General features: G+C 40.4%; 1 protein-coding gene and 1 pseudogene across 3 annotated transcripts; both read left to right on the top strand.

Moving 5' to 3' along the window:
* The first annotated feature begins 24,856 nt into the window (after positions 1–24,856).
* Positions 24,857–33,640, top strand: MRPS33 (mitochondrial ribosomal protein S33). Of its 3 annotated transcripts, none has more exons than XM_054496832.2 (3): positions 24,857–24,966; positions 29,199–29,440; positions 33,273–33,640. In XM_054496832.2, the coding sequence occupies exons 2-3, from the start codon at positions 29,226–29,228 to the stop codon at positions 33,376–33,378; spliced, it is 321 nt and encodes a 106-aa protein (XP_054352807.1). In that variant the 5' UTR covers positions 24,857–24,966; positions 29,199–29,225; the 3' UTR covers positions 33,379–33,640. The 3 variants fall into 3 exon arrangements, with proteins under 3 accessions (XP_054352807.1, XP_054352808.1, XP_054352806.1); XM_054496833.2 differs by having other exon boundaries at positions 24,889–24,966; positions 29,242–29,440; XM_054496831.2 differs by lacking the exon at positions 24,857–24,966 and adding an exon at positions 25,195–25,328.
* A 6,086-nt stretch (positions 33,641–39,726) lies between these two features.
* Positions 39,727–41,585, top strand: LOC129041600 (T-complex protein 1 subunit delta-like; annotated as a pseudogene).
* The last annotated feature ends 30,504 nt before the right edge of the window (positions 41,586–72,089 follow it).

Genomic DNA, 72,089 nt, shown 5'->3' with positions numbered 1-72,089 from the left:
TAAATCACATGAAGTTATTCGGCCTCCATTCAGAGGATACTGACCACTGACACTGTTATCTATCACTTTGGAAATGGGAGAGTAAAGCCACCGAGACTAAAGAGATACTAGAAAGACCCAATGAAGTCTCAGTCTTGTCACTGGGAAAGCTTACTTCAGTCCAATTTGGGAAGCAAATGAGTGTTCCTCGAGGGTTTCCAAGCTCTCTTTCAAACCTATCTTTCATCCTGGGAACTCTGATTTCCCATGGTGCTATTGGAAAATAATACATTCTCTCCAAATTATTATGGCTCGATAAAGAACTCAAAATGGGTTAGGGAGGATATGATGAAATATAAATGTGGAATTCTCAGAATGCTGATCCTATCATTAGACTGCTCAAAGGCAGGATGTTTTCATTAACTAAGAATTTCTAACATTGTGGTGTGTATCTGAGGACAAGAACTCCCTGTCACCCAGGGCAGAATTGTGGAAAAACTTTGAGAAAACTTTTGGATTCAGAAATTAAGAAACATGGAGAACTTTTTTAAAAAGAGTCTACTCAGGAGTCTGATCTAATTGTAATAAATGCCAGAAACAGAGTTTAATTTATGGAATTTCTTCTTCCTTTCTTTCTTTTTTTTTTTTTTTTTTTTAGTTTTTTTTCATTTTTTTTATTTATTTTTATTATTATTATACTTTAAGTTTTAGGGTACATGTGCACAATGTGCAGGTTAGTTACATATGTATACATGTGCCATGCTGGTGTGCTGCACCCATTAACTTGCCATTTAGCATTAGGTATATCTCCCAATGCTATCCCTCCCCCTCCCCCCACCCCACAACAGTCCCCAGAGTGTGATATTCCCCTTCCTGTGTCCATGTGTTCTCATTGTTCAATTCCCATCTATGAGTGAGAACATGCAGTGTTTGGTTTTTTGTCCTTGCGATAGTTTACTGAGAATGATGATTTCCAGTTTCATCCATGTCCCTACAAAGGACATGAACTCATCATTTTTTATGGCTGCATAGTATTCCATGGTGTATATGTGCCACATTTTCTTAAACCAGTCTAGCATCGTTGGACATTTGGGTTGGTTCCAAGTCTTTGCTATTGTGAATAGTGCCGCAATAAACATACGTGTGCATGTGTCTTTACAGCAGCATGATTTATAATCCTTTGGGTATATACCCAGTAATGGGATGGCTGGGTCAAATGGTATTTCTAGTTCTAGATCCCTGAGGAATCGCCACACTGACTTCCACAATGGTTGAACTAGTTTACAGTCCCACCAACAGTGTAAAAGTGTTCCTATTTTTTTTGTTTTGTTTTGTTTTTTGAGATGGAGTCTTGCTCTGCTGCCCAGGCTGGAGTGAGCTTCCTGAGTAGTTGAGACTACAGGTGCACACCACTACACCTGGCTAATTTTTTTATTTTTAGTAGAGACAAGATTTCGCCATGTTGGCCAGGCTGGTCTCAAACTCCTGACCCCAGGTGATCCTCCCACCTCGGCCTCCCAAAGTGTTGAGATTACAGGCATGAGCCACCGTGCCCTGCCTTTTTTTTTTTTTTTTTGAGATGGAGTCTCGCTCTGTCACCCAGGCTTGAGTGCAGTGGTGCGATCTTGGCTCACTGCAACCTCCATCTCCTGGGTTCAAGCGATTATTCTGCCTCAGCCTCCTGAGTAGCTGGGATTACAGATGCATGACACCATACCTGACTAATTTTTGTATTTTTAGTAGAGACGGGATTTCCCCATGTTGGCCGGGCTAGTCTTGAACTCCTGGCCTCAGGTGATCCATCCACCTTGGCCTCCCAAAGTGCTGGGATTATAGGCGTCAGCCACTGCGCCCAGCCTAATTTATGGAATTTCTGTTGACCAAGTCCAGAGATATTAAGTTTCTGGTAACTCCTAGGAGGGCAGGTTCAACTTTAAACTGAAAGGAATGACTAATGGCAAACACACACCAGGTAGTTCACATATCATGCTTTTTAATTTTACAATTGCTTTGCTAAGTAGCTGTGACCAACCTGTTTTATTAATAAGGAAGAATATCTAAGTGTCATTGGTAGGAAAGGTAGGATTCACACATAGTTCTGTCTGACTCCAAAGACCTTTAAAAAAAAAAAAAATGCTGCTCCTGGGAGCCAAGAGAAAACATGCCTCTCCCAGGATTGCAAAATTCACCCTAGTCATGAGATAGAAAGGTAAACTACCAAAGACCAAGCTGAGAGAAGCAGCCAGTCTAACACAAGCATGTGTGCCTGTAATTTACATATAGTATTATGCCCCCTTAAATGAGAGTTCTTCTGTGTGGTCCATTGGTTATGCTAAGAGATTAACATCTCTGAGACACTGCCTCCTGCCCAGGTGATCTAAATGCTAAGATTTCTGGACATTGATGGGGATGTATTTTCCAATGACCTCTATGACATCAACATCTTTGTCTGGATCCTTTTCCTTTGGTATGGAAGATGACTTTTTGCTCTGTCAAAATTGTAAGTTCCAAGATTTGAGTTCAGGTTTAGGAGTAGGCCACGTCAGCCCAGATCTTTATATTCATGAGCCCTTAGCCCAAAGTACCATGATAATGTCACTCATCAGCACTTCATTACAAGGTCCCGAATAGGCTGGGGGTTTTTGTCTTTACTTTTTTTTCAAAATAATACTTGTACTTTTAAAAATACACTTTATATTTTAGAGCAGCTTTAGGTTCACAGCAAAATTGAGCAGAAAGTATAAAGAGTTGTCACATGTCCCCAGTCCCCCAGTGTACAGCCTCCCCCATTATTAACACCCCCCACCAGCCTGGGACATTTGTTACAACTGATGAAGCTGCATGGACACATGCAGAGTTTGCATTAGGGTTCACTCTTGGTGTTGTTCATTGTGTGAGGTTTAGACAAATGTATTCACCATTGTAGTATCACAGAGAGGAGTTTCACTGCCCTAAAAATTATTTTTACTCCAACTATTCATCCCTCCCTCCCCACAGCCCCTGGCAACTACTCATCTTTTGACTGTCTCCATAGTTTTGCCTTTTGCAGAATGTCATATAGTTGGAATCATACAGTATGTGGCCTTTTCAGATTAGCTTCTTTCACTCAGTAATATGCACTTAAGTTTTTTCCAGGTCTTTTCATAGCTTGATAACTCATTTCTTTTCAGTGCTGAGTAATATTTCATTGTCTGGATATACCACAGTTTATTTATCCATTCACCTACTAGAAGACATCCTGATGATTCCTGGTTTTGTTTTAAATGAAGAAAAAAGTCCAAATCGTTTAGACAGGTACATTGAAATATGTGCTAATGAAATCATACTATTGTATGATGTTTCCATGATGTTTCTAGGACTTTCTTCAAAATAATAATCACGTGAAACAAGACAGGGAATGGGTTGATGTCACCTGAAAGTGGGTAATGAGTAAGTAGGGATTCTTCACATTATTCCTCCACTTGTATATATGTTTGAAATTTCCTATAATAAAAACATTTTAAATACATTCCTGGCGCCAAGATTTTGCTTAGAACATTCTCACAGCCTGTTACACGTTTCCCTTCTTTCTGAAAACTCAGTCCCATTGCTCTGATTCTTCAATCAATGCTGCTGCTGAGGGGCTTCTAGAAGTCCTATGAGCAGGAAGAAGCTAAGATCCACTGTGCAGGCCTGAGGTCATTATTCCACTAGCAAAGTGTTAAGAAAAAGAGTTAGGTAAAACTAGTGAACAAGCAAGATCTGGAAAGAATCTATGATGTGCTGATCATATGATGCTTGATTAAGAGAAACTGGCTAAGAACCCAGAAACAAGAGCAATTAACATTACTTGAATTAAGGATAGCTAGAGATGACCAGCTGGGCATGGTAGCTCACACCTGTAATTCCAGCACTTTGGGAGGCGGAGGCGGGTGGATCATTTGAGGTCAGGAGTTCGAGACCAGCTTGGCCAACATGGTGAGATCTCGTCTCTACTAAAAATACAAAAATTAGCTGGGTGTGGTGGCACATGCCTGTAATCCCAGCTACTCAGGAGGCTGAGGTAGGAGAATCACTTGAACCCAGGAGGCGGAGGTTGCAGTGAGCCGAGACCATCCCACCGCACTCCAGCATGGGTGACAGAGCGAGACTCTGTCTCCAAAAAAAAAAAAAAAGCTAGAGAAGAACATTTTTTTTTTTCAGTTAGACTGGCTTCAAGGATATCTTCCTCCCACATTCGTTCAATCAATCTGTAAATTCTGATTGAATTTTTACTGTGGAACAGGCTCTGCACTAGCCTTGAGGGGTACAATGACAAAATACTTATAATCTCTACCCTACAAGGGCCTAAAGTGCAGACTATACACAACTAAATAATTATAACAAAAAAGGAAAGAGGGCTGGGTGCAGTGGCTCATGCCTGTAATCCCAGAACTTTGGGAGGCCGAGGCGGTAGATCACCTGAGGTCAGAAGTTCAAGACCAGCCTGGTCAACATGGCAAAATCCCATGTCTACTAAAAATACAAAAATTAGCCAGGTGTGGTGACAAGTGCCTGTAATCCCAGCTACTCTGGAGGCTGAGGCTGGAGAATCACTTGAACCCAGGAGACGGAGGTTGCAGTGAGCTGATATCACACCACTGCATGCCAGCCTGGGCAATAAGAATGAAACTCTGTCTCAAAAAAAAAAAAAAAGGAATATCATTTTTATACAGCTAGAATTCAATGAGCACTTACTCTGTGACCATCACTGTCCCAAGCATATTATATGTGTATTAATTTATTTGATTCTCACAACAATTTCTGGGAGGTGGGTACTATTATTATTGCCATTTCACAGGTAAGAAAATTTGAGTTGTGAAGAAATGAATTTGCCCAAAGTGCCATGGTTAAGAAATAGCAGAGCCATGATTCTAACCTAGGCACTCTTTATACTCAGTCTAACCACAGACTTTACCTGCAGGCTACCCTGTCCCTCACTACACAATCACACACACACACACACTCACTCAGTCACCAACACAGTTTTAGAGCAGCAGGAAAGGCTATTTGAAAGAAATGCTACCTCATCTGAGAAAAAAAGACGAATTAGTCAGAGGAGAAAAGAGAATGTTCCAGGTAGAGATACATCCTAAAACTGAAAATGACTCAGCAAAACCAGAGTGAGGATTTTGAGGAAGGGAGTGGAGAAATATGAGGCTGTGGGCACAGAAGCCAGCTTGTGATGAGACTTGTAAACCATGCCAAAGAGAAATGGCTAAAGAGAAATGGGAAGCCACTGGAGAATGCTGGGGCTGTGGGGAGTGACGTAATCAGATTCGTATTTCAGAAATACAAATACTCTTGCTACAGTGAACAGAATCAACTGGAGGGAGAGTAGGCTGGAGGGAGGAGACTAGTTAGGAGGTCATTATAATGTTGTGGATAAGAAACTAAGGGATTTGGAGGATGGATGTGGGGGAGGAAGGATGGGAACTCAGAGATAATCCCCAGACTTCTGACCTGAGCATCTGGAAGGATAGTGGTATCATCACTGAGATGAATAACATGGAAGAAGGAACAGCTTAGTGTGACAAAGGAGAGGGGAATGATAATGAGATAAATGAGATACAATCTTGCTAATAATCCAGAATATGCATATTAGATGTTATTTCTCCCCAAGCTTAACAAATCTGCTCATATGAAAATTAGAAGTGAGAAAACAGAAATATTTATATATTTCTACTGGGAAATTAGTATGACCATTTAAAAATTTTTTTAATTGACAGATAAAATTAGATTAGATGTATTTACTGTGTGCAACATATTGCTTTGAAATATACATACATTATGGCCAGGCGTGGTGGCTCACCCATCTAATCCCAGCACTTTGGGAGGCTGAGGCGGGTCAATCACCTGAGGCCAGGAGTTCGAGACCATCCTGGGCAACATGGTGAAACCCCGTCTCTACTAAAAATACAAAAATTAGCCAAGTGTAGTGGTGGGCACCTGTAATCCCAGCTACTCAGGAGGCTGAGGTACTAAAATTGCTTGAATCCAGGAGTTGGAAGTTGCAGTGAGCCAAGATCGCACCACTGCACTCCAGCCTGGGTGACAGAGCGAGACTGTCTCAAAAAAAAAAAAAAAAAATTGAAATATACATACACTATGGAATGACTAAATCTGGCTAATTAACATATGCATTACCTAACATAGTTATCATTTTTATGATGAGAACATTTTACATGCACTCTCTTAGCATTTTTCAAGAATACAATATATTGTTAATGATAGTCACTTGTTGTACAATAGATCTCTTGAACTTTCTCCTATCTGAAATTCTGTATACTTTAACCATCTCCCCAACCCTATGCAACTGCCCCAGCCCCTGATAAGTACCATTCTACTCTCTACTTCTATGAGATCAACATTTTTAGATTCCACACGTGAATGAGAAGATATTTGCATTTTTGTGCCTGACTTATTTCACTTAGCATAATGTCCTCCAGGTTCATCCATATTGTCACAAATGACAGAATTTCCTTTTCTTATGGCTAAATTAGATCCCATTGTGTATATGTTCCACATTTTCTTTTTCCATTCATCCACTGATGGACACTTAGGTTTGATTCCATATCTTGGCTATTGTGATTGATGCTTTAATAAACATAGCAATGCAAATATCCTTTTGACATACTAATTTCATTTCCTTTGGATATATACCCAGTAGTGGGATTGCTGGATCATACGGTAGTTCTATTTTTAAGTTTTTGAAGAACCTCCATGCTACTTTCCATAATGGTTCATACAACCATTTTTTAGATCAATTCAGTGATGCTTAATAAAGTTGAAAGTTATATCCTTTAAACCAGTGATAACATTTCTAGGTGCCTTACCTAAAGAGATACTTATGCATATGCTAAAGTGACTTATAGAAAATGTTCATTGGATCATTGTTTCTGATAACAAAAGATAAAAAATGGAAACAACTGTCCCCTTATTGTAAAAAAAAAAATAGCTAAATAACTGTAATTTATTCATACAGTGGAATACTCTACATAAATTAAAATGGATGAATTAGATCTGTATATATTAACATGGATTAATCTCAAAAACACAATTTTAAGTGATTAAAGCAAGCTGCAAAAGATTCATACAGAATAATAGCATCTATATAATTTTTAAATAAAAAATAGTTGTATGTATATTATTTATAGATACATACATATGTCCTAAGAGTTAAAATGGACACCTGAGAATAATACACACCAATTTCAGAACAATGCTTATCTCTGGGAAGAAAGAAAGTGAGAGAAAAGGTAGGAGGGATAGAACTTCAGCTATATCTGTATCACATTTTACAGAGCAAAATCTAAATTTTAAAAAGGAAAAAGTAAAGGAGGCATTCATTCAAAAAGCTATAAAAAGAATATCTCTTTTTTAACAATTCAGGTTTCTTGTGATGTAATTCCATGCCATAAAATTCAGCTTTTTTAGGTATACAGTTTGATAAGTTTGGGGAAACATATTCTGTTGTTTAACCACTAACATAATTTAAAAACATTTCCATTACCCAAAATGTTCCTTCATGCCACCTTTGTGTTCAATCCCCTCCCTTCATGTCCGGCCATTGACAACCACTGATCTGTCCCTATAGTTTCCAGTCCTTATGGTATTACCTTTTCCAGAATGTCATATAAACGGACTCACACAGCATGTAGTCCTTTGTGTCTGGCTTTTTTCACTAAGCATAATCATTCTGGGATTTATTCACACTGTGGTTATGTATCAGTAGTTTATTCCTTTTTATTACTTAGTAGTATTCCATTGTATATAGGTACTACAATTTGTTAATCTCTTTACCAGTTGATGGACATTTACAATGTTTCTCAGTTTGGACTATTATGAATAAAGTTGCCATAAAAATTGGGGTACAGGTTTTTCTGTAAACGTATTTTTTCAGTTCTCTTGGGTGGAATGGAATTGTTGGGCCTCTTGGTAAGTATTTTTTACCTTTATGATAATCTTCAAATTGTTTTCCAAAGTGGCTGTACCATTTTTCAATCCCATTAGCTCCATGTCCACATCAGCACTTTTTATTGTCTGTTTTTAATTTTAGCCATTCTACTCAGTATGTTGGCTTTAATTTGCATTTCCCTAATAACCTGTGATGTTAGGCATCATTTCATGTGCCTATTTCTCATCTGTACTTCTTTGGTGAAGTGTCCACAGCATTTGCCCATTTTTTTGGTTGTTGTTTTGTTTGTTTGTTTGTTTGTTTGTTTGTTTGTTTTGAGAGGGAATTTCACTCTTGTCGCCCAGGCTGGAGTGCTATTGTGCGATCTCAGCTCACTGCAACCTCTGCCTCCCAGGTTCAAGCAATTCTCCTGCCTCAACCTCCCAAGTAGCTAGGATTACGGGCATGTGTCACCACACCTGGCTAATTTTTTGTGTTTTTAGTAGAGATGGGGTTTCACTATGTTAGCCAGGCTGGTCTCAAACTCCTGAACTCAGGTAATCCACCCACCCAGGCCTCCCAAAGTGCTGGGATTACAGACGTGAGCCATCACACTTGGCTTGCTCAAGTTTTAATTGGGCTAATAATTGGATTGGTTGTCTTAATTTTTAGTTGTAAGAGTTACTTATATATTCTGGGTACAAATCCTTTTCAGATATATTTTTGCAACTATTTTCTCCCAGTTGTGGCTAGTCTCTTCATTTTTTAACAGTTTATTTCAAAGATCAGAAGTTTTTAAATGTTGATAAAGTACAATTTAACAATTTTTTTATGGTTTATGTTTTTCCTGTCCTATCCGAGAACATTTTGCCTAACCCAATTTCACAATAATGTTCTTATATGCTTTCTTCAGAATTTTATAGTTTTAGCTCTTACATTTAGATCTGTGTGTGATACAGAACTGTCTGAATCAAATCAAGTTGCTAGCCTGCTAAAACAAACAAACAAAAATCAACATTCTCTAGAGAAATTAAACAGGCCTGAGAGATCTCACAATATAATATTCAGATTTTCCAGGATACAGTCCATAATTACTCAACATAGAACTAACAAACTGTGAAAAATCTCAAGGAAAAAGGAAATCAAGAGACCACTACCTCAAGATGACCCAGATGTTAGAAATATCAGACAAAGACCTTAAAGCCTATCACATCTATGTTTCATGAGGTAAAGGTAAACACTCCTTAAGTGAATAGAAATACAAAAGTCATCAGATGCTGGGTGCAGTGTTTCACGCATGTAATCCCAGCATTTTGGGAGGCCAAGTGGGGAGGATCACTTAAGCCCAGAAGTTTGAGGCTGCAGTGAGCTATGATTGTGCCACTGTACTCAGCCTGGGCAACAGAGTGAGACCCTGTCTCTAAAAAGAAGAAAAACATTAAAAAATTTAATTTTAGAATGCTAACAGAAAAAAATAGAATAACAAATAATCGAATGCAAATTTTAGGACTAAAAAATATAATACATGAAAAAGTCATTGATAGGGCTCAATAGCTGAATGGAGATAATGACAAAGGAAAGAGTCAATGAATTTGAAGATGGGTTAATAGACATTATCTAATCTGAAGAACAAAGAGGTAGGGGGAAGAAATGAACAGAACATCATCAAATTATCTAACATTCATTTCACTGGAATCCAAGAAGGATAGGAAAAGTAAATTGGTTCAGAAAGAATATTTGAAAAAATAAAGGCCAGAACTTCCTTAATTTGATGAAGGACTTAAATTACAGATTAAAGCAGCTTAGAATCCCAAACAGGACACCTGCAAAGAAAATCAACTGTGGCCAGACACATCAAAATCAAACTTCTGAACACCAAGTTTTATTATTCTTGTTGTTGATCTTGAAAACAGCCAGAAAGAAAAGTGGCACATTATATAAAGGGGAAGAACTATTCAAATGACTGCTGATTTTACATCCGAAATCATGGAGACCAGAAAACAGTGTAACAACATCTTTAAAGAACTGGAAGAAAAGAATTGTCAAACCAGAATTCGACATTTGCTGAAAATATCCTTCAGGAATGACCGTGAAATAAAAACATTTTTACGTGAAGGAAAAAAAGAGAATATGTAACCAGCAGACCTGCTCTAAAAGAAATGTTGAAAGTTCTTCAGGCCGACAGGAAATTATATCAGAGGGACACTTGAAATTTTAAGAATAAAGGAAGAACAAAAGAAATGGTAAATATCTGGGTAAATATTTTTGTCCTTTAATTTCTTTTCTTTTATTTTATTTTAGACAGAGTCTTACTCTGTTGCCCAGGCTGGAGTACAGTGGCGTGATCTCAGCTCACTGCAACCTCTGCCTCCTGTGTTCAAGCAATTCTCCTGCCTCAGCCTCCAGAGTAGCTGGGATTACAGGCATGAGCCACCACGCCCGGCAAATTTTTGTATTTTTAGAAGAGGCAGGGTTTCACTATGTTGGCCAGGCTGGTCTCAAACTCCTGACTTCAGGTGATCCACGTGCCTCAGCCTCCTAAAGTGCTGGGATTGCAGGCATGAACCACCATGGCTAGCCCTTTTAATTTATTTAAAATAGATGAGACTATTAAAACAGACTGTTGAAAGCAAAAATTATCACATTCCCTGGTAAGGGTTCTAATATATGCAGATGTAATACTTAAGACAACACTACCACATAAAGGGTGGAGGGTAAATGGAGTTCTATGGTTGTAAGTCTTGAAACAAGAAACTGAGGGAACATACAAAATAAAGGACCTGGGGGGGGTGCAAAAACTCTTTGATAATATGTCTTTATGTATCTATGCACTGTTAAATCCTTTCACAAAAAGTTGACATTTTTAACTGTGCTGATGTAAGAGAAAATGTGTTTAAATTCATTTGATAAGATAATTTTTCCTACATTGCTAAGTTTTATTTCTCCTTTATTTATCAACTTCTTTGTATAAAATAGTATGCAATAAATATATGAGAAGGGAGTAACAGAAACAAAAAGGAAGAAAAGGTTATTTATAGTAGTATGTAGCACCAGAAGAAAACTTTGCTTTCCTGTATCCATAACTTTGATTAAAACTACATAATGGCTGGGCATGGTGGCTCCCGTCTATAATCCCAGCACTTTGGGAGGCTAAGGCGGGTGGACCACCTGAGGTCAGGAGTTGAGGTCCAGACTGGCCAACATAGTAAAACTGCGTCTCTACTAAAAATACAAAAATTAACTGGGCCTGGTGGTGTGTGCCTGTAGTCCCAGCTACTTGGGAAGCTGAGGCAGGAGAATCACTTGAACCCAGGAGGCAGAGGTTGCAGTGAGCTGAGATCATGTGAGCAGGTGAGGGCCCTGCTTGCTTTCTCAGTGGGGAGACTAGTAGCCTGGGGCAAGATCTCAGCCCTGCTTGCCATCTGCCTGGATATAAATTTAGTGCTGTTGGTGGGGCACAGAGGGAGTGAGAACAGCTTTGCTGGCTACGGGAGCTGGGTGAGGCCTGTCACTGCTGGCTTTCCCCACTTCCCTGGTGACCTGTATGATGCAGCAGAGACAAATACAATCCCCCTGGGAACATAGCTCTATTGGCATGAGAAGCATCTCCCTATCTGCCACAGTGGCACAGCAAGTTCTGCCCAAGAAGAGTCTGAGCTCAGACACGCCTAACACTGCCCCCTCCTGATGGTTTTTCTCTACCTGCCCTGGCAGCCAAAGACAAAAGACATAAACTCGTGGGAGCTGTATGGCCCCATCCATGACCTGAGAAAGCCGAATACTTATCTGGCAAACGTAGGTCAAGCTTATATCCCCTTTCTACTACTGTAGGTGGGGTTCTCTTGAAAGCACCACCTCCTGGCTGGAGGCCAACCAACTCAAGCCATTACAGCAACTCATAAGAGAACAATCCTGCTCCAAAGAAGGAGAAAACAATAGCTAATTCCACCACCTGCAACATCCTGGCCAACCAGAGGTCCCGAGTCTATCTGTGTGACTTCACTGCTAGCATAACCAGCATTCGAGAAAACCAGCACACTAAACAAAACTACAACCAAGGACTTTAACTGAGTCTACTTCACTCCTCTGCCACCTCCACCAGAGCAGGTGCTGGTATCCACAGCTGGGAGACTTGAAGATGGATCATATCACAGGACTCTTTGCAGACATTGCCTAGCACCAGCCCAGGGCTCAGAAGGGCAATAACAATCACTGCAGTCTGGCTCTCAGGCAGCCCCATTCCTAGAGGAAGGGAGAGAGCACCACATCAAGGAATTACCCTGTGGGACAAAAGAACCTGAACAGCAGCCCTTGAGCTCCAGATCTTTCCACTGAAACAGTCTGCCCAAATGAAAAAGAAACAGAAAAGTAAGTCTGGTAATATCACAAAACAAGGTTCTATCACACACTCAAAAGATCACACTAGCTCTCCAGCAATGGATCCAAACCAAGAAGAATCTCTAAATTGCCAGATAAAGAATGCAGACAGTTGATTATCAAGCTACTCAAGGAGGTAACAGAGAAAGGTAAAAACCAATTTAAAGAAATTAAAAAAAAAAAAACAGGCCGGGGGAGGCACGGTGGCTCACGCCTGTAATCCCAGCACTTTGGGAGGCCAAGGTGGGCAGATTATCTGAGGTCAGGAGTTTGAGACCAGCCTGGCCAACATGGTGAAACCCTGCTCTACTAAAACTACAAAAATTAGCCAGGTGTGGTCATGGGCAACTGTAATCTCAGCTACTCAGGAGGCTGAGGCAGGAGAATCGCTTGAGCCCAGGAGGCAGAGGGTGCAGTGAGCCAAGATCATGCCACTGTACTTCAGCCTGGGTGACAGAGCAAGACTCTGTCTTAAAAAAAAAAAAAAAGCCAGGCCCGGTGGCTCACGCCTGTAATCCCAGTACTTTGGGAGGCCAAGGCAGGTGGATCACGAGGTCAGGAGATCGAGACCATCCTGGCTAACATGGTGAAACCCAGTCTCTACTAAAAAACACAAAAAACTAGCCGGGTGTGGTGGCGGGTGCCTGTAGTCCCAGCTACTCGGGAGGCTGAGGCAGGAGAATGGCGTGAACCTGGGAGGCAGAGCTTACAGTAAGCCGAGATCGCGCCACTGCACTCCAGCCTGGGCGACAGAGCCAAAAAAAAAAAAAAAAAAACAGGTCAGGCAGTGACTCATACCTTCACACCTGTAATCCCAGCAATTTGGGAGACCGAGGTGGGTGGATCATCTGAGGTCAGGAGTTCGAAACTAGCCTGGCCAACATGGAGAAACCCTGTCTTTACTAAAAATACAAAAACTATCCAGGCATAGGGGCATGTGCCTGTAATCCCAGCTACTCGGGAGGCTAAGGCAGGAGAATTGCTTGAACCTGGGAGGCAGAGGTTGCAGTGAGCCAAGATCGTGACACTGCACTCCAGCCTGGGTGACAGAGTGAGACTCCTTCAAACACACACACACACACACACACACACACACATACACTACAGGATATGGATGAAAAAGTCTCCAGAGAAACAGACATCATAAAGAAAAGACAATCACAACATCTGGAAATGAAAGACACACTTAGAGAAATGCAAAATACACTGGAAAATTTCAACAATACAATCAAACAAGTAGAAGTAAGAACTTCAGAGCTCAAAGACAAGGCTTTCTAATTAACCCAATTCAACAAAGACGAAGAAAAAATAATTTTAAAAAATGAACAAAGCCTCCAGAAATTTGGGATTATGTTAAGCAACCAAACATAAGAATAATTGGCCCTCCTGAGGAAGAAGAGAAATCCAAAAGTTTGCAAAACATATTTGAAGGAATAATCAAGGAAAATTTCCCTGGTCTTGTTAGAGATCTAGGCATCTAAATACAAGAAACTCAAAGAACACCTGGGAAATTCATTGCAAAAAGATCATAACACAGGCACATAGTCATCATGTTATCTAACGTCAAGATGAGGGAAAGAATCTTAAGAGCTGTGAGGCAAAAGCATCAGGTAACCTATAAAGGTAACCTATAAGATTAACAGCAGACATCTCAGCAGAAACCCTACAAGCCAGAAGGAATTGGGATGCTATCTTTATCCTCCTTTAACAAAACAATTATCAGCCAAGAATTTTGTAGCCAGCAAAACCATGTTTCATAAATGAAGAAGAGATGAAATTTTTTTCAGACAAACAAATGCTGAGAGTATTCACCACTACCAAGCCAGCACTACAAGAAATGCTAAAAGGAGTTCTAATATTGAAACAAAACCTTGAAATACACCAAAATAGAACCCCTTTAAAGCATAAATCTCACAGGGCCTATAAAACAATAACACAATGAAAAAAAAGGTAGTCAAGCAACAACTAGCATGATGAAGAGAACAGTACCTTACACATCAATACTAATGTTGAATATAAATGGCCTAAATGCTCCACTTAAAAGATACAGAATGGCAGAATGGATAAAAAAAAAAAAAAAAAAAAAAAAAAAAAAAATCCACCAACCAAATATCTGCTGTCTTCAAGAGACTCACCTAACACATAAGGACTCACATAAACTTAAGGTTAAAGCATAGAAAAAAAAATACTCCTTGCAAATGGAAACCAAAAGGGAGCAGGAGTAGCTTTTCTTATATCAGACAAAACAGATTATAAAGCAACAACAGTTTAAAAAGACAAAGAGGGATTATTATATAAAAATAAAAGGATTAGTCCAAAAGGAAAATATCACAATCCTTAATATATATGCACCTAAAACTGGAGCTCCTAAATTTATAAAACAATCACTACTAGACCTAAGAAATGAGATAGCTGGCAATACAATAGCAGTGGAACACTTCAGTACTCCACTGGCAGCACTAAACAAGTCAAGACAGAAAGTTAACAAAGAAACAATGGACTTAAACTATACCCTAGAACAAATGCACTTAACAGATATTTACAGAACATTCTACCCAACTGCAGAATATACATTACTTTCATCAGCACAAGGAACAATCTCCAAGATAGACCATAAGATAGGCCACAAAACAAGTCTCAATAATTTAAGGAAACTAAAATCATATCAAGTACTCTCTCAGATCACAGTGCAATAAAATTGGAAATTAACTCCAAAAGGAACCCTCAAAACAAAACAAATACATGGAAATTAAATAATCTGCTCTTGAATGATCTTCAGGTCAACAATGAAATCAAGATGGAAATTAAAAAATTCTTTGAACCGAACAATAATAGTGACACAACCTATCAAAATGTCTGGGATACGGCAAAACGGTGCTAAGAGGAAAGTTCAGAGTATTAAATGCCTACATCAAAAAGTCCGAAAGAGCACAAACTGACAATCTAAGCTCACATCTCAAAGAATTAGAGAAACAAGAACAAACCAAGCCCAAACCCAGTAGAAGAAAATGAATAACAAAGATCAGAGCAGAACTAAATGAAACTGAAACAAAAAAACACACATACACAAAAGATAAATGAAACAAAAACCTGGTTCTTTGAAAAGACAAACAAAATCAATACAACCTTCGTAGATTAAATCAGGAAGAAATAGAAACTCTAAACAGACCAAAACCAAGTAATGAGGTTGAAACAGTAATTTTAAAATTGCCAACAAAAAAAGGGTCCAGGACCAGATGGGTTCATAACTAAATTCTATCAGACATTCAAAGAAAAATTGGTACCAATCCTACTGAAACCATTCCAAAAGATAGAAAAAGAGAGGATCCTCCCTAAATCATTCTATGAAGCCAGTGTTACCCTAATGCCAAAACCAGGAAAGGACATAACAAAAAAAAAGAAAGAAAGAAAAAGAAAACTACAGATCAATATCCCTGATGAACATAGATGCAAAAATCTTCAACAAAATACTTGCTACTGAATCCAACAGCGCATCAAAAAGATAATACACAATGATCAAGTGGGTTTCATATCAGGGATGCAGGGTTGGTTTAACATATGCAGGTCAATAAATTTGATATACCACATAAACAGAATTAAAAATAAAAATCATGTGATCATCTCAATAGATGCAGAAAAAGCATTTGACAAAATCCAGCATACCCTTATGATTAAAACCCTCAGCAAAACTGGCATAGAAGGAACATATCTTAAGGTAATAAAAGCCATCTATGACAAACCCACAGCTAACATTATACAGAATTGGGAAAAGTTGAAAGTATTCCCCCTAAGAACTGGCACAGGACAAGGATGTCCACTCTCACCACTTTTATTCAACATAGTACTGGGTCCTAGCCAGAGCAATCCAACAAGAGAAAGAAATAAAGGCCATCCAAATCAGTAAAGAGGAAGTCAAAGTGTTGCTGTTCACTGATGATATGATCATACATCTAGAAAACCCTAAAGACTCATCCAAAAAGCTCCTAGATCTGATTAATGAATTCAGTAAAGTTTCAGGATACAAAATCAATGTACACAAATCAGTAGCACTGCTATACACCAACAGCAACCAAGTTGAGAATCAAATCAAGAACTCAAGAGCTGTTTTACAACAGCTGCAAAAAATATAATAAAATAAATTAAAATAAAATAAAATATTTAGGAATATAACTAACCAAGGAGGTGAAAGATCTCTACAAGGAAAACTACAAAACACTGCTGAAAGAAATCACAGACAACACAAACAAATGGAAACACATCCCATACTCATGGATGTATAGAATCAATATTGTGAAAATGACCATACTGCCAAAAGCAATCTACAGATTCAATGCACTTCTCATCAAAATACCACAATCATTGTTCACAGAACTAGAAAAAACAATCCTAAAATTCATACGGAACAAAAAAGAGCCCACATAGCTGAAGCAAGAATAAGCAAAAAGAACAAATCTGGAGGCATCACATTACCCAGCTTCAAACTATACTATTAATACAAAGCTATAATTCCCAAAACAGCATGGTACTGGTATAAAAAGAGGCACACGGACCAATGAAACAGAATAGAGAACCCAGAAATAAAGCCAAACACTTAACAGCCAACTGATCTTCAACAAAGCAAACAAAAACATAAAGTAAGAAAAGGACACCCTATTCAACAAATGGTGCTGGAATAGTTGGCAAGCCACATGCAGAAGAACGAATCTGAATCCTCATCTCTCACCTTATACAAAAATCAACTCAAGATAGATCAAAGACTTAAATCTAAGACCTGAAAACATGAGCATTCTAGAAGATAACATTGGAAAAACTCTTCTAGACATTGGCTTAGGCAAAGAGTTCATGACCAAGAACCCAAAACCAAATGCAGCAAAAACAAAGATCAATAAATGAGATTAATTAAACTAAAAAGCTTCTGCAGAGCAAAAGAAATAATCAGCAGAGTAAACAACCCACAGAGTGGGAGAAAATATTCACAAACTAGGCACCTGACAAAGGACTAATATCCAGAATCTACAAGGAACTCAAACAAATCAACAAGAAAAAAAACAAATAATCCCATCAAAAAGTGGGCTAAAGACATGAATAGACAATTCTCAAAAGAAGATATACAAATGGCCAAGAAACATATGAAAAAATGCTCAACAACACTAATTCTCAGGGAAATGCAAATCAAAACCACAATGCAATACTACCTTACTCCTGTAAGAATGACCATAATTTAAAAATCGAAAAATAATAGATGTTGGCATAGATGTGGTGAAAAGGGAACATTTTTACACAGCCAGTGGGAATGTAAACAGTATAACCACTATGGAAAACAGTGTGGAGATTCCTTAAAGAACTAAAAGTAGAACTACCATTTGTTCTGTGTAGGAAACGTGCAAGGGGAGAAGAAAAGACACACACATAATACCTTTAAGGGTAAATAAGCCTTATCCCACGTAAATGGCAATGCAAATATAATAAGCAAATTGCAATGGGAAGGGGAGAAGGGAAAACAGATATATATATTTACACTCACCAGACTATGGAGGATTCACCCCCAGACTGGGAAGCAACAGCCTGGGCTCCAGAGTTGGCCACTCCTCCGTGCACAGGCGAGGAAAGGTCTCATGAAGCTTCGGCACAGTCTGGGACCCTAGCTCTTCTTGTAACAAGTTATTTGGCATGAGGCCCAGTCACTGGGGCCCTTCACGACTGGGCTCAAGGAACACGAAAAAGTCAACTTGTTTTTGCAATTGTCTATTGTTTTTCAAAAACTAATGTATAAGAATAGATTGAAATAGAGATTTCTCCGAAACAGCGCTGGATGAACGCCTGAAAAGGCTCATACAACCTGTTCCAGGACTTGGTGCCCATTGTTTGTGTCTACATTCAATTGAGTTGAAATTTAATATTTAACTTTTCCTGCATACTGACCAATCCCACCACTGGGTATTTACCCAGAAGAAAAGAATTCATTATATGAAAAAGATACTTGCATATGTATGTGTATAGCAGCACAATTTGCAATTGCAAAAATATGGAACCTGCCTAAATGCCCATCAATCAATGAGCGGGTAAAGAATGATATAATGACTCTGGAAACTCAGGGGGAAGGGCGGGAGTGGGGGTAAGGGATAAAAGACTACACATTGGGTACAGTGTACACTGCTCGAGTGATAGTTGCACCAAAATCTCAGAAATCACCACTAAAAAACTTATCCACGTAGGGCCGGGCACAATGGCTCATGCCTGTAATCCCAGCACTTTGGGAGGCCAAGGCGGGTGGATCACAAGGCCAGGAGATCGAGACCATCCTGGCTAACACGGTGAAACCCCATCTCTACTAAAAATACAAAAAATTAGCCGGGTGTGGTGGCAAGCACCTGTAGTCCCAGCTACTCGGGAGGCTGAGGCAGGAGAATGGCTTGAACTGGGGAGGCGGAGGTTGCAGTGAGCTGAGATCGCACCACTGCACTCCAGCCTGGGTGACAGAGTGAGACTCTGTCTCAAAAAAAAAAAAAAAAAAAAAAAAAACCTTATTCATGTAACCAAACACCACCTGTTCCCCAAAAACTACTGAAATGCAAAAAAAGGTCTCCCTGTGTTGCCTAGACTCTCGAACTTCTGAGCTCAAGAGATCCTTCCGCCTCAGCCTTTCAAAGTGCTAGGATTACAGGCATGAGCCACTTCACTTGGCCAGTTTTTCTCCTTGAAGTTATATTCTACTCCTCTCACAAAATGTTACTTTATCTTAATTCGTTTTTATGCTTGAAGGCTTTTACTGACCGTGTATCATATCGTCCTGCAACAAAATATTTGTCAATTGAATTTTAACTTTTTTAACTTCTATGACTAAAAATATGTGTTAAAAATATTTTTCCCTTTGGGTTGAGTTATCATTACAAGTTTTTTGTACAAAATGATCAAAATGACTTAAATATATCATGAATTTTGATGAACACTTATAAACAAAAAACTTCTTAACATATTCCTTAATAGATGAAGTTTTTCCCATTTAGTTAATATATTCAATATGACTTTTTAATTGCTTGAAGGGGACAGCATCAATCCTATTACTATTTTCACTTAAATGGATGTAAGCATTGAGAAAATGTGTTCACATAAGTGGATGGAAATGGGAAAACCCGTGTTATAGCAGTATCACACAATTTTTTAAAGCCATGGTAAAAAAAACACAGAACATAAAATTTACCATCTTAACCATCTTTAAGTGTACAGTACAGTAGTGCTGACTATATGCACATTGTTGAACAATAGGTCTCTAGAACCTTTTTATCTTGCAAAACTGCAACTCTTTATCCATGGAATAACTCCCCTTCCTCCCTCCCTCCACCCCCTGGCAACCACCATTCTACTTTACATTTCTAAGAATTTGACCACTTTAGATGCCTCATATAAGTGGAACCATGCAATATTTGTCTTTTAGTGACTGGCTGATTTCACTTAGCATAATGTCCTCAAGGTTCATCCATGTTTTAGCGTATGACAATATCACCCAATTATTTGAACTCTGAGTTATATGACAAAGGTACATAGAAATCTATCACAAAAATTATTTAATTATCTGTCAGCTAAAAACTTACCTAGTCCCTTCTTTTTCTGAAAACAAAGAATTACTTTCAACCTGACTTTTAAGAGCATGTATTATACAGTCATTCGCTTTCACAATGTTTGGGAAATATACCAAAAAGGCAACACCAAGATTTGCAAAATCTATATTTGTTCTGTTTTCATTTAGAATCACCTTGTTTTAACCAGGAACAGTGGCTCACACCTGTAATCCCAACACTTTGGGAGGCCAAGCGGGGAAGGATCACTTGAGTCCATGAGTTCGAGTCAAGTCTAGGCAACATAGCAAGACCCAGTCTCTACAAAAACTTTAAACAGTAGCCAGGCATGGCGGCTCATACCTGTAGTCTCACCTACTCCAGAGGCTGAGGTGGGAGGATCTTTGAGCCCATCAAGGGGTTAGCAAAATGGAAATATTGTTAATTTTGATACAAAATATATTTTATAAAATGATTTTATCTCATCATGCACTTTATACATTTTTGCCAAACCTTGGAGCTGTAGATATGGCTGATTCAACTTATAGAAAACACCCATTAGCCACATAATCTAATTAGTAAAGCTAATCCTCATTGTCAAACCAATCATCTAGGTCAGATTTAGTTTCTAACCTCATTTTTAACTAAAAGTATTAGAATATGTATTTTTAGTTTTTTTAAACTAGGAAATTATCAAATACATCTCATAACCTCAATTATTAAAAGCAGTCAAGATTAAAATGATATCAAAACTATTAGAACTGGTTTATCCATTTTTATAATAAGCCATAAAACCAAGAATAAATCTATATGGTTTTCCTCATTACTTATTTCATAATAATAAAACATAATGTGCAAGATAAATGTTATTTATGAATTAGAGTGTAACAGACAATATTCCCTCAGTATGTCTGTGTGTATATTGAACTTTGGTTTTCAGCTTTTAGGAATAACTGAAGAAGAATAATACATAAATATTCTAGAATAGCTCTAAACAATTTTTCGGAAACAATAATCAAAATGTTTCCTGCATATTTAATGAAGAATAAAATAATATGCTATTTAAAAAGTAATTAGCCTAGAAGCTAAAGCATAATTTTATTTTTGTTAATAAGAGGCAGAAAGAAAGTCAGGAGCGAAGTATTTCTCTATTTCGTAATAGAATTTGATAAAATAAGTGTATCAGACAAGATAGGCTAGGTCATGCTCCAATAACAAACAACAAATTTGTATGACTTAAAACAAAGGCATGTGAATTAAAACAACAACGGCTCATTTCTAACAAAAGCTATATTTCCATTATGGCTGGTAGAACAGGATCAGCCCTTCATAACGACTCAGGAGCACGGGCTGACAGAGCAACAACTCTGTCTCAGAAGGGAAGGAGAGCTCTGGAGTTTCATCAGCGTAAATAACCACCTTAATCAGAAGGTGACGCTTCACATCTGCTCATAACTCATTGGCCAGAAAGAGTCACATGGTCCTAACCAATCTCAGAATTCCCATGAAATACAATCTAGCCAAAGTGGAAGGAAACGGAAAAGGTTTGGTGAACTGTATCAGTGATTATCACAATACATTTTCACCTTCATTGAACAACACACACCAAATCTAAAATAGAATTATGTATGACTTTTGCACAGTTTATTCCAGTGCAATGTGAAAAATATGAAGGTACCTGAAAATAATCTGTATGATATTTATAATGATCAGTGTCATGGCCGGGGCGGTGGCTCACATCTGTAATCCCAGCACTTTGGGAGATGGAGGCAGGTGGATCACCTGAGGTCAGGAGTTTAAGACCAGCCTGGCCAACATGGCAAAATTCTCTCTACTAAAAATACAAAAATTAGCTGGGCATGGTGGCAGGTGCCTGTAATCCCAGCTATTCAGGAGGCTGAGGCATAAGAATTGCTTGGACCCAGGAGATGGAGGTTGCAGTGAGCCGAGATCACGCCACTGCACTCCAGCCTGGGCAACAGAGTGAGACTCTGTCTCAAAAAAAAAAAAAAAATCTGTCACAAAGCTCTACTACTTCAGCTGTTCAGAGTTGCTTTTCTTTCCAGATAATGATATATCCTACGGAGAAGTACTGAGAATAGCTGAAAAGAATTGCTTAGGTTTAAATATATGGGAAAAAAAAAATTGGCTTCGATACTTTCTTCAATGCTGCTTTGCTCTGCTCTTACCAGATTCTCCTTCAAAAACACTGCATTTTTCAACAGAGGATGGAAGATATCTGATGATTAAAGGAAAATTACTGTCACTCTTACCACTAACATTCACACAGTATATCTGATTACAGAAAATCACAACAAACCAATTACCATATTTCTGACAGTCATACTTCACCCTTAAGTGGAATATATGTAAGATAGGAAGAGACATGAAGCCTAAGAAGGGTTGATGGTGCCTTGATTGATCATTAGAGGAAGCTTCCTCCAAAACATTTTGAATCTTCCTTTCATCTGTCATCCTGGAAGGTATATCCCTCACACCTTCGGTGATGGATATAGCTTTCTTTTGTAAGGTCCAAGAACTATTGTAAATGCAGAAGTAAAAAAGAACCTACATGATGCAAAGAAAGAATACTTATGAAAATATGGTATCTGTAAATTGATTTACTTAAAGCAATAAATATTCCCCTGCCCCTTGGACTATGCCACACCATAAGAACTTTAAGTTGATGTAGTTTTAATTCTTGCCCTGCCTAATGACAAAGGACATTTGCCAAAGAGTATGATGAATAATGAAATCACTTAAAGTGGAGGCTTTCCATTTTACCACAACTTACAGCAAGAAATATATTTATATTATGATCCAATGCACATATACATATTGTTTCATGAAACAATAATTACCCCTACTACATGTGATGCATTTAGATATTTTTTATCCTAATGTCTTTCTTTTAATGCTGGTCTCGATTCACTAAATTGATTTCACAGCCAACTAATGATTCACAGCACACAATTGGAAAACACAGGACCACAGAAAATAGAAATATATAAGGGAATATCTGATTTATAGAGCAATCTCTGATTTTAAAAGTGCTCTTAAAACTGCATTATCTTGGAGGTGTAAATGGGTAAGCCAAGGTCTGGTGAAGTCAATATCCATAGGAGGTTCGATTTTATTCTATTCATTTCATTTTTCCATCCCTAATATTCCAACTTTCCTATTGATAAGTAACAGTCTCTGATTGGCCAATTTCAATGGCTTACTCCTTCTAATCCTGTGGTAGGCTAAAACTGTCCCCCAAAGATAACAAAGTCTAATCCCTGGGACCTGCAAATGTTACCAGATATGGGGAAAAGGCCTTTGAAGATGTGATTAAATTAAGGATCGTCAGATTGAGAGAGTATTTTGGATTAGCTCCATGGGCCCTAAATGCAATTACACATTCCTAAAAGGGAGGCAATGGGAAGTCTGACACACATAGTGAAGGCAATGTGAAAAGGGAGCAGAGATGTGAAGATGTTGGCCTTGAAGTCTAAAGTGATGTGGCCACAAGCCAATGAATGCCAGCAGCCACCAGAAGCTGGAAGAGTCAAAGAACTGATTCTCCCCTAGAGTCTCTGGAGGGAACACAGCCCTGTCAACATCTTGATTTTGGCCCAGTGATGCTGATTTTGAATTTATGGCCTCTAGAACTGTAAGATAATAAATTTCAGTTGCTCTACAATGCCGAGTATTTTATTATAGCAGCCTCAGGAAACTAATATGAACCCCATGAAATTGACTTAATAAAAGTGATAGTGCAAAGTACCTAAACAGTCACCTGAAACTCTATATACCTAGCTATGTTTCAAGAAAGATTTATGGTAGCTTATAGTAATTCACAAAACATTGATAACACCAATAATTCATATGTGAAAAGGAAAAAACAGGAAGGATATACAAAGGATAAACCAACAAGGTTTACGCAAAATATATATTATATATATACATATATATATATAGCTCTTGCCTCCAGCCAATTAAAATTTGGCTTTAAACCAGCAGCTTACACATAAAGGAAGTCTTCTTGTTTATATGATTCAGTGGCTATTACATAAAAACAAGCCAACTCCACAGAAACAAGTACAAAAGACAAGGTGAAATTTCTCCCAGGAGTTTCGCTCCTTAGGATTTCTTTTTTGGACTGTAGCCATGCATAGGATACTCATTACCCCTTTGTAAACTTAAATGCAGTCACTAGACCTAACTTTATAAGGCTGTTTACTATATCATATAGGCTGCTAACATGTCAAAACTTGATAAAAGCAAATCCTATAGCATAGATTGATTAGACGTCAAATTCTAACTTAAAAGTAAATTCTGTAGGAGGAAAGAGGGTGTAAATACAATACCCACTAGGTAGGCAACTCACTACGGATATTAATTCCAGGGTACATTTTGAAATATTTATAAAATGCCTTGAACGATGCTCAGAAAACGAGTACTGTTTCCTCACCCAAACTATCAAACATTGAGTAAGTGCTGCATACAATGCCTATGGGATGTGGCTCGCTTGAAAACAGATTTAGTATGGCGTGAAATACTCACAATGTTTTCTACTATCTGCCCAGCGAGGTCTAGATAACTACTGAGGAGACAAACGTTCCATCCCTACTCCCTGAAGAAGCTCCTGGGTCAATGGGGGAAAGTGCTCCTAACCCAGTACCAAGGAAGACTTGCAGCTGGTGATCCTAATTAACTATTAGAGGATGAGCAGATAGATGGAAGGGGAGGGGGATGGCGCCGCACAAGTCGGTCAGAAAGACCACACGGCACACGCATCGCCATTGCTTCAGAGCTTTTGGAGGCAGGTCTGTAGCCATTCCCACCAAAATATACTACCGAACCGTGCAAGCGCTTCCAGGAGAGCCAGACCTCCCTAACTCTCCCCAGCCCACCATCTTCCCGGGTCCTCCGCACCCGCGGCGGCGCTAGCCTCACTGCGCAGGCGCCAGGTACACCTCGGAGGCCTCAGGAGGGGGCGCCAGTAACTCCGGGTCGTTCACTAGGGCTCCGCTCTAGCCGCCACGCTTCCGTTTCTCTACTGCTCCCCGTAATAGTTGCAGGCGCGAGCTTGGAGCCGGGTAGGGGGCGGGCCTTCCGGGACGAGGGCGCGTGGGTGAGGAAGGTCAGATCCAGGTAAGGCTGTCAGTGACTTTTGGGGGTCTGCAGCGAGGGGCGATGGCTGTAGAGGTTTCCGGGGGTCTCCAACCTTGTAGAGTCGCTAGGAATCGGGGGAATCCATTTCATTAGTGACCAGCTCGGGCGGTTCACGTGCATCACACAAATAACTTGGCCTTTTTCTGCCTCAGTTGGGGGATTTCTTAAACGTAGGATACCCGCGTTTCCGCGGCCGTAATTTCCTCTGAGGCGCAGTTACTCTCTTCCATATTGGTTAACAGTAGAAGGCTCAGTTTCTCTGCTCATCACACGGCCTTCGGCACTGTAGCTTTGGGTGGTGGGCTGCAGATTAATTTTGTAACCACCTTAAGAAAAATACGGTAAGGTGATATTTAAGAAAAATATTTGCGAAATGCGCTCCCGAGTCAAACATCTGTTGACTTGACACTACTACAGTTTCCATCACAGTTAGACATGATCGAGTCAGGTGGAGGGAGTTGAAGATTGTTTTTGCTAAACTGAATGCAGCTAATACATTTTCAGTGACGTTGATGCCTCTATGACTCCGTAAAATAATCGGTACCGGGCTTTTTTGTTTTTAAGCATTCTGTTGAGATTGTTTTTATGTTTAGATTGTTTTTATGACAACATGTGTACACTGTATGTGAGTTCCTTGGATCCTGATGGTTATTAGGGTAGGCACTGTGCCGTGAATTTTGCATATAAGCTTCACATCGCAGATAGTATGACTGTCCTCGTGTAGTCGATGAGAGAACCTGGCAGAGACTAAGCACCATTACAAAAACAACGTGGCCATTAAAAGGCAGAGGCGCGATTCCAACCAACTTTTTTATTCTGCAGTTGGTGCGTTCTGCTAACCAATGGTTTTTGGGAAACTGGAGAAAGCTCTCTCCCGGAACAATTTACACACACACATACATACACATACCAGCATACAAGATGTACACTTCCACTGTTTGCAAAACGCTGAAGCACATCCAGGTTAAGAACTCTTGCACTTCATCTTTACCTTTCAAAGAGAAAAGGCAAACCTAATACAAAGCCACTTATTGAAATAATCTTTTAAATGCATCAGACCTATCAAAAAGATCAAAGAAGTTTGCCCTGTTATGCCAAAGTAAAAATATGGGAATTTTCTTCTCATGTGGGCTTAATTTGTTTTGCTCAGCACATTTGAGTAATTTGTTTTTGCTTAGCATTTTCAGCTCCAGTTAACTTTTTTCATGATAGTACAGTTTTCTTTAGTTCACATTTAAAGAAGGGTAACACTTAAAGTGACTTGTACTCTCCGAGAATGGTTTCATGTGAATCAAAATGTAATTGACACGCACATTATAAGAAAAGCTCCCTTGTCATTCTTCGTGAGAGACATGTGTCTGTGCACTGTGGAAGGAAACAACAAAGCAGTGTCATTGGTAATTGTTAAAACCACTTTCAGTTTCCTCCTGTTTAGCAAGTGGGCCTTTGTTTCTAGTAAGGAATTCAGGTTTGAAGAGGCTTATTCCCTTTCTCCGTCATAAAACTTTAGGACTTGCATTTTATGATATAACCATGTTCAACCGATTCTAGTGTGACCTTTTTACTTACAAGTTATGTATCCCAGTAATTTGCCACATTCCAAAATGGGCATGGAGATAACAGCAGCATCCTGTGATTGCTTCGGTGACTACTGTCCTACTGAGTCCCTTCCTCCTCCTGGCTACCTTGTCAAGTTACCAAGGTGCTGGTCCTCTCCCTATGTTTCTCTGGCTGTCAGTCTTTGTAAATGAGGTCATCATTCCAGGGAGGCACAAAGTTTTTACTATATGGAGTATCTATCTGTCTGTCTCTCTCTCTCTCTCTTTTTTTTTTTTCTTAAACATGATTAAGAACAAGGAATAAACAAATGTGTCTATGTAGAACATATGAAAACCAAACTTACTGTTCTGGGCTCGTTCTTTTTTGTAAGTTACCATTTACTACTAAGTGCTACTGTTACTCATTTTCGCACTAGTCCTGCAAGCTTTGTTTTCATAAAGGAGACTCAGAGAGGATGAGTAACTGTTCACAATAACCCAAGGATTAAGTGACAGAGCCAGTAGTCAAACCTAGGCCTCAGGAATCCCTGTTGCCTCTTCATTGACAAATAAAGGGACTTGGAATTCAGAACAGATTTTCCTGAAAACACTTCACTGTAACAAACTGATAGTTCCCAGACCAGCTTACAGATAACTAACTGTGGAAATACTGTGCAATTACAGCAGAAATCTATTCTGATGCCACAATGGTAATTAAGCAAACAAAGCAAAGTTGATGAAGAAACTATTGTTTTTTAATCTAATGTTTGGAAAAAGATAACTTTAAAGGGCAAAGGAAGAGAAAAAGCATGCAAAGAAACTAGGTGACTCTGGACATTTGCAAGGCTTTTTAGAGGTTTATGGCACTGATTTGTTTATACATTAAACTGTTAAATGACTTTTTTTCACCTTGAGACTATAACCCTAGTCCTAACAACCCCACCCCCAACCAGAGTTGGGAAAGAAGTGAATCAGGAAACTGAGAATGCTGAATGGAAAAGGAAGAACAGGCTTGCAGGTGATCTGCAGATGGTGGGGAGGGAGGGGTGGACGTTGGATCTGACAATTCTACCATTGCCAGCCTTCAGGTGGCACTATTGACCCAAAATTGCTTGGTTGGTGTTCTGAATGGTTTTGAGGTTGACAGTGGTTTGAGATCAGCCTCTGCTTTTTTTCTTTTTTTTTTTTTTGACACACAATCTTGCTCTGTCACTCAGGCTAGAGTACAGTGGTACAGTCATAACTCAGTGTAATCTCAAACTCCTGTGCTCAAGCGATGTGCCCCTCCTCAGCCTCCACAAGTAGCCGGAACTACAGGTGTGCACTACCATACCAGACTAATTTTCTTATTTTCTTTTCTTTTTTTTCTGTAAAAACAAGATTTCGCCATGTTTTCTGGGCTGGTCTTGAAGTCCTGACCTCAAGCAATCCTCCCACCTCAGCCTCTCAAAGTACTGGGATTATAGGCATGAGCTACCATGCCCAGCCTCCTCTGTTAATGGATCTTGAAACAGGCATTAAAACTTCCTTAATTTAAACACGGTTTGTTTTCTTGCAAGAACTATTTTGAAATTCACTTGGCACCATTTTTATGTAGGAGGGTTTTTTGGTACATTTCTCCCATTGGTTTTTCAAGGTTTATGCCTTTTTCCTGCTTGAATATCAGCACCTTTTCATCTCAGCTGAACTGTTTCCCAGGATAGTCTCTGAGTCAGCAAAGATTCTCATCTCAATACTAAAATTTCTCATAAATTGGCATATTCTGCCAACAATAACCCCTACGTCTGGTCTAAACTGAGTTGAGATAGTTATTCCACCAGCAGCTTTCTTGATTTTTATGTGTTAGCTATAATTTGTGCATATCACAGATATCATTCTTAAACCCATTTCAGTGTTGTATGTCTCTGAAGGAAAAGCTACTGTTTTCAGCTGATAAGAACTTAGCTAGTTTGCATTAAAGCAGAATATATAAGATGGAGGATACAGCAAGTAACCTTACAATTCATACGTGCCTTTTATTTAGTAAGAAAATGAATCTTTTGAGCTATTGGATTTATTTCTATAGGGCTACTGTCTGTTTTTCCCAAATGGCTCTCAGTCTCTAGGCAAAATTCAGTTCAGTAACCTAGAAGCCAAATGACCTCATAACTCATTAGCAGCTCTCAGAGCCTTCTGGAGCCCTTGAGGAGAACAGTGTTCAAAGGACTGATAGTAAAGACAACAACATAATTATGTCTCTGCCATGATTACACCTTTTGATGGCAAGCAGTCAGCATATTAATGCTGCAGATTGCTTAGGTGGGTGTTTTCTGAAGGTATAATAATGCTGGGACTAGGATAACTTGTTTCCCTGTCTTCTTCATCCCCAGCCTACAAATAGGTAAACTGACTGTCAGTAAATAACCTGATGAATCACAAAATAGTTGGTTGCAAAGGAGGCAATACAGCAAGGAAGTAATAGCATGTAAACACAAAGTGCAAAAATCGCAGCTGTAAAGCATGGAAAGGAAATAGCCATTTGGACTGTGGATACTTCTCCACTCCAAGGCATATCCTGCCAACACTGCACTGATCCATGAGCGGCTTGCTGTGTTTGCATTTGCTAACGTATTCATTAGCTAATCTTGGAATTTCTTACCCTAACCTGTTTACCTTTCTTCTCATTTTCAATAGGAACTCTAACTCCTTGCCACTCAAGAAATGTCCTCCCTTTCAGAATATGCCTTCCGCATGTCTCGTCTCAGTGCCCGGCTATTTGGTGAAGTCACCAGGCCTACTAATTCCAAGTCTATGAAAGTGGTGAAACTGTTTAGTGAACTGCCCTTGGCCAAGAAGAAGGAGACTTATGATTGGTATCCAAATCACCACACTTACACTGAACTCATGCAGACGCTCCGATTTCTTGGACTCTACAGGTAATGACAAACACAAAGAGGAACCTATGAGAGACTTTTTTTCAGTAGATCAGAAAAGGAAAAAAATTAGCCTTTCTATCCTTGTAGTTTTGTTTTTATAATAGAGCCCAGGTAGTTCAAAAGGTACAGTTTGCAGGAGAAAGGCTTCTTTCAAAATACCCATAATGGAGAGACCAAAAAAAAAAGGAAATTCATGCTTGTTGGAAGATATATTTTAATTATGTCTACAACATGACTAATGTTGAATAGATACTGAGCTGTAGAGAGGTGTTTAATAATTTGTTAATCTAAGAGCACTCTAAAAAGGATGCCAAGAGGCTGGGCGCGGTGGCTCACGCCTGTAATCCCAGCACTTTGGGAGGCCGAGGCAGGCAGATCACGAGGTCAAGAAATCAAGACCATCCTGGCCAACTTGGTGAAACCCCATCTCACTAAAAATACAAAAATTAGCTGGGCATGGTGGTGCACACCTGTAGTCCCAGCTACTCGGGAGGCTGAGGCAGGAGAATTGCTTGAATCTGGGAGGTGGAGGTTGCAGTGAGCCGAGATCGCGCCACTGCACTCCAGCCTGGCAACAGAGTGAGACTCTGTCTCAAGAAAAAAAAGCAATGCAGAGAAAAACTGGTCCAAGTACTGAGGAAGAAAGCCTCAGAAACACCAAGGTTGCCAGGGCAGTGGGCTCTTGTTATCAGATGAACAGAGTCCCTGACCGACACCTGATCTGCTGCTTAACTGGTACGTGGGAGCCTTTTTTCTCTTCTGGTGGCATTTTTATTGACATTTCTTCCTACTCTCTTCTGGCATTTTTATTTTGTACCCTTTTTGATATATTAATTTGGTCTGGATAAGCTGTAGTTTGCCTTTAAGGATAATACGTAAATCACACAGGTTCTTAACACCATGTGTTTGTGTGTGTGTGTATGTCTAGGAAGTAGGTGCTTAGGACTGTGTGCATCTCTAAAAAAAAAAAAAAAGATCAGGCCAGGCACAATGGCTTAGGCCTGTAATCCCAGCACTTTGGGAGGCCGAGGCAGGCAGATCATCTGAGGTCAGGAGTTTGAGACCAGCCTGGCCAACATGGTGAAACCCCGTCTCTACTAAAAATACAAAAATTAGCTGGGCGTGGTGGCACACACCTGTAATTCCAGCTACTTGGGAGGCTGAGGCAAGAGAATTGCTTGAACCCAGGAGATGGAGGTTGCAGTGAGTCGAGATCATGCCACTGTACTCCAGCCTGGGTGACAAAGCAAGACTCTATCTCAAAAAAAAAAAATCAAATACCTATGTGATCCTTTTGATTAAATTATTTTTTGACCAGGTACAATAGCTCACAGCTGTAATCCCAGCACTTTGGGAGGCCAAGGCGGGCAGACCACTTGAGGTCAGGAATTCGAGACCAGCCTGGCCAACATGGTGAAACCCCGTCTCTACTAAAAATACAAAAATTAGCTGGGTGTGGTAGTGCATGCCTGTAATCCCAGCTACTTAAGAGGCTGAGGCAGGAGAATCGCTTGAACTCAGGAGGAAGAGGTTACAGTGAGCCGAGATCGTGCCAGTGCACTCCAGCAACAGAGCGAAATTTGGTCTCAAAAAAATATATTTTTTTTTTAATTACCAAACTAATACATGCCCATTACAAAAGAATTCAAATAGTACATAATTGTATAAAGTTAAAATACCTACCATCTTTTTAAAAATTTAACAAGTTGTAATTGGACTTGTCTTTGGGCAACAATACTAAAATTATTTGGAACCATTTATTCTAATACAGTAGAATTAATAGTACAGCATAACATTCATTGCAGATCACTAAAGATTGGTACATTCACTATCCAGTGGATATTTCTTACGTACCTTCCACGTGCAGGCACTTAAGATGGCACTAGGGGAACAGCGGTGAACATAATAGATGTGCTTGGTTAACATATTAGAGGTTACAATCTATGACATGTTTTGAATGTTTGGAATTGCTTTGGGACTACCTCTCTTGCCATTAGTCTGGGCTCAGAAAATAAAAACTAATTTTATTATAACCCAAAATAAAATATTGGGAGGCAGATATCCTGAGGAGAAGATTATAACCCATGAAAAAATCACATTATCTTTTTGCTGCTGCTGTCTGTTTGTTGGAAAAATAAAGACTTAGCTATCTTTGGGGACAGGGAAAAATAGTTATCCATAGAAAAACAAAATTATTTTCACGTAGTCACTAGGTATGGTAAATGATACCTCTAATGCTAGGCCTCCTGTGGCATCAGGCAGGATGAAACTAGACAGTCTCCAATAAAGAAAATATTCAGAGACCTGCAAAAGAGGGAGGGAAGCACCAGTTCTCAGAAACAACTGATTCATTCAGTTAACCAGGTGCCTAGCTTGTATCATCAACAGAGACAGAGTCGCCAGAAAGCTTTCTTTCTGTCCAACGGTTGATGAGAATGAAGGAAGGACAGAAGAGGGGAAAAAAAATAAGTAAATTATATGATCTGTTACAAAGTTGAACATGCTGTGGAAAAAAATAGTAGAGCCGGCTGAGCAGGATCCAGAGTGCTGACAGGGCCTGCAGTAGGTGGGGAGAGGCCAGATTACAGGATGAAACAGGACAGTCAGGGTCAGCCTTGTTGAGGAGCTGAGGTTTAAGCAGAGGCTTGAAGGTCGTGAGTGAGCCGGGAAGAGTTTGCAAGGCAGAGGGGCAAGAGCACAGCAAAGGCCTTGAGGTGGGAGTGTTCTTTCCAGGAGGCATGCAGGTACTGGGAGGGTGTGGGACTGGAGACGGATTGCAAGGGACTGTGAAGCTGTAGTAAGGACAATGGCATTTGCTCTGGTTGAAATGGGGAACCATTTGCAGGGCTATGAACAGGAGTGGCATGATCTGACATATATTTTAGAAGAATTTCACCAGCTGCACTGTTGAGAATTATTTGGGGACACTCACCACTAATCCCAAAGAGTTGTATACTGTCCATGATGTTCATGGATAGCCTAGAGAGTTAAAACTTAAGCTCAGCACACCCCTCTCTTACATTTGATTCATACACTGTTATTATCCGTACTTTACAGGTTAGGAAACTAAGGTGCAGGGAGGTAAGGCCACTTATCCAAGGTGACAGATCTAGTAAATGGTGGAGCCATGATTTGAACCCAGGTTCACATGGAATCAAGAACTTACATGTTTAAACACCATACCAATCTTTAGGTATCTGGGCTTCAGATGTGGACTTTTTTTGTAGTATAAGCAATCATCAACTTCTTTGCCATCCACATACTTACATAGTCCTGGCTGCTTTGATTCCTTTAGTATCTGTCTTTTGATTTTGCTTCCTTCTGCCTGAGCCTTTCCCCAGCAGCCTTTTTGTGTGAGTTACCTACTGCCACTAAGGTTTCACCATGTTGGCCAGGCCCAGCTTCCTCCAGACCTCACCCCATTCTGAGTAGATGCTAGTTCCTAGGGCAGTCAGGGTCTCTGTGTAGCTATTGAAGCTGATGCCCACTTTGTCTCCTCTCTGTTTAGTCTTAGTGTTGCAGGGAAATTTGGGGTAATCATTAGTATTGTGTCATTGTTACGTAGGTTTATGTAGGCTGGTCTGGGAAATTCACTGCAGCTTGTGGCAGTGTTTCTGTGAGGGGAAACGGACTTACAAGTGAACTTTTGGAATACACCGCATCTCTATATTAGGGACTCCCTATACTTTTTGTTCACCAAGCTGAGCATGTGGCCAACTTGTAAAAGTCAAAGATCGATAACCAGAATGACCTAAGAGAGCAGCGCTAGATTAATGTACTTTTCTACTCTCGTAAAAATAACTGGTTAATTATTTTTTCCTTCTTCATTCAGAGATGAGCATCAGGATTTTATGGATGAGCAAAAACGACTAAAGAAGCTTCGTGGAAAGGAGAAACCAAAGAAAGGAGAGGGGAAAAGAGCAGCAAAAAGGAAATAGTGTTGGTCCCTCAAGAGGGAGAATTTCTTCCTCAGTGGTAGAGAGAAGAAAGTGCATTTATTGTCTTTCCACATATTGGAGGAATGTCATCTTACTAAATGAAGTTTATTTGGAGGAACACAGTCATCTCCTTGGTGAAATCTAATCCGGTTACATTGTGGCTGGTTTCTTGAATGCATTCTAACTGTGCAAAATTATTTTGGCCTTGGCTGTGTAATGTGAGGTTTACCTGATTCTCTAATGAAATAAATACCTAAGTTATTGTTTGATGATTTGTTTGGGGTGGGATGGGATGGTGGGGGAATGGAGGGGAAACTTTATTAAGTGAGCATCCTGTAGTGTCCTCATTTCTCCCTTCTTGCTTACTCACTCACCCAGCCCTAAACTTCTTTCATCTTGGGCCCTTCAGCCACTGTCTCCACCACCAAGCTCACAAACTTTTTGTGTGTCTTCACCTACTCCTTTGAGAAATCTATTAAGATGAATTTGTAGAGTAAGTATCTTTTAAAAGGAAGTATTGAATACCTGCTCTGTACAAGATATTGGGGCCCTGGTAATACACGTGGTTAGCAAGAGAAATACTCCCTACCTTGTGTAAGTTTCAGTCTTGTGGGAGGGACTAATATTACATAATTACATACAATTGTATTACATGCTACAAAGGAAAAAGTCAGACTTCTATAAGAGCGTGGATGAATGCAGAGAGAGATAGCCAGAAGCCCAAATCACATTAGGGAATTTAAAGAAAGCTTCCCTAAAGAAATGATATTTAAGCCGGGCGCGGTGGCTCACACCTGTAATCCCAGCACTTTGGGAGGCCGAGGTGGGCGGATCACGAGGTCAAGAGATCGAGACCATTTTGGCCAACATGGTGAAACCCCACCTACTAAAAATTCAAAAATTAGCTGGGTATTGTGGCGTGCGCCTGTAGTCGCAGCTACTCGGGATGCTGAGGCAGGAGAATCGCTTGAACCCCGGAAGCAAAGGTTGCAGTGAGTTGAGATCACGCCACTGCACTCCAGCCTGGCAACAGAGCAAGACTACATCTCAAAAAAAAAAATGATATTTAAGCTGAACCTTGAAGAATAAATAAGAGGTTGCTAAAAGGAAAATGGTGAGAAAGGTGTTTGAGGCAGAGAGTACCATTTGCAAAGCCCTAAGGTATGAAGAAATTGTCTGTTCAAGGAACACTGACTTGTTCATGGTTGGCCATAAGAAAACAGGCCAGATCATGAAGGGCTTTGCAAGTTCTGTGGAAAAGCTTGAACATAACTAGAAGTTCTATGAGGGATGACTGTTGTATAGATTTGAGTAGCTCGCTGCTGGTTTTATTGTATTCCAGCAATGAGTTTCCAAAGAAATTGTGAAGGCTTGGCCGGGCACGGTGGCTCACGCCTGTAATCCCAGCACTTTGGGAGGCCGAGATGGGTGGATCACGAGGTCAGGAGATTGAGACCATCCTGGCTAACACGGTGAAACCCCGTCTCTACTAAAAAATGCAAAAAATTAGCCGGGCGTGGTGGTGGGCACCTGTAGTCCCAGCTACTCAGGAGGCTGAGGCAGAAGAATGGCGTGAACCTGGGAGGCGGAGCTTGCAGTAAGCTGAGATGGTGCCACTGCACTCCAGCCTGGGCAACAAAGCGAGACTCTGTCTCAAAAAAAAATTGTGAAGGCTTCTCTGATTTTTTTTTTTCAAGAGTTGTTCTGAATCTTTAGCATGTCCAGTAATTTTTTAATAACTTTTTATTATTGTAGTAAAAACATAAAATTAATTATCTTAACCATATTTAAGTGTACAATAGTGTCAATAGTCATATATATATATTATTCAAAAAATAATCAAAATATAAAAGCATTTTAGTGCAATAGTATTTATTAGAGTATGTATAGCAGCTACTCCAGCCACGGTTTTCTTTCTCTGTAACACTGAATGATTCCTGAAGTAGAAAGAATCTCAGTACATATGTTTAAATGAATGCTACTTTTAAAGATACCTAATCCAGATGGTATGGCTAGGGCCTATTTTATAGCCTGTTTAAAAAAAAAAAAAAACTAAACTAAAATTGGGTGGTTTGTATGTGATAGAAGTGAATTCCAGCAGAAGGAGAATTCATTCATTTAGAACTTTTTTTTTTTTTTTTTGAGACGGAGTCTCACTCTGTCACCAGCTGGAGTGCAGTGGCACGATCTCAGCTCACTGGAAGCTCCGCCTCCCGGGTTCACACCATTTTCCTGCCTCAGCCTCCCAAGTAGCTGGGACTACAGGCGCCGGCCACCACACCCGGCTAATATTGTGTATTTTTAATAGAGAAGGTGTCTCACTGTGTTAGCCAGGATGGTCTCAATCTCGACCTCCTGATCTGCCCACCTCAGACTCCCAAAGTGCTGGGATTACAGGCATGAGCCACCACACCAGGCCCATTTAGAGCTTTTTACTGAGCACCTGCCATGTGCCCGACACGTGATAGTTGTAGAGGATACAGAGACAAATAGACTTAGTCCCTAAGATTGTGTGAATGAGCATGTGTGTATTGCAAAGTATTGGCAAGATCTCAGAAACGTGCTTAGAAAAGTGCAGATGCACTGTTATTCTTGGCCAATGCAGCTGAGCCAGGTGTAGGTGGATGATTACCCCAGGATGTTGAGCTGAGAAACAGGATCTCAGCCTGAACCCAATGTAGCTCAGTAGATGTTTGAATTATGTGATCTCCAGCTTTTGGGAAAGATCTGAATGTAAGAGGAACTTAAGAGAATTAGCATGATATTTTAAAGAGAATAACTGCATTACATTCTAACAGCAGACCTGAGTCAGAAAACAAGTAAAGAATCGATGTATTGGTTTGCCGATGGAAGAGCTTCAGTGAGATCTCAGACCCTGACCCTGCGGTGAGCCTTGGCAATGGTTGACAGGGAAGTTTGTAGATAACACAGAAGTAGATTAGTGTGCCACTGCTCCAGGCTGAAAATCAGAAATGAAAGCTAAAATATATTTGTACATAAGCTATACCTTCAATTAATAGAGCAAGCTATGTGACTCAAAACAGCCTGTACAGAAGTATGATGGACCAGCTGGAACGTATTAATAGAAGATAAGGAAAAGTTAACTCTTGACACCAGGGAAGTCAACAAATTTCAGGACAACAGTGACCAATGGTTAAGATGATGACTAAGGGTAATCAGAAAAAAATCTTTAACTCCAAGTTTAGACTAGCCAGTTTGTTTAATTGGATTTCTCTGGTCAAAACCTAAACTATTGGTGCTTTCTAACATGTGGGGATCAGTGTGCATAGACCATTTTGCCCTCGATTTCAGCATAACATAGTAAAAAGACTGGGTTTTAGATTCAAAAGTCATGGGTTTGTGATATAGTGTACTTACTGGTTATGTGACCTTACGTCAGTTCAGTTACCTTCTCTGAACCTCTTTCCTTCTCTATAAAATCATAATACTTTACTGGATTAATGAGAAGATATTTGTGAAAAGAACTCTGTAAATTATAAAAAGTTAAAAACTTTTACATATAGCACATTATGTGACTAGTAAGTACTGCTGTGTCTTACTAGCACAATTTTCTGTTGCAGCATTGACACATATCTCCTAAAAATGTAAAGTTCCCCACATTTACAAGCAGCATGATAGGTTCAGGAAGAGGAGGTAGATGAGAGGTAACATCTTATTATTTATGTAATTATGGGCTCCAGAAGTTTATTTTTTTAAACACCATATATGTGTGTGTTTCAAAATAAACATAAGGCATCATATATTTAAACATATATAACCATAATGCTTGTATTTATAAATCATTTTCCAGGAAAGAATAAATCAAAATTTTAAATTCTGCCTGCTTCACCCCATCTCTCTTTACTCACACATTTCTCCCAAAGATCCTATGTGCCTAATTTTAGAGATTTAGAGCAGGGAACAAACTTCAGGAGCAATAAATAGGGGGAAACATCTGTTATCCTGCCAACCCTGTCTTCATGGCTTTCGTTAACTACTCAAGAAAGGTTCAGAAAAAGCATTTCTTAAAAAAAAAAAAGAGAGAGAAAGATAGAATCAGCAAAACAAACAGTATTGCATTCAAGGATACTTAGATAAAACAGAGAGACTGTCCAGCCCTGGATACTAAGATAACTGGATAAACAGTAAAACTTTTATGCTGAACTTAAAACAGTGAAATGTTTTTTAAATGCCATAAAGGCAGCAAAACGGAGAGAAGGGTTATAAAACTAGCCAGATGCAATTTTGTAACTTAATTGGAGATGTGGCAATATTACAGGTTCATGTTAAAGTAGAAAGTACAGTTAAACCAATGTAGATTCTAACACCTTTTCCATTCTACTTAAGGAAATATGTGTTTTCTGAAAGGATGGATTCATTTATGGAGAACGTTCTGTGTCCCTGTTGCAGAAGACCGAGCTCCACCTAGCCTTGTCTCAGTAAGACAATCTAAATTGGTGCTCAGTGCAGAATCATTTTCCCGATAGAGCCACAAACGATTGGCCCGTTGAGTTTAGAATAAAAACTATTCTAAACAGAAATCGAAAGACTAAGGATACAGATTAATCTAAAAAGAGCTCCAGTCTGAGAATATCGGTGAGAAATGGCCAGTGGGTTAAGCACCAAACTAGTAACAAGTTAATATTTAAAAAGAGGGTTAGAGATAAAAGAGGTCAATGTTTGCATCATCAGGAATGACTTCCCAAGCAGGAAAGCAATAAATACAGATAAGGCCAGCATTTCTGGAGTGTTTAATACATTGTGCTTTGTAGGCTATATCTTATTTGACGCCCCCCCCCCATATGATATATACCCCCATTTTGCAGATAAGGAGACCAATGCTCAAGATCACACAGCTATAAATGTCTAGACTGAAGTTTTAAATTCAAACTGCTGACTCTAAAACATGTACCTTCTTTTTTCTCTATTCTCCATCCCTGGTAGGTGACAAACCCTGTACCTTTCATCACACTCTTAATGTAGGATTTTCACAAGCAGAGAGAAAGGGTTGAAGCAAATGGTATGAACAAAGACCCACAAGCAGCCATAAAAACTTTGCTTAGTGAAAGCTATGGTGCATGGCCTGGCAACCTGAGAGTCATAACCTGAATAAACCAACACTGAGCCCTCAAAGTCCCACTGTCTTTTCCTGACCTGGTGATGTAGCTCTAACCTCTCTGAGTATTATTATACCAGTAACTATCATTTGTCAAGTGCTTCACCATTTGCTAGGCACTCTGCTTCACTCTCTTTTTTTGAGACAGGGTCTCGCTCTGTTGCTCAGGCTGGAGTGCAGTGGCAGAATCTTGGCTCACTGCAACATCCGCCTCCCAGGTTCAAGCGATTTTCCTGTCTCAGCCTCCCGAGTAGCTGGGACTACAGGCGTGTGCTACCACACCCAGCTAGTTTTTTTGGTTTTTGTTTGTTTGTTCGTTTGAGACGGAGTCTCGCTCTGTCGCCCAGGCTGGAGCGCAGCGGTGCGATCTCGGCTCACTGCAAGCTCCGCCCCCCGGGTTCACGCCATTCTCCTGCCTCAGCCTCCGGAGTAGCTGAGACTATAGGCGCTCGCCACCACGCCCGACTAATTTTTTTGTGTGTTTTTAGTAGAGACGGGGTTTCGCCATGTTGACCAGGCTGGTCTCTAACTCCTGACCTCAAGTGATCCACCTGCCTCGGCCTCCCAAAGGGCTGGGATTACAGGCGTGAGCCACCCGGACTGCTTCACTCTTACTGTAAGTTGTATCACTTAATCCCTACAACGGCTCTAAGAGGTAAGTATTATTTTCCCCCATTTTATACACAAACAAGTTCAGAGCTGTGGTTCTCAACTCTGGTTATGCATTAGAATCAAGATTCCTGTCACCGGTCCCGCTCCAGATCAATCAGAATAGGGGTAGATAGAGAAAAGCTCCTTAGGTGGCTCTACTGTGCAGCCAAGGTTAAGAAATATGGTTTAACACAGTATTTCTCAAACTTAAATATTCATCAGCATCATCTTGAGGGTTTGTTCAACATAAATGGCTAAGCCCCACTCCCAGTTTCTTATTCAATAGGTCTCCAACAGGGCCCAAGAATTTGTATTTGTAATAGGTTCCCAGGTGTGGCTGATGATGCTGGTCTGGAGATCACACTTTGAGAACTATGGTTTAAAGTAACTTGGCCAAAGTCCCCCAGCTGGTAGATTCCTGTGGCCCCCTAGCTCCCTAGTGGAATTCCATAGCCATCCTGGAGCCTTTCCCTAACCCTAAAGGAGCACATCTTTAGAACCTGACAGCAAAACAAACAACAAAAAACAAAACAAGATGTAACACATAAGGAGAAAGTTTTAGTTAACATGCCCAAGTAAAGATGTTATTTGGACCATGGAGCAGGGCACCCACCAGAGCTGCCAGCTGCTGTGTGAAAGGTGCCTGTCAGGGACATGACAAGCAGGCTGAGATCTGTTTCAGCAACATCACAGCCAAAGCTGTTGCAGATGCTATTAAAACAAGCCTTGGACCAAAAGGAATGGGAAAAAAGATTCAAGGTGGAAAAGGCAATGTGATCACTACAAATGATGGTGCCACCATTCTGAAACAAATGCAAGTGTCACATCCAGCAGCAGAATGCTGGGGGAGCTAAGATATAGGAGCAGGAGATGGCACTGCATCAGTTGGCACTATTGCTGGCTTTCTCATAGGTTCCTGGGCCAAGCTTCTTCAGAAAGGGATTCATCCAACCATCACTTCCAAGTCATCCCCGAAGTCTTTGGAAAAGGGTATTGAGATCTTAAGTAACATATCTCAACCTGTGGAACTGAATGACAGAGAAACTTTGTTAAATAGTGCCACCAGTTCTTTGAACTCACAGGTTGTCTTTCAGTATTCAAGTTCTGCTTTCTCCGACGAGTGTAAATGCAGTGATGAAAGTGACCCAGCTACAGGTACTACTGTAAATCTTAGAGATATTAACATACAGTCATGTGCCATGTAACAGTATTTCAGTCAACAACAGACTGCATATATGACAGTGGTTATAATGCCATGTATTTGCTGTACCTTTTCAATGTTTAGATATGTAGTATTCAGTATAGTAACATGCTGTACGTGTTTATAGCCTACAAGCAATAGGCTATACTATGTAACTATGTGTGTACTAGGCTATACCACCTAGGTTTGTGTAAGTACACTCTATGATGTTTGCACGACAAAATGACCTAACAATGCCATTCTCAGATTGTACCCCATTGTTAAGCAATACATGACTGCGGTTAAGAAACTTGGTGGAAAAATTGGTGACTGTGAGTTGGTGGAAGGTCTTATTCTCACCCAGAAAGTAGTAAATTCTGGCATAACCCAATTTGAAAAGGCTAAGATTGGGCACATTCAGTTTTGCTTATCTGCTCCCAACTTGATTTGGAAATCAAGTAGCAGTTTCTGACAATGTTCAGATGGACTAAATGCTAAGAGAGAGAGCGCCTATACTTTAAGTTTAGTATAGCAAACTTTTACAAATAGGATATAATGTCCTTCTCATACAGGACACTTTAGAGACGCTCCTAGTGATCTTGCATGACATTTCCTGAACAAAATTATTATGTTGGTCAAGAATATTGAAAAAGAAGATGCTGAATTCATTTGTAAGACAATTGGAACCAAGCCAGTTGCTCATACTGACCAAGTCACACTGACATGCTGGGTTTTGCTGAGTTAGCTGAGAAGGTCAGTTTAAATGGTTCTGGAAAACTGCTCAAGACTACAGGCTGTACAAGTGCTGGAAAAACAGTTAAAATTGTCATAGGACTGAAGAATTGAGCCTTCCATTCACGATGTGCTATGTATTATTTGCTGTTTGGTGAAGAGAGCTCTTACTGCAGGAGGTGGTGCTCCAATAGAATTGGCCCTATGGTTAACTGAATGTTTGTGAACATTGAGTGGTATGGAATTTTACAGTCTTCATGTTTTGCAGATGCTATGGAGGTCATTCCAACTACACTAGCTGAAAATGCTGGCTTTGAATCCCATTTCTACAGTAACAGAACTAAGAAATCAACATGTCTAACAAGAAAAAAATTACAGGCATTAGTATCAAAAGGGCAGTATTTCCATTTTGGAAGAACTGGTTGCCCAACTTTTGTGATTTCATTTATTGCTCTGACCCTAGCAAATGAAACTGTCCAGAGAATTCTGAAAATTGATGCTGTGGTAAATGCTCAGAAATCTGGATAATACTGACTGACTTACACTCTTATAGCTACTAGTAGTGTGGCTGAAGTGGAAGATCACCTTAGCGCTCCTTATTATTTGGAAGATTGTTTCCTCAATGAATTCCTGGGCTTGGTCTTCCAATTGGCATTTGCTTGAAATTGCATTGATACAATTTAGTGAACACATTAAATATTTGGTTTCCCAAAAAGATAATTATTTACATTTAATTTATATAATTTATTTTATAATTTTTATCAAAATTTTAATAGACATTTTTGGAGTGCAGTTGGAAAAACAATCCATTTGGAAAACCAAATAGGAGAGAACACAAGAGAAATTCTAAAATGCAAGAATAATGTGGGGACCCATATGAGATGTTGAAAATTATGTAATTAAAATTGATTTTTAAAAATCAGACCACTGACATTGGTAGTCTCAAAGAGGTATTTTTACACTCATGTCTATAGTGACATTATTCAGACAAATGGTCCGCTTCTGAACAGAGAAGTGCATACAAAGAGGTAGCCATTGTTGTTGCACCTCCTCCTATTCTTGCAAGCCCCTCTGCCTTTAGCTGAAGTGACTTCAGGGGATTTAAAGGGTAAGGGCCCTCTTTTCTCCTCTATTTTTCTCATTTTACCCTTCTGGGAGCTAGGCATTTTGTCACTACAAAAAAACACAAAAGTTAGCTGGACGTGGTGGCATGTGCCTGTGCCTCTAGTCCCAACTAATCAGGAGGCTGAAGCAGGAGGATCAATTGAGCCCAGGAGGTTAAGTCTGCAGTGAGCCATGTTCATGCCACTGTACTCCAACCTGAGCAACAGGAAAAAAATACACACACACACACACACGCACACACAGAAATGAGAAAGGAATTTAAACATTTCTCTAAAAAAAAAAATAAAGGACAGTAATGTAAAAATTAAAAGAAAATGAGGAACTAAAAAGCCATAAGGCATATAGAAAACATAGCAAAATAACAGAAGTCCCTCCTTATCAGTAATTACTTTAAATACAAATGGATTAAAGTCTCTAATCAAAAGACAGAGATTAAAAGAATGGATAAAAACACACGATCCAACTATATGCTGTCCACAAGAGACTCACTTTAGATCCAAAGATACATGTAGAATGAAAGTGAGAAAATGGAAAAAGATATTCCATGAAAATATTAACCAAAAGAGGATGTCTCTATCACCTAGAACCTGACTCAGTTGGCATCACTAAATTTTTGTTGAATGAATGAAAGAAATATCCAAACTCACCTGGATTGAAGAATAAATGAGGTACATTTTTCTCATTATATTAAAAGAGAAAGTAAGAATAAAAGGAAAGAGAGTGGGAGAGACAGAAGGATAGAAGGAAGAATAAAGAGAAAGATAGATGAATGATAATCCATTTGAATTGACAACGTGATTTAGTAGAACTGGAAAAATTGGTGGCAGTGTGTTAGTTTAAACTTACTGAAAAAAAATCTGGCAGCATGTATACTTAGCTGTTAGTAATATCCATGTTTTTTGACTCCAAAATACAAGTCGTAGACCTTGTTTTCTTTTTTTTTTTTGAGATGGAGTCTCGCTCTGTCACTCAGGCTGGAGTGCAGTGGCACGATCTCGGCTCACTGCAAGCTCTGCCTCCTGGGCCCACGCCATTCTCCTGCCTCAGCCTCCCAAGTAGCTGGGACTACAGGTGCCTGCCACCATGCCTGGCTAATTTTTTTTTTTTTGTATTTTTAGTAGAGACGGGGTTTCACCATGTTAGCCAGGATGGTCTCGATCTCCTGACCTCGTGATCCACCCATCTCAGCCTCCCAAAGTGTTGGAATTACAGGCATGAGCCACCACGCCTGGCTGACCTTGTTTTCTAAATACTATTCTCCAACAAAAGAAATTGTGGTTCCTTGGAAAAATAGTGGATTCCAGAGCTGGGAGAGGTAAGACACAAATTATGCTAAAAAGTAATGAAGTGCCCCCCCATAAAAAAAGGATGGGGATCTTGTTGAAAGGGCATGAGAGCCAAACTGAAACAGCCCCCTATGGCCAAGGCTGAAACAATTTGAGCAACAAAATAAATAAGAATAGTACTGGATTAAGCATAGTACTATATTATGATAGTACTAGATTAAAACCCAATGGTTAAATAAAAATCTTTGAGTCCACACAGTATAAATAAATTGAGGAGAAGGTACTCTACTTTACAGAAGAATTCCAATTGTAAAATGTAAGGAATAAGGAAATAGAAAATCACCGTTAGAATATCGCAGTAATAATAACTGCAAGCAGTATCCACTGATGGATGTTAAAATTGATGGGCAAAAGTTTAAGGAGAAGCAGGATATTTGTATGCTTTCAAAGTCTCTCCCCCACAAAAAATATTATTTACAAAGAGAAAAGTAGTAACTTTATGGTGGAAAAAAGTTTCTTAGTTTTGATAATTGTACTCTGGTTATAAGATGTTAACATTAAGGGAAGTTGGGTGAAGAATATACAGGAATTCTCTGTACTATTTTTGCAACTTTTTGGTAAGTCTAAAATTTTATTTAAAATTTTTTAAATTGTACTTTCAAAAAGCTTTTTTGGCTGGGCAGAGTGGTTCATGCCTGTAATCCCAGCACTTTGGGAGGCCGAAGCAGGTAGATCACCTGAGGTCAGGAGTTCGAGACCAGCCTGGCCAACATGGTGAGACCCTGTCTCTACTAAAACTACAAAAATTAGCTGAACATGGTGGTACATGCCTGTAGTCCCAGCTACTTGGGAGTCTGAGGCAGGAGAATCGCTTGAACCCAGGAGGCAGAGGTTGCAATGAGCTGAGAACATGCCATTGCACTCCAGCCTGGGCAATAAAGCTAGACTCTATCTCAAAAAAAAAAAAAAAAAGTTTGTTTTTTTCAATATGTTTCAGGAAAAAAAAAAATTGACACAGGGTCTTGCTCTATCACCCAGTCCGGAAGGCAGTGGTGCAATCATGGCTCAATGCAGCCTCAATCTCCTGGGCTCAAGCAATCCTCCCACCTCAGCCTCTCAAATACCTGGCACTACAGGTGCATGCCACCACACCCAGCTAATTCTTCTACTTTTTGTGGAGCCAGGGTCTCATTATATTGCCCATGTTGGTATTTAAGACTATTTTAAGACAACATAGGCCAAACACAGTGGCTCACGCCTGTTATCCCAGCACTTTGGGAGCACTGTGGGAGGATCACGTGAGCCCATGAATTGGAGACCAGCCTGGGAAACAAAGTGAGACCGCGTCTCCACAAGAAAATTAAAAATTAGCTGGGCATGTTAGTGTGTGCCTGTGATTCCAGCTACTCAGGAGACTGACGTGGGAGGATCGCTTGAGCCTGGGAGGTTGAGGCTGCAGTGAACTGTTTGGGCCACCGTACTCTAGCCTGGGCAACAGAGATCCTGTCTCAAAAAATTTTTAAAAAATGAATATAAGAGTTCATGTATAGAATGCTGTCAGTTATCAAAAGAAAAATGCAAATGAACAAAAAGACTGGACGAACTATGCCCAAATATTAACATTTGTTTCTTGTAAGAGATGAGACTATGGTTGGTTTTCTTTTCTACGCTTTCTGAATTTTCTGTCATGAATGCTTACCATTTCGTAATAATATGTAAAAAAGAAAAAAAATGTTAAAAGAGCTAAAGGAGGGTGGGGCATGGTGGATTATGCCTGTAATCCTAGCACTTTGGGAGGCCAAGGCAGGTGGATTGCTTGAGCTCAGGAGTTTGAGACCAGCCTGGGCAATATGGTGAAACCCCGTCTCTAGAAAAAAATACAAACATTACCTGGGTGTGGTGGTGCATGCCTGTAGTTTCAACTACTTGTAGGGGCTGAGGCAGGAGGATTGCTTAAGCCCAGGAGGTCGAAGCTGTAGTGGGCCAATATCACACCACTGCACTCCAGCCTGGGGGACAAGGTGAAATTCTTATTCAAGAAAAAAGACAAGGCCATGCATGGTGGCTCACACCTGTAATTCCAGCACTTTGTGAGGCCAAGGCAAGAGAATCTCTTGAGTCCAGGAGTTTGAGACCAGCCTGGGCAACATAGGGAGACCCTATCATTACAAAATAAACAAATTAGCCAGGCATAGTGGTACACACCTGTGATTTCAGCTATTCAAGTGGCTGAGGCGGGAGATCACTTGAGCCTGGGAGGTCGAGGCTACACTCCAGCCTGGGTGATCAAGCAAGACCTTGTCTCAAAAACAAAAAAAAATAAAGCTGAAGAAAAGGCAAGAGGGACAAAAATGGGAAGAGAGAACATTCCAGGGTGAGGACATAACATGAGGACACAAATGTGGCATTGGAAGATGGCATAGACTTAAAAAGAATAAGGCTGGGCATGGTGGCTCACGCCTCTAATCCCAGCACTTTAGGAGGCCAAGGTGGGTGGATCACAAGGTCAGGAGATCGAAACCATCCTGGCTAACACGGTGAAACCCCGTCTTTACTAAAAATACAAAAAAAATTAGCCGGCCGTGGTGATAGGCGCCTGTAGTCCCAGCTACTTGGGAGGCTGAGGCAGGAGAATGGCGTGAACCAGGGAGGCGGAGCTTGCAGTGAGCCGAGACCGCGCCACCGCACTCCAGCCTGGGCGACAGAGTGAGACTCAGTCTCAAAAAACAAAAAGAAAGAATAAGATGTTGGCTATAGCTAGAGCATAAGTGGCATTTTGGGGAAGATTTGAGAGAGAGAGAGAGACGGAGAGAGATCAGGCTGGTGAGATAGGGCCTTGTGGGCCATTGTGAATTTTGGCTTTACCCTCAGATAATGGGGAACTATTAAAGGGACACGGCAGGGTAATGATGTCAGATCCATAGTTTAGAGAGTGTCCTCGGGCAGCCAAACGGACGGTGGACTAAAAGAGACCAAAAAAGGTGGAAGGAGGTAAGTCAGGAGAGCACCAGGGTGGTCCATATGACAAATAAGGAGAGATTGATTTGATCAGGGACAGTGGGAATGGTGAAAAAGATCCTTTTAGGTTGGACCCAGGACCAGGAGGACCAGCAAGAGCTATAAGTGCTCCCACGCCAGTCAGTTTCATTTATATTTCCAGGGAAAATGGCCCATATCAGACTCCTAGAAGGCTGGTGCTCTCAGGATTTTAGAGTTAATCCTAGAGCCAGATAAATGGCCAGCCAGACCAGGGCAACCAGTCTGATGGACGATGTAGGGGCTGGGTCACTCTGGGTCTCCAACCACAACTTGACAGGTCAGCTGGGCAACAGTGGAGCAGAACCCAGGAAGAGCCAGGCCCTCGGGCAGAGTGTAAATCCCACACAGGGATGCAGGAACCCAGAGGCAGAGTGATCCCTGAGAGATAAGAGGTCCACCTTTGCGAACAAGGGGCTGGAGCTCTCGGTAAACAAGCAGCTCTGCTGCTGTGAGGCAAATGGCCCTGGGTGCTCTCTGTAGCTGGTTCACAGGCAGTTCAATTCTGGATGGAGAGGCTGGCATAAGTATGCCATAAGTATGGCATAAGTAGAAGAGAAAAAAAGATGACAAAGTCATTACCACATGAAAAATCAAAAGTGGATACATTGAGTTAGACTTAAGGGAAAGTAAAGATTAATTCACACAAATTTGATTATACACAGCCTTTTAAAAATACCCCTATGATGTAAAAATTGAGGTTTGTCTATTTTGTGTTTTCTCTGCTTTGGATCTCTTCCCTTCTTTGCCTGTAGCTTGTGGTGGGAGACCAGCAGGGGTAAAAACATGACTTTCTTTCCTAGTGTCACAAGACCTACATTTTTTGTTTTGTTTTGTTTTGTTTTGTTGTTTTTTGTTTTCCTCAAGTGCCTTGTCAATTAGTGTGAATTCACTAAGGCAATTACGCTCACAGGATGGGCTCAATCCACCTACTGAGAATCATCAGGGGCTTCTCTGAGTCAGCAGGCTGGGCTGCAGCCCAGGAATCTGCATTCCCAACAAGCTCTTCCAGGTGTTAAATATGCCTCTAAAACATGAGAATCCCTTTTAGGAATCTGGTGGAAGCAAAATTGAAAGAGATAAACTCTGGTTCCAAGCTGCTTATTTACTAAGCCCCAAGATGCAGGCATCCAGATGACCTGGGCTCTTACCTTGTGCTTGGGAATATATCAAAGATGCATTGACTTTGCATTGTGGTGTCCTCATCACCTAGTCTCCTTTAGCCTCTGGTTTTATCGTTCTCTCCAACAAGCTCAGACATCTGTCTTAATTTATCCTTCGTGAGTCCTTGGTGTTAATAATTGTTTATCCTTCTAATACGATCTAGCATGATCTCTTGTCTCTGCAACAGTCTTTATGTGGGGATGTTTTGGGATAGAGGTAGTAAGCCCATTCCAATCCCTGGGTGCTAAATTGTAGCCATGTGGTCTGCTTCAAGCTATCTGTGTATGTTGTAAATTTTATTAGGGAAAGGAAGGCATGTCCACAATGATCTTTCTTGTGAAAAATAATCACCTAATCTCTCCCCCTCCTTCATTAATCTTAAGAAGTCTCCTATTCCGTTTCACAATCAGCATAAATAGCAGGGAAGATGAAAGTGAAGAAAAGCTCAGTGACCTCATTTTGAGATCACAATTTGTCTCTAGCACAACAACCGGCACCCCCAGCTCTTCTCCACCTGCAGATAACAGTTTGCCATATTACCAAACCCTCACTGGCCCCAACACCCCAAGGAGGGTAGGCAACTGGGTGATGTATGGACAATAGAAAGAAGAGGAAATGAGTCCAAATCATCTACTGAACTATGACCACCCCAAAATGTTGTGGGTTTTTTGATTTGTTTGTTTTTTGTCAAGTGTTCTGCAAAGGACAAGTGCCTATTTCTATGATTTTTTTAAACAGTTTTTTTAAGGAAAAAAAAGTTTTGAATTTAAAACAAACCATTCCAAGTGATGTAGCTATTTTCTCGCTAAAAATTAAACACCTGAGAAAGCATCATCAAAAAAACTCAAAGTGGCCATTGGGGTTATATTTTTCTAATTATTATTATTATTATTCTGAAGGAGCCCCAACCAATTTAAATCTTGTGAAAATACTACGTGTCTGGCTTTCTTCCCACCTCCTGCCACAGTCCCCTCACACTAAGGATTTCACCATTGCCCTGGATGCACAGGAACTAGCCTGGCCTGTTGGGACCTTTCCCTCACCTTTCCTGTAGTGCTTGCTCCCATGTCATCTGGACAAGTGGCCTCCAGGATGAGTCACTCTATTTACACCTGGGCTGGTTCAGGTACAATGCAGAATCTGTTTCTGAAATATCACAGTCTCAAAAAGAGGGCCTTCAGATACTTGCTATAAATTTTCTCATGGCAAAAGACAAATGTGTGATCTCCATCTTGTTTCTAGATTGCACCAAGTAGAAGGCCTGGCTGAAACACACAACAGTTTACAGTGCTTAGAGCCTTTCTGCTCAAAGTGTGGTCCCCAGGCCCCTGGGAGCTTGTTAGAAATGCAAAATGACAGGCTCGCTCCAGGCCTTCTGAATCAGAACCTGAATATTAATGTGCTCCAGATGGTTTGTACACACAGAAAATGTGAGAAGCACTGGCCTAGGATTTGCATTAACTTTCAGAGTTCTTAGAGGTCACAGGTGTACAAGGAATCCAAAAGCCTTTCTGCCTTCACTCATGCAATTCATTATTCTCTTTGCCTGAAAATGTCTTCCACTATGTCTTACCAACCTAGAGCTCCTACTCATCCTTCAAGGCCCACCCCAAAGATCGTATCTCCATTGAAATTTTTCTGATACCCTCAGTCAAAACTAATTATTTCTTCTTCTCTGCTCCCTTGATATTTTACATCTACATCCAGTATATGTCAATATTACACAGGCTTCATATCATAACTATGTGCTCATTTGTCTGTGTCCCACAAAAGTGTGTTATTCAAGGACAAAGAACATCAATGTCCTTGTTCATCTGTGTTCTTTAGCACCCATCCCAGGACTCGGAAGAGAAACTCAATAAATATTACTTGAAAACTATCTTTTCATCTTTTCTTCCATTGTTTTAAAGTCACATAATAATAAACCTTATGCTGCCTAAAGATTTTAACCTGCTATACTTTAAAAACTATTCTATTTTTAATATGCTAATTTACAGCAATAATTCAAAAGCACTTCTGTTGGCCTGGAAACAATCTCTGAGTATACATTTGATTGGGATAACTATTTCTGCCCCCTTTCCCTCACACATACACCCCTTTCTCAAAACATGACATATTCATTGCAGATGAAAAGCCAGACTACTGGATAAAACAGATATTTTTAGGGGGGATTGTGGGTGGAATAATAAAATAAACTATTATATTTATTCATTTATAGTAAGCCTTTCTCAGTACCTCTGATATTTTCTTACAGATATATAACTGATATTGCTACATCAGTTGTGACTAAAAGATGAGAAAATAGTAAGGAGAAGAAAGTAAAGTAGAAGTTAAATAGTGATCCGACTGTCGCAATAATTAATAGCTGTCTGCATTCTTAAAATAAACACAACAGAAAACATGTAGGTAATAATGGGAACTTAACAGAGTTAGCATAACCCCTCTGGTTAACAATTAACTCTTGAGAGACTGTAATCATGTACCAGCCTGCATGAGATAACACATAGTTTGCAAGTAATATACAAGTGCAACTCTCCCTTCTCTGTGCTGATAGCAATGCACACGTGGCTGATTGTCACTGCTCTGTGCTAGCCAGCAAGCAATGCACAGCTGTAAGCAGCTCATGGACCATAAGACTCATCCAAATGACCCACAAATTTGACTTAGCATTATTCACACTTGTTGCTAACATATGGTTCTCCCAGTGGTCATTAAGAGAAGCTATTTAGCTGCACTTTGTGCTTTCTACAGTGCAATAGTCCTTGCAATATTTATCAATAGGTTAAATATGAATATCCTTTGACTCAGGAATTCCACATCTATACCACAGAAAATAGAGGCAAATGTACAAAAATGTTAGTTGCAGTTTTTTGTTTTTTGGTTTTTTGAGAAAGAGTCTCACTCTGTCACCAGGCTGGAGTAAAGTGGCATGATCTCAGCTCACTGCAACCTCCGCCTTGTTGGTTCAAGCGATTCTCCTGCCTCAGCCTCCCAAGTGGCTGGGACTACATGCCCACACCACCATGCCCAGCTAATTTTTGTATTTTTAGTAGAGACAGGGTTTCACCTTGTTGGCCAGGATGGTCTCAATCTCTTGATCTCATGATCCGCCCACCTTGGCCTCCCAAAGTGCTGGGATTACAGATGTGAGCCACAGCGTCCAGCCATTAGTTGCAGTTTTTTATAGAAAAAGAAAGCAATCCACATGTTCATCAATGGGAAAATTAGTATATGAGTCATCCTACATCCATACTCTAGATATTATAGAACTACATTAGTTATTAAAAAAAAAAAGAGGTATATGTATATGTACTGACATGGGAAAATGTCAGTAATACAGCATTTTACAAATCAACCAGCGGGCCAGGCATGGTGGCTCACGCCTGTAATCCCAGCACTTTGGGAGGCCAAGGCGGGCAGAACACCTGAGGTCAGGAGTTCGAGACCAGCCTGGCTAACGTGGTGAAACCCCATCTCTACTAAAAATGCAAAAATCAGCCAGGCATGGTAGTGGGCACCTGTAATCCCAGCTACTCGGAAGGCTGAGGGAGGATAATTGCTTGAACTCCGGGAGGCAGAGGTTGCAGTGAGCCAAGGTTGCGTCACTGCGCTCCAGCCTGGGCGGCAGAGTGAGACTCCATCAAAAAAAGAAAAGCAGCAAAATATTCTATGGTATAGTGGAGTATGAACCTACTAGAAATTGCACAGGAACAAACATGGAGACACATACATATACATGTATTTGTATATGCATAGCAAAAATTTAGAAAGCTACTCACCAAATTATTCATTATGATAATATCGGAGGAAAGAATGAAAGAATAAGAAATCACTTTGAAATCCTTTTCCCTTTGTTAAAGAGATACACTTTTATATTGTTTAAATTTTGTTAAATTTTTATTTTGACAAAATTTCAGATTTATACTAAGTTACGAAAATACTGTGAGGAGGCCGGCTGCAGTGGCTCATGCCTGTAGTCCCAGCACTTTAGAAGGCTGACATGGGCAGATCACGAAGTCAGGACTTTGAGACCAGCCTGGCCAACATGGTGAAACTCTGTCTCTACTAAAAACACAAAAATTAGCTGGGCATGGTGGCACACACATGCCTGTAATCCCAGCTACTCAGGAGGCTGAGGCAGGAGAATTGCTTGAACCCGGGAGGCAGAGGTTGCAGTGAGCCCAGATCGCATCGCTGCACTCCAGCCCGGATGACAGAGCAAGGCTCTGTCTTGGGAGGAAAAAAAATAGTACAACAAAATACTTTGTAACCTCTACCTAGATTCCCCAAAAGTTAACATCTGTCACATTTGTAATAGATGTTTTATCTTTACCTCTTTCTGTTTTTTTCTCCTCTGCAAACTCTGCGTGCGTGCATGTGTGTGTGTGTGTGTGTGTGTGTGTGTAAATTTTAAAAACTGTTTGAGGGTAAGTTGCAGATATGATTCCCCTTATCTCTAAATACTTCACCATGTATTCTCTAAACACATTCTGTTACATAACCATAGCATAATACTAAAATCAGGATAATTAAGACATTAACACTGATAAGACACTATTAGCTAATCTATAGACCATATTTAAATTTCACTAACTTCCCTAATAATGACTTTTATAGAAAAAGAAAATCCCAAGTAGTGAATCGAATGTAGTTGTCAGGTTTCTTTAGTCTCTAATTAGAAACAGTTTCTTACTTAGTCTTTCCTTGTTTTTCATGACCTTGATATTTCTGATTAATACAGTCCAGATATTTTGTGTCCCTCAATTTGGGTTTGTCTGATATTTCTTCATGATTCAAGTCAGGTTACCATTTTTGGCAATAAATTCACAGAACTGTTGTTGTATTCTCAACGCTTCACGTCAGGAGGCACATGATATCCCATTACAACTGATATTAAACTTTCAACACTATTGGCTGGCAAGGTGGCATGCACCTGTAATCCCAGCTACACAAAAGCTGACGCAGGAGGATTCCTTGAGCCCAAGAGTTACAGACCAGCTTAGGCAACAAAGCAAGACCCCTGCATCATAAAAAAAAAAAAAAAAAGAACAAAAAATACTTTGAACACTGGTTAAAGGGATGTCTGCCAAATTTCTCTACTGTTAAATTGCTACTTTTCCCTTTGAAATGGTGATTTTCTGATTCCATCATTCCTTCCACATTAATTAGTTGGAATTTTATATCAAAGAAAGCTTTCCCTTTTCCCCATTCATTCATTCTTTCATTCATTCATATCAGTATGGATTCTTTATCCTCATTGTTTACTTTGATGCAGAATTATTTATTGTGATGCAGAATCCATATTGCTATGGATTCTTTATCCTCATCACTTATTTTGATACACAAAATTGCCCCAGATTTGGCCAGTGGGGGACCCGGTGGAGCTGGCTCCCACATCCTTTAGATATGTTCCCTCTGTCTTTGAGCACTTCCTTACTTTCTGACACAAAGATGCTCTACACCAGCGGTCCTCAACCTTTTTGGCACCAGGGACTGGTTTCGTGGAAGACAGTTTTTCCGTGGACCCGGGGGTGACGGATGGTTTTGGAATGACTCAAGTGCATTACATTTACTGTGCACTCCAACCTTCTTGGCACCAGGGACTGGTTTTTGGTCCTCAACCTTTTTGGCACTGGGGACTTGTTTCATGGGAGACAATTTTTCCATGGACCCGGGAGGTGGAGGATGGTTTCAGAATGATTCAAGTGCATTACACTTATTGTGTACTTTATTTTTATTTTTATTACATTGTAATAATCAGGCATCAGATTCTCACAAAGAGCAGGCAACCTAGATCCCTTGCACAGTACCAGTCCGTGACCTGGAGGTTGGAACCCCTGCTCTACACTCATTTTGTACTTTCACAGCCCCAACCTTGCAGTCTGCCATTTCTCCAAGGATATTTGGTTCTTTTTAATGAAGAATGGCACTTGGAATTAATTGCTACTGGCTTTCATTCTTTTAGGACTTTTTTTTAATTTTTTTTGACAGAGTCTTGCTCTGTCCCAGGCTGGAGTGCAGTGGCGTGATCTTGGCTCACTGCAACCTCCACCTCGTGGGTTCAAGCTATTCTCCAGCCTCAGCCTCCCGAGTAAACACAGTTTCCCCATGTTGGCCAGGCTGGTATTGAACTCCTGACCTCAAGTGATCTGCCCACCTTGGCCTCCCAAAGTGCTGGGATTACAGGTGTGAGCCACCGCGCCGGACCTTTTTTTTTTTTTTTTTTTGAGACGGAATCTAGCTCTGTCACCAGGCTGGTGTCCAGTGGCAGGATCTCGGCTCACTGCAACCTCCGCCTCCTGGGTTCAAGCGATTCTCATGCCTCAGCCTTCCGAGTAGCTGGGATTACAGGTGCACGCCACCATGCCCAGTTAATTTTTGTATTTTTAGTAGAGACGGTGTTTCCCCATGTTGGCCAGGCTGGTCTTGAACTCCTGACCTCAAGAGATCTGCCACCTCGGCCTCCCAAAGTGCTGGGATTACAAGCATAAGCCATCACGCCCGGTCTGCTTTTAGGCCTTCTTAACAGGGTTAGGAAATATATGCACAAATGCATACATATGTCCCCCCATGACACACACACACACACACACACACACACACACACACTTAAATTTATTTCTATACCATATTTATGTAAATATGTAAAAAAAAGAACCATAAATTCATACCCATACCTTCGATTCTAATCCAATGCCACTGGTTCACTTTAGCCTTCCACTTTCCCTATTTATAACTAATATATTTAACACTGGGACACATGGCTCCCATTAATCACAATGTATTTACTTTGTTGCTGAATCTTAGGATACACAAAAAGTAGCTTTAGAGTTGTCTGAATTTTTTATAAGAATGTATGACATTTGCAATTTGAAAGTCAATTTAAAAACAAAGAATAACATAGATCTGCTTCTGGAAGTATTGATTGGTACACGTCCTTCTTTCTTTGAGCATTTCCTTTCTTTCTGACACAAGGCAATTAGATAATGAACTTTAAATATGTGAAGTTCACTTGATCCTCGATATTACTTCTCAGAATTTAGTCTAAGAGTAGAATGATATATGTTTACAAAAATTTAGCCACAAGAACAATCATCACATTATTATTTATAATAACAATAACTTAGAAACTATCTCAGTACTAAAAAATGAGTACTTTGTTAAATAAATTTTATTCAAGTAATGGACAACAAAGAAGTGGTAGAGTATAGTGGTTAAGAGCAGATTTTAAATCCAAGCAGACTATATTTGAATCCTAGCTCTACCAATTATGACATTGGATAATTTACTCATCTTCTGTGTGCTTCAGTTACCTTATGTGTAACATGAAGCTGATAATAGTACCTTCCTTATAGGGTAGCCATGAGGATTAAATGAGGCCAAGGGACCTCGCCCAGCCAGATGCCTTCTTAAACAAAAATTTTGGAGGACCATTTAAGACTAAAAATTTGGCCAAGCGCAGTGGCTCACACCTGTAATCCCAGCACTTTGGGAGGAAGAGGTGGGCGGATCTCTTGCGGTCAGGAGTTCGATACTAGCCTGGCCAACATAGGAAACACTGTCGGTACTAAAAATACAAAAATTACCTGGGTGTGGTGGCGATTCCCTGTAATCCCAGCTACTTGGGAGGCTGAGGCAGGAGAATGGCTTGAACCCGGGAGGTGGAGCCTGCAGTGAGCCTAGATCGCACTACTGCACTCCAGCCTGGGAGACTCCGTCTTGGAAAAAAAAAAAAAAAAAGGCTAAAAATTCATCATCACTTTTTAATTTCACTCATTCAAAAAGCTCTTTTCATGATACTTTTCCTGTAATTAGTCTATGTGCCATCAGGTGGCAGTAGTGCCTTAATCATGGCCGGTTTCTTTGCCTAGTAACAATTTACCATAGGAAGATATTCTAGTATGTATGCTTTTATTCTTTGCAATGTTTTAATTCTTTATTAAAATATTTGAATTTAATTGAATATGATAGATATTTCTTATACACAGTCATATTGGCTGGGCGTGGTAACTCACGCCTGTAATCCTAGCACTTTGGGAGGCCAAGGTGGGCAGACTGCCTGAGCTGAGGTGTTCAAGACCAGACTAGACAATACGGTGAAACCCCGTCTCTACTAAAATACAAGAAATTAGCCGGTCATGGCAGCGTGCGCCTGTAGTCCTAGCTACTGAGGGGGCTGAGGCACGAGAATTGCTTAAACCCAGAAGTCTGAGGTTGCAGTGAGCTGAGATCACGCCACTGCACTCCAGCCTGGGCAACACAGCAAGACTCATCTCCAAAAGATAAAAATAAAAAACAAACAAACAAAAACAGTCATATGTTGCTTAACAATGGGTATATGTTCTGAGAACTGTGTTGTTAGGCAATTTTGTAGTTGTACAAACATCACAGAGTGTACTTACACAAATCTAGATAATATAGCTTACTGCACATCTAGGCTGTATGGTGTACCCTATTGCTCCTAGGCTACAAATGTGTATAACATGTTACTGTGATGAAAACTGTAAACAACTGTAACACAGTGATAAATATTTATGTATCTAAACATAGAAAAAGTAATATAATGTGCTACCATGTTAAGACAGCTGGGATGTCACTAGGTGTTAGAAGCTGTCGTTATATGTGGTCCATCACTGACAGAAACATTGTTATGAGGTACATATTGTATCAAGATTTTTTATAAACAAAGAAAACAGAAAAAACTATCTAAAAAAGAGAACCAACACAGTAAAGTTAGAGACAGCCTATTCAATTAAGAGTTACTTAAAGGAATAACATAAATTTGTCTTTCTAGTATTCCTGATTAGCTAAAAAGTTCTGGGCTGCTTCCTATGACTCTCCTAAAATGTCGTTTTTGTATAGGTAAAAAAGAAGAACAAGAAAAGTTATGCTTGTTAGATTTTTCCTAATTGCAGGATTTTTTAAAATTCAAGTTTCAGAGCTAGGTGGGACCTTAGTGATTTAGTCAAAGCCCCAATATTACAGCTAAAGAAATTGGCATTCCAAGAGCTGGTGTTTTGCCCACAGTCCCTTGAAGATGCAGAACCAAACCCCAAGTTTTATAACAACTTTTGACAAGTGAGTTCAAACAGGACACACATGTCAACTTGTGAAATTTGTGGTCACTTTACAAGGCTGAGTTTACAAAGCCAGTTCTTCACAAACTAAGCAGTTCCTCTTAGTCACTATACCTGCTGTTCAGATAGGTTAAAGAATAAAACCTAGGCAGTAGCTAAGAGACCTGTCAGTTAGGCATTTTCCAAGTAAGAATGATTATGAGGACATACGTTACAATTTCAGTTTTTAAGAAATGTCCTTGCTAAACTGGTCACCAAAACAAATGTTTAAATAATCCACAGGGGTAAAATAAAAATAAATAGGTCCACATTATAGATAAAATTTTATTAAGTATAAATATTTACCTTTCTCATGTTGAATTTCAAATTGTATGATGTGTAATCTAATTATGATATCTTTTATTTCATGTCAAAAGGGAAACTTCCAACTTCCTCTCCCTCTGGCTTCACAACTACAGAGACCACCTTCCATACCCTGAGACTCAAGTTTTCTGTTTAACAACCTGCTTCTGTTATCACAGGAAAAGATAGTAAGAGACTCCTGGGCATTCCCAGACTGTTTCTTTCAGTTCTCTAACCTTTTAGTTGCTCTCAGTTTTTTTGAAAATGAGGAACTTCGAATTCTACAACCCACAGCTACTTTAAGTCATCATTCCTTGGATCCGAGGTTGCTACACACACATTTCTTCTAGAAACTCAGAAAAAAAAAGAAGAGAGTGGAGAACATGAGGAGGCCTCAGAAAAAAGAAGAGTGGAGAACATGAGGAGGCCTCAAGTTCAATGTGAAAATGCAGTCAGGAGAAGGATTCTCTAGCAGCCTCCTCTTTGTCATCCCCAACTCTTCATAATAAGCCACTCATCCACGGTAACAAGTTTTTCTTTCAAATGCTCTTATTGAAATTTGTGATCCAACTGGTTCTTAATAAAGGACAGCTTTAACTTCTTGGTGAAACACTACCTCTGCTTTATTTAAGTTGATTGGTATACCCTCTGACTTTCAGGTGTATGTGTAGGTGTGAGGTATATGGGTAGGGGTGTGTGTGTGTGTTACATTTTAAATAATGTATGTATATACAGCAAAAGATGCTAGGAGGAAAACTTTATTAAATCTCAGGACTGGAGATAACCTTCTAAGGTTAAAAATAATAAAAGAGGCCAGGCATGGTGGCTCACGCCTGTAATCCCAGCACTTTGGGAGGCCAAGGCGGGCAGATCACGAGGTCAGGAGATCAAGACCATCCTAGCTAACATGGTGAAACTCTCTACTAAAAATACAAAATTTTTTCTTTTGTATTTTTTTGTATTTTGTATTTTTTTTTGTATTTTGTATTTTTTGTACTTATTTTGTATTTGTAACAAAAAATTAGCTGGGCATGGTGGCACATGCCTGTAATCCCAGCTACTTGGGAGGCTGAGGCAGGAGAATCACTTGAACCCGTGAGGCGGAGGTTGCAGTGAGCCGAGATCGCGCAACTGCACTCCAGCCTGGGTGACAGGGCGAGACTCCATCTCAAAAAATATTAATAATAATAAAAGAAAACAAAAGACTGAAAAGATGGACTGCAGCAAATATTTAAACTTCTGTGTATCAAAAAGATATGTGTAGGTTTGAAATATAAGCAATCATTTGAGGGAAATAGGAAAACAAACATTATGGACTAAGTACTAAATAAGCTCATACAAATGAGTAAAATTAAAAACAATTCTAAATTCTCAATAGTAATGGACAAAGAATATGAATATACAATGCATATGTGATTAAATGATCAACTTCACTAATGATCAAATAACTGATAATTAAAACTGCAAATATATAATACTTTGCCTACCTACCAATGTAACAAAGATGTATTAAAATGTGAATGCCCCAAACTGAAGGTGTACTGAAACAGTTTCTTTCATGTACTGCTGGTGGTAGGAATAAAAACTAATATGTCCTTTCTTAATAGCAATTTCGTAATGTGTTTAAAGAGGCTTTACAATTGCGACAAAACAAAAACTGACAAAAAACTGACAAATGGGAACTAATTAAACTAAAGAGCTTCTGCACAGCAAAACTATCAACAGGGTAAAGAAGCAACCTACAGAATGGGAGAAAATATTCTCAAACTATGCATCTGACAAAGGACTAATGTCCAGAATCTATAAGGAACTTGCACAATTCAACAAGCTAAAAACAAGCAACCCCATTAAAAAATGGGCAAAAGACATGGACAGTTCTCAAAAGAAGACATACAAGCAGTCAACAAACATGAAAAAATGCTCAGCAACACTAATGATCAGAGAAATGTGAATCAAGACCACAGTGAGATACCATCTCACACAAGTCAAAATGGCTATTACTAAAAGGTCCAAAAAGTAACAGATGCTGGTGAGGCTGCAGAAAAAAAGAGAAACCCTTATACACTGCTGGTGGGAATAGAATTAGTTCAGCCACTGTGGAAAGCAGTTTGGAGATTTCTCAAAGATCCTAAAACAGAACTACCATTTTATCCAGCAATCCCATTACTGGGTATATATACAAAGGAAAATAAATAATTCTACCCAAAAGACGTATGTACTCATAGGTTTATTGCACCACTACTTGCAATAGCAAAGACATGGAATCAACCTAGGTGCCCATCAATGGTGGATTGCATAAAGAAAATATGGTACATATATACCATGGAATGCTAGGCAGCCATAAAAAAGAACAAAATTTTGTCCTTTGTAGCAACATGGATGCAGCTAGAAGCCATCATCCTATGTGATTTAACGCAAGAACAGAAAACCAAATACTGCATGTTCTCACTTATAAGTGGGAGCACTGGGCACACATGGACATAAAGATGGAAATAATAGACGGTGGGGACTTCTAGAGGTTGGGGAGAGGGGAAGAGGGGAATGCCTGAAAAACTACCTATTCAGTATTATGCTCCCTTCCTGGGTGACAGGATCATTCACATCCCCAAACCTCAGCGTCACGCAATATACCCATGTAATAAACCTGTACATGTACCCCCTAATTCTAAAATAAAACTTTGATTTTTTTTTAGATTCATAGGTGGTACAGGCACAGGTTTGTTACATGGGTATATTGTTTGACACTTGAAGTTATTTAAAAAGACACTTGAAATTATTTAAAATGTTCTACTTTCTGATCCTGTAATTTTGGAGGGGCATTGTTTATTTGTTTGTTTGTTTTTATTTATTTATTTTTTTTTTTTTTGAGACACAGTCTCGCTCTGTTGCCCAGGCTGGAGTGCAGTGGCACTATCTCGGCTCACTGCAACCTCTGCCTCCCAGGTTCAAGTGGTTCTCCTGCCTCAGCCTCCTGAGTAGCTGGGACTACAGGTGCATGCCATCACACCCAGCCAATTTTTATATTTTTAGTAGAGACAGGTTTTCACCATTTGGCCAGGCTGGTCTTGAACTCCTGACCTCAAGTGATCCACCCGCCTCGGCCTCCCAAAGTGCTGGAGTTACAGGCATGAGCTACCACCCCTGGCCTAATTTCAGTTTTAATAATCTGTACTAAAGAAGTGACTCGAAGGAGGCACAAATATTTTAATATTAAGATAAGATAATCAATGCAGCATTTTTTTTTTTTTTTTTTTGAGACAGAGTCACTCTGTCGCCCAGACTGGAGTGCAGTGGCATGATCTCGGCTTATTGCAACCTCCACCTCCCAGGTCCAAGTGATTCTCCTGCCTCAGCCTACTGAGTAGCTGGGATTACAGGTGCGTGCCACCACGCCCGGCTAATTTTTATATTTTTTAGTAGAGATGGGGTTTCACCATGTTGGTCAGGCTGGTCTCGAACTCCTGACCTCATGATCCGCCCACCTCGGCCTCCCAAATTGCTGGGATTACATTTGTGAGCCACTGCACCCAGCCAATGCAGCATTTTTATACAAGTGAAAAGTTTCACATTAACTTAACATCTAACACTTGGGGTCTGTTTAGACAAATTTCATAAGTAAAACACTAGTTAGCCATTTGAAATGATAGGCATAATAATTTTTTAAATAAGAAAAATGTATATTGTATAATATTATGTGTAAAAAGCAGGGCATAACTTTTTTATAATGCATGGGGAAACAGACTGGAAGAAAGTGTTTCCAAAGGTTAGCAGTGTTTCTAACTGGGAGATGGGATATCAACTTATTTAATTTCTGCTTCTTTATACTTTTCTGCACTTTTAAAACTTTCTGGCCAGATGCGGTGGCTCACACCTGTAATCCCAACAGTTTGGGAGGCCGAGGGGGGTGGATCACTTGAGTTCAGGAGTTCAAGACCAGCTGGTCAACATGGTGAAACCCTACCTCTACTAAAAATACAAAAATTAGCGGGCTGTGGTGACACGCACGAGAATCACTTGAACACAGGAGGCAGAGGTTGCAGTGAGTTGAGATGGTGCCACTGCACTCCAGCCTGGGTGACAGAGTGAGACTCCATCTCAAAAAACAAACAAACAAAAACAAAAAAAAACAAAAAAACTTTCTATAGTCATCATGTATTACTTTTCTAATTAGAATAAAAGAGAAATTAAAATAAGGAATAAAAGGAGAAAAGCCAAAGAACAAAATATATATTAATGAAACTACTGTGATTTCTCCATCTTCCTGAAAAAAAAAATTCTTTAGAAGACCCTACAAAGCCACCCTCTAGGTAGTCCTCCTTACCCTGATGTTTACAGAGAGGTGTTGGTTTATTGCAATATTAATGTGGTAAATTGAGACATGCCCTAGTTCCTGCCACATGACTTTATAGGGTGCTGAGTTCTCTGCAATAACATGCATAATAATCTTTTTAGCAATCCCTGCAATTAGGGGGTTGCCAAACTGGAATTGTTACTTTATTTGAGACAGGTACACACACATATGCACGCACACACAATACTGGAGATGCAGAACCAACTATCCCCTTGAAGAAAAACAATGTAATTAGATCTCCTTTAAATGAAAAGATATTCTTCAACAACCTAAATATAAAAAGATTTCATACTTATTTTTCCTTCAAAAAATACAGATCACCAATTTCTACCACACATTAGTGAGAGGTCAGGTAGATGACACCACATCTCAATGGTATCATAGGTGCTTTGGACCTTAGAATGAAAAATTAAATTGGCCACTTGTAGAACACAGAGACCCACTCAAGCTTTGGAGTTGAAGAAGCCACGAAGGAAGTTCTCAGGTTGCACCGTGAGAACCAATTTTCTCAAGCAGAACTTAATTACAACTGTACAACTATGAAAACATTTATGGAGAATGCTAACCTTACACCCACTGCTGGGCTTCTATTAAGCTGATTTCTTTGAACTGAATTGCTCCCATCCAGTGTGCACATGTGTGTATGTGAGAGAGACAGACAGAGAGAGACAGAGAGAAAGTGACTTGGAGTATCTACTGTTTCTTGGAATATCTACTGTTTCTGCTCAGTATCAACAATTTCCCTCCCCTCATCTTGTTTATAAAGCAGAATATTTTCTCTTTGCCTGTCAAGAATTCAAACAGAATAATATCTTAGGACCTAGTACTATTTGCCTCCCCCTGTCTTGTTTATAAAGCAGAATATTTTCTCTTTGCCTGTCAAGAATTCAAACCGAGTAATATCTTAGCACCTAGTACAAGTCCAACTCCTGCTTTAAATATAAGAAAACCACTTTTGGCCGGGCGTAGTGACTCATACCTGTAATTCTAGCACTCTGGGAGGCCAAGGCGGGTGGATCACAAGGTCAGGAGTTTGAGACCAGCCTGATTAACATGGTGAAACCCTGTCTGTACTAAAAATACAACAAAATTAGCCAGGTGTGGTGGCGCACACCTCTAATCCCAGCTACTCAGGAGGCTGAGGCAGGAGAATTGCTTGAACTGGGGAGGTGGAGGTTGCAGTGAGCAGAGATCATGCCACTGCACTTCAGGCTGGGTGACAGAGCGAGACTTCATCTCAAAAAAAAAAAAAAAGTTTTTCCAAAGTTATACACCTTACTAGTGATAGTGGATTTATTGGAACCCAGTTGTATTCCACTGTTCCATTGCCTTAGCTGTGTGGTACATTTCCTGGCTTTTCCCAAAGATAAAACTAAGATACGAATATTTAGATTGTGTCTTTGAATGCAAAGAAAAATAGAAAAGTAAGTCAATGAACTAAATGATTCTGTAGGGAGAAAAAAACAGCCATTTGTGATGTGAAGGACTCTCGCCCTTCTGGGGTGACCTTGGAGCTGATGCAGAGATGGTCCCTGCACCAAGGATTGTGATCCATGCAAATGAGAAGGTCACACCCACATAGGGAGAGGAAAGAAAAGGAGTCATGACCAGGTAGATACCAGCATCAAGGACAATCAGATGATTTAGGAGAATGGATGGGAATGGAGGAGACAGGGGTTAAACATTCTGTTTCAGCCCATTATTTGAAAATAGGGTGGTGGGTCTTTGGAAGAACTATGGGAGGGAAGTGAATAAGCACCAGTTGACCTTTTCAGCCTAACACACACACACACACACACACACACACAAACACAAGTACACACCTCCAGGGCACCTCTTAGACTCGCTGCCTTAGAACAGTACTGATACACAAACACGCCCTTTGGCCTCTTTCCTTTTGACCATGCAATTGCTTCTACTTTACTCCTCTGATCAGGATAATTTTTACTTGCCCTTAAACACTTAATTCAAGCAACACTTCTCCTGGACACTGTCTCTGAGCTCCCTCATTCCCCCTGCTTTCACCCAGGCTAGATTACATACTTCTCTTCTGTGTTCCTGAAACAACTTAGACGTACCTTACTAAAGTGCTTTTCACACTGCATGGCAATTGTCAGTTCATTGGTCCGTCAGCCACGAAGGGACCAGAAGCTGTTGGAGAGGCAGGGACCTTGTCTTTCCTCTTTATATCCCAGTACAGAACACTGGGCTTGTCACATATTATTGAGTAAATGAATCCATTCATTCAACCTGTGACCATTGAGCATCTACTCGGCCAGGCCCTGGGGATATAGCAGCGGCGACATACAAATGGTCCCTGCCATCAAGAATCTCCTGTTCTGTTAAAGGACACTGGCCTACTCCAAAAGCCTCTCTGAAGAAATTGTTTAGCTTAATGGATGAATGTCAGATCAGTCTGACATATAAATAAATAAATGTTTATTCTGCAGCACTGTCCTACTTCAATTCTGAAAATAAACCTGAGGAGAAGCATTTACCATGACTTGGGTTTTCTTAGATAAGCTAAATCTTTTTTTTTTTTTTTTTTTTTTTTTGAGACGGAGTCTCACACTGTCACCCGGGCTGAGTGCAGTAGCCATCTCAGCTCACTGCAAACTCCGCCTCCTGGGTTCATGCCATTCTCCTGCCTCAGCCTCCTGAATAGCTGGGACTACAGGTGCCCGCCACCACGCCCGGCTAATTTTTTGTATTTTTAGTAGAGATGGGGTTTCACCGTGTTAGCCAGGATGGTCTCGATCTCCTGACCTTGTGATCCGCCCGCCTTGGCCTCCCAAAGTGCTGGGATTACAAGCGTGAGCCACCGAGCCCAGCCTAATAAGCTAAATCTTAAAAGGAGTGCTCACAGAGAGATGGCACAGATAAATTGGCCTGAGGCTGAATATTAATCTTTTACAGCAACACCTAACAAGATTAGCATTCGATATATACAGTAGAATAAAGACACTCACTGCCAAACCTTACTTTATTGAACTCTGCTAATTTTGAATTTTTAAATTACTCACTTAGAAACTTGGCTGACCTGTACTTTGACATTGCATATAGAGAATTTGGTTTTCAGAAAAATTAATAATAAAAACAAATCCTTAAACAGCTCTTGCAAGTTTCTCTTTCATATATTTTATTTGATTTGCTAATGCGACTGTAACTACTGCCACCTTGGGAATCTTTACCTGTGAGTTTTAGCTCTTCTCAATAGGAGGTACCGAAGAAAATGAAGTTTGATGAACCATTGTCCTCTCTGAACTGAGTTGGCCATCACTTGGGAAGGGCACTCAGTTCAGGTGATGATCCCAGTATTAACTTCATCCTCACACCATTCCCAAGGATCCCAGGGGTTTCAGTTTGAAATATTATGGGTTTTTAAATTTATTTACTTACTTATTTTTATTTATTTATTTATTTATTTTGAGACTGAGCCTCACTCTGATGCCCAGGCTGGAGTGCAGCGGCGCGATCTCAGCTCACTGCAACCTCTGCCTCCCTGGTTTAAGCAATTCTCCTGCCTCAGCCTCCTGAGTAGCTGGGATTACAGGCGTGCACCACCATGCCCGGCTAATTTTTGTGTTTTTAGTAGAGATCGGTTTTCGCCATGTTGCCCAGGCTGGTCTTGAACGCCTGGGCTCAAGGGATCCACCCACCTCAGCCTCCCAAAGTGCTGGAATTACAGGTGTGAGCCACAGCGCCCAGCCTGTCTTTTTTTAAAAAAATGCAGGCTTATGCCTCTAAGAATAGAGCTAAAGAATCTTAATTGACTACTTCTTTTCTTTCACCATGTTCAAATCTTTAGAGAAAAGTGAAACGTAGCAAAATATTTAAATGGAATTTTCAGCTGAGACCCCAAGGCTCTAGATATTAGATACCAAAACGAGTTTTGAGACAAACCATCCTACAGGAGTCTTAAAGTAGATACCTGAAAACTGGTAACATGGCTCATAACAACCCTTGACCTATATTGACAGCATAAAGGAAGCAAATTGTTTTAAAAAGGAGAAGAATTTGTGGTACATGTACCTGCAGAATATGATTCTGTGATTGTCTGTCTGCCCACCTCAGGGGAGTAGTGGAGGGCCCTTCTCCCTTTACATCAAGTGAGTGGATTGGTGCCTGACTCCCATCTGGAAAGTTCTGAAGCCAGAGAAGGGCTGGCATTACATGCAGAAGCAGGATAAAGACAAGGGAGTGAAGGGCAGGTAGCCTATGCTCCTACAGCGTCAGAGCAAAGGATGTGTGAATGTTTTTAAGGCTCACTGAGCCCTCTCAGTAGAGAGCCAGATTGCCATTTTAAATCCTGCCCCAGGGAACCACAAGAAAGAATGATGGGACATCAGAAGACAGGAGTCTATGGCGCAAACTTCTGAAAAACCAGAGAGAGAATTGACCAATCTGTCGAATCACTACTTTCACCCACATCATAGGAAATGCAGCCAAATGTTCCAGGGACAGCCTCTAGAGAACCACCCGAGAAGAGTCCCAGGAGAGAAAAAGTCAGCTTTAAACTCCTGCCAGACCCTGAGTTGTGAAGCCATTTTCCAAGTATACCAGTAAAATAAGAACTTTCCTGCAGTACCATGCCAAGCCCTACTGGAGCCCAAGGCAACAGGGAAATCTATGCCCCTATATACACACTTACCAAAATACCCTCCCATATTGTGAACCAAGTGGAAAAGTTAATAAAGGCTCTCCAATCAAAAACCGTGACTACACATAACGTGCCAGCTTGCCCAATCTGTTCACGTGCCATCGTAAATCTTCATAAACCCACCCATCAAGGGACACCATGGCCCTATAGCCCGTGAACCTCAGGCTGATCAGAAACACTGTTCCCATTGAGCAATAATTCAAGGTCATAGAACAAAAACAGACAGCCTTTCTTTGTTTACATTTTTGGTATTCTGTTCATCCTGGATGTTTTGCATTTAGACTTAAAGAAAAATATTGCAGGGCCAGGAGCAGTGGCTCATTCCTGTAATCCCAGCACTTTGGGAGACTGAGGGGGGTGATCACTCGAGCCCAGGAATTAGAGACCAGCCTGGGCAACATAGTGAAACCCTATCTCCACAAAAAAAACACACACAAAAATTTAGCTGGGCGTGATGGTGCATGCCTGTAGTCCCAGCTACTCAGGAGGCTGACCTGGGAGGATTGCTTGAGCCTGGGAGGTCGAGACTACAGTGAGCACTGATTGTGCCACTGCCCTCCAGCCTGGGCGACAGAGCAAGACCCTGTCTCAAAAAAAATTGCATTAATCTTTATCTTGATTCTGAGCTCCCTTAAATTTTGCACGAGGTGAATGCTTTACTGCTGGCCCTACTTTCCTGCCATTTTCCTTCTTTATTCATCATCTTCAAGCTCACAGAACCCAGGAACTGTGCTTAACAAGGAGGAAAGTGGAATCTAAAATAGACAAACTCACAGAAGCAGAAAGTAGAATGGTGGTTGCCTGCAGCTGGGGGAGGGGAAATGGGGAGATATTGATCAAGGGGTACAAAGTTTCACTTATGCAGGATGAATATGCTCTGTAGACCTAATACACAGCAATGTGACTATAGTTAACATACTATCTTGTATACTCGAAATTTGCTAAGAAGGGAGATTTTAGGTGTTCTCACCACACACACAAATAAAATAGTAACTATGTAAGATGATAGGTATTAATTAGCTTGATTGTGATGATTATTTCACAATGTATACATATATCAAAACAGCAACCTGTTGTACATCTTAAATACATACAATTTTTGTTTGTCAATTATACATCAATAAAGATGGGGGGAAGGCTGGGTGTGGTGGCTCACACCTGTAATCCCAGCACTTTGGGAGGCCGATGTGAGCAGATCACTTGAGGTCAGGAGTTTGCAACCAGCCTAGCCAACATGGAGAAACCCCATCTCTACTAAAAATACAAAAACTAGCTGGGCGTGGTGGTGCTCACTTGCAATCCCAGCCATTTGGGAGGCTAAGACAGGAGAATCACTTGAACCCAGGAGGTAGAGGTTGCAGTGAGCTGAGATCACACCACTGCACTCCAGCCTGGGTGACAGAGTAAGACTCTGTTCTCAAACAAAAAAAAAAAAAAAAAAAGATGGGGGGAGCTTGGAGGAGAGCCATAGTAACTTCATTGGTTTGATGGGCAATAAGACACTGTAGTTAAGTACCGTATAAACAGAAAAGTGCTTTAGAATGTTGACAATGATCATCCTCGTCGTGCTGTCCTTGCTGTTGTTCTGTTTCTGCAGGCCAAGCATTAGGGCTGCCAAGGGCGTTCATGTTGGTTACTCTCTGCACACCATGATGTGCCTTTAATATTGTAGTTTTTGTGAAGGGTGGCCCCTGGAATTGGGCAGCCAAAGGTAGTCGCCCTGCCAAAATTTTATTTCAAGGACAATCAATAAACCTTAAAAGTTTCTGGTGTGTTGTGGTTTTTTTTGTTTGTTTTCTTGAGACAGAGTCTTGCTCTGTCACCCAGGCTGGAGTGTAATGGTGTGATCTTGGCTCACTGCAACCTCTGCCTCCCGGGTTCAAGCAATTGTCCTGCCTCAGCCTCCTGAGTAGCTGGGATTACAGGTGTGCACCACCACGCCAAGCTAATTTTTGTGTTTTTAGTAGAGATGGGGTTTCATCATGTTGGTCAGGCTGGTCTCAAACTCCTGACCTTGTGATCCGCTCGCCTCAGCCTCCCAAAGTGCTGGGATTACAGGCGTGAGCCACCATGCCCACCCAAGTTTCTGGTGTTTTTTTTGTTGTTTGTTTGTTTTGGAGACAGAGTCTCGCTCTGTCGCCCAGGCTGGAGTGCAGTGGCGCGATCTTGGCTCACTGCAACCTCTGCCTCCTGGGTTCATGCCATTCTTCTGCCTCAGCCTCCCAAGTAGCTGGGACTACAGGCGCCCACCACCACGCCCGGCTAATTTTTTGTATTTTTAGTGGAGACAAGGTTTCACCGTGTTAGCCAGGATGGTCTCGATCTCCTGACCTCATGATCCGCCCTCGTCGGCCTCCCAAAGTGCTGGGATCACAGGCATGAGCCACCGCGCCCAGACTTTTCTTTCTTTTTTTTTTTTTAAGAAAAGGTCTCGCTTTGTTCACTCTGTTGCTCAGGCTGGAGTGCAGTAATGATCATAGCTCACTGCAGCCTCCAACTCCTGGGCTCAAACGATCTTCCTGCTTCAGCCTCCTGAATGGCTAGGACTACAGGTGCTTGCCAACTCACCTGGCTGATTTTTAACTGTTTTGTAGAGACAGGATCTCACTTTGTTGCCCTCACTAGTCTCAAATTCTGGGCTTCAACTGATCCTCCCACCTTAGCCTCCTGAGTAGCTAGGACTACAGACTCATGCCACTGTACTCAACTAATATTTTAATTGTTTCTAGAGATAGGGCCTTGTTTGTTGCCCAAACTGGTCTAGAACTCCTGGCTTCAAGCCATCTACTACTACTGCCTTGGCCTCTCAAAGGCTGGGATTACAGGCATGAGCCACCGCATAGTATTGTCAAAATTAATTTGTAAAATACCTTTTTTTTTGAGTTGGAGTTTCCGCTCTTTTGCCCAGGCTGGAGTGCAATGGTGTGATCTTGGCTCACAGCAACCTCCGCCTCCTGGGTTCAAGCGATTCTTCTGCCTCATCCTCCCGAGTAGCTGGGATTACAGGCATGCACCACAACACCCAGCTAATTTTGTATTTTTGGTAGAGACAGGGTTTCTCCATGTTGGTCAGGCTGGTCTCGAACTCCCAACCTCAGGTGATCCGCCCGCCTCAGCCTCCCAAAGTAGTAGGATTACAGGTGTGAGCCACCGCGCCTGGCCAATAGCTCTATTTAATTGGCTTTAATAATAATAAGCTATTGGCCAGGTGTGGTGGCTCACGCCTCTAATCCCAGCACTTTGGGAGGCCAAGGTGGGTGGATCACGAGGTCAGGAGATCGAGACCATCCTGGCTAACATGGTGAAACCTCGTCTCCCCTAAAAATACAAAAAATTAGCCGGGCATGGTGGTGGGCGTCTGTAGTCCCAGCTACTTGGGAGGCTGAGGCAGAAGAATGGCATGAACCCAGGAGGCAGAGCTTGTGGTGAGCCGAGATGGGGCCACTGCACTCCAGCCTGGGTGACAGAGCAAGACTCCATCTCAAAAAAAAATAATAATCATAATCATCATAATAATAAGCTCTTATATAAATTAAGTATCCCTAAAACTCTCAGGAAAATAGAAAATGACCCATATACTTTTTAAGTTCATGTGACTTGGGAAAACTTTGGTAAACAAAAATATTGTTGGTTTAGAAAAAAACTTAAAAAAACACCAGACATGTTTTCAGAGTAATCAGCATTAAGTGTAATACAGGCACACAACTTCTTCTACCTAGTTTTACTAGTGAAAAAAAAAAAACAGGTTATTTTTATGCTACAAAACTTATCAGCAAGAAAAATAACTTAAAATGATGCTAGTTATTTAATATTGCATAAAATTTCCATAAGCAATCCAAACATAATTGTTAAAAATAAGTGAATTAAATAGTCATATATAAAATTAAAGCTTATAAATAAACTTTAAAAAATAGTTTCAGAAATCTCTTTGGTAACTTATACCTTGCAGTTATAATAAGTTAAATTAAATGATGTATAGTCTTTGAATATTTAGATCATTTCCAAATAAGACAAAATCCTGAAATATTAATTGCTGAGCATGTTTATTTACTGTTAGCGTTGAAAGAATTTGGAACACACCACCCCAAATAGTCTACTCTGGCATGTTGACTATTTTGAGTTAAAAGCACTTGAAAAATGGGAGATGCAAAAAAACAAAAACAAAACAACAACAAACTCTAAATTTCCATCTTTTTCTTAAAAGCTAACATGAAAATTTATATTAAAAATATATTTTTGAAAAAAATATGTATATTACAAAAATTGACTCAAGAAGATATAGGAAATTATTCTCCATCAACAGACACCATGCACAAAAGTTTTACAAGAGAATGTTACCTAATCGCCAGGGAATCTCTATCTTATACAAACTGTTTCAGAGAATTAAAAAAGCCTGGACTCAGAGAATGCATTGTATCAGATCTGGACTGCCTACCTATCCTCAAACATCTTGTGGCTTGAAACAAATAATGCTCTGTTTAACAGTCACATTGAAGTTTTTTATTACTTGTGGCTCAAAATATTTCTAACTGATTATGAATTTTTTCAGAAATGACAAGCTTCAAAAAAAAAAAAAACTAAATTGAGGAATTAGCTAAGAAAAAGTAGGCCAGAGGGTACCAAGAAACCAATCATTTAAGGCTGAAGAGCTGGCGACATTTGGTGTATGGTGATGAAACATTTGAGCAGATTGTCACCAGTCATAGCTTGGAATATATACCATATGCTTACTAGGGCTTCTGACTGTTAGTGAATAGTAAGAAAATTTCAGAATGTTGACACACGCAGTATTTTTTCTTTTTAAGTTAATATTTGAGTTTCTACTATGTGCTGCTACTACCACATACCAGGCATTTTTCTAGAAACTCCAGATACAGTGGTGAATAAAACTGATCAAGGTCCCTGTTCACATGTAGTGCAGTGGCGTGATCTTGGCTCGCTGCAACCTCCATCTCCCAGGTTCAAGCGATTCTCCTGCCTCAGCCTCCCGAGTAGCTAGGATTACAGGCACCCATCACCACACCCTGGTAATTATTTTATTTTATTTTTTATTTTTTATTTTTATTTTTTAGCAGAGACGGGATTTCACCATGTTGGCCATGCTGGTCTCGAACTCCTGACCCCAAGTGATCTGCCTGCCTTGGCCTCCCAAAGTGCTGGGATTACAGTTGGGAGCCACCATGCCTGGCCTCATGAGGTTTCTATTCTAGTGGGGGAAACAGGTAATAAACAAATACATATATAATGTATAATCTAAGAAGTGCTATGGGAAAACAAATTCACAGAGTAAGAGAGATAGATAGTTCCCAAGATAGGATTGCTATTTTATATGAGGAGTCAGAACTCCGATAATTTGCCAGGTAAACAGATGCTTGAAGTATGTGAGAGGGAGCCAGGAGGAGACCTGGGTGCCCTGGCTAAGCAGGGAAAATAGCAGGAGTGTCCTTGTAGTGTTCATGAAAGAACATGGAGACAAACAGAAGGATAGCAAAAAGTGATGCAGAGGCGTGTGTCCTGGGGGACGGGAATGAGACCTGGAAAGGCCTTTGGGACCGAAAAGACTTTGGCTTTTCCTCCAAGCGTGCTGGGAAGCTGTATTTCTTGCCACCTTCAAGGAAGACCTCCAAAAGAGGAGCAAACTGAGATTCAAGCCAGCCAGAATTCAAGCAGAGAGGAAAGGGAAGATGGAGAACTGCACGGTCAAGAGGGGCTCACTCTGCAGAGAGCCTCCAGTTCTGAGGTAGAGAGACTTGTGAAACTGAAAAAGCCTAATGCTTAAGCACCTCACCCTGAGGTCCCACCAGTGGAGCTTTGCAGCAGCAGACCTGGCAGGATGGATGCCCAGGAGCCCAGAACTTTATCCAATGCCTTCATTTTAAGAATGCTTTGCTAGGCAAAGAGGCAACACCAGCTGAAGAAGTTGGGATTAAGGATGTTGTCCTCTTGACATTCGTAAGAATGCCTCAAGGCAGTGGCCATTAAATTCTGAGG

This window comes from Pongo pygmaeus, chromosome 6 (genome assembly GCF_028885625.2).
Source record: "Pongo pygmaeus isolate AG05252 chromosome 6, NHGRI_mPonPyg2-v2.0_pri, whole genome shotgun sequence".
NCBI lineage: Eukaryota > Metazoa > Chordata > Mammalia > Primates > Hominidae > Pongo > Pongo pygmaeus.
Note: the sequence above shows the minus strand (reverse complement) of the source record. Positions and strands in the feature narration are given on the sequence as shown.

Excerpts from the sequence above, each read along its gene's own strand:
- MRPS33 (XM_054496832.2), top strand. The coding sequence starts at position 29,226 with ATGTCCTCCCTTTCAGAATATGCCTTCCGCATGTCTCGTCTCAGTGCC. Across the intron at positions 29,441-33,272 it reads CGATTTCTTGGACTCTACAG|AGATGAGCATCAGGATTTTA; the intron begins GTAATGACAAAC and ends TTCTTCATTCAG.